General features: G+C 40.5%; 2 protein-coding genes and 1 long non-coding RNA gene across 4 annotated transcripts; 1 reads left to right on the top strand and 2 right to left on the bottom strand.

The window, feature by feature from the left end:
• Positions 1–8,728: 8,728 nt before the first annotated feature.
• Positions 8,729–11,980, bottom strand: LOC120293267 (F-box/LRR-repeat protein 2-like). 2 transcript variants are annotated; one of them, XM_039312311.1, is made up of 2 exons: positions 10,168–11,980; positions 8,729–9,309 (listed from the first exon to the last, which is right to left on the bottom strand). In XM_039312311.1, exon 1 carries the CDS (start codon positions 11,898–11,900, stop codon positions 10,200–10,202), a length of 1,701 nt encoding a protein of 566 aa, XP_039168245.1. In that variant the 5' UTR covers positions 11,901–11,980; the 3' UTR covers positions 8,729–9,309; positions 10,168–10,199. The 2 variants fall into 2 exon arrangements, with proteins under 2 accessions (XP_039168245.1, XP_039168246.1); XM_039312312.1 differs by having other exon boundaries at positions 8,729–9,302.
• Positions 11,981–20,131: 8,151 nt separating this feature from the next.
• On the bottom strand, positions 20,132–22,734 carry LOC120293385. The gene is made up of 2 exons (XR_005551145.1): positions 21,443–22,734; positions 20,132–20,481 (listed from the first exon to the last, which is right to left on the bottom strand). It is a non-coding gene; the product is annotated as an uncharacterized LOC120293385 (long non-coding RNA).
• Positions 22,735–23,876: 1,142 nt separating this feature from the next.
• LOC108959490 (disease resistance protein RPM1-like) lies at positions 23,877–28,355 on the top strand. The gene is made up of 2 exons (XM_039312607.1): positions 23,877–27,006; positions 27,937–28,355. Exon 1 carries the CDS (start codon positions 24,124–24,126, stop codon positions 26,986–26,988), a length of 2,865 nt encoding a protein of 954 aa, XP_039168541.1. The 5' UTR covers positions 23,877–24,123; the 3' UTR covers positions 26,989–27,006; positions 27,937–28,355.
• The last annotated feature ends 32,593 nt before the right edge of the window (positions 28,356–60,948 follow it).

Genomic DNA, 60,948 nt, shown 5'->3' with positions numbered 1-60,948 from the left:
AAAATATTATTTAGTAGTTCATGCACGAGAGTATCTTTGAGATCCAAGGTCTCCAAATGTGCAAGATCTTGAAATTTATTTATGTTGGTACCCCTTAGGTACCTAAGATTTCTCGACCGGAGAATCTTTTCAGGAAAAGAATTGAAAGAAACATGATTTTCTTCCTCCTTGGTCAAATGTCTTTGAATATGTAACACCATAAGCCTCTCAACCTTCTTCAATAGTTTTTTCAAGGATTTTGGGTACACCTCTTCGAAGAAATGTAGGGAGCGAAGTCGTTTGACCGATGTGTTCTTATCTATTTCACGTATAGGTTTGTGAAAGGACAAGTACCGTACATTCTCAGGCAATCTTTCTTCCGGACGGGTAACAATCATCGTGATCTCTGCATCTTTTAATGGATATAATGAGTTGATGCTAAAGGTTGTGAACGCGGTAGGTTTTGACCCTCCCATAACTTTTTTCCTTTCCCCAAATCACATGATGTTTTAATAGCTTTTATAGAGTTGTCCCTAGATTTTCCCAGACTGGATCATGCCTTGTAAACTCTTCTGCCATCCATAGTCGCATCATTGTGGAGCACCTTATGGGATGATCTAACGGGAAGATGCTCAAGTAAAAAATATAAGCACGGACATCGAGAAGGTGGTCCATGCACAGAGTAATCGTTTTTTTCCATTTGGGCCAACTTTGTGCCCTTTGGATAGTAGTTCTTCCTCAAGCCTATCAGTCAATTTTTTCCATCAAACAGCATCAAAGTCACCCACAACATCATCATCTTTATTATCTTCAAAATGCCTACACGTCACTAGAATTGTGAGTGGCAAATCCTTGGCATCTTCTTAACATACGCTCAAAATCAAGTTCACGAATATCCTAGCGGGAAATATTTCATTAAAATAGAGAACGAGAATCATTCTCAGAAAGGAAAACATGCTCGAAGTCGTGGATAAGATGGTTTGGACTCTGTAGCCCAGACATGGAGCGAGATAGGCTCTTGTCACGAGTTGTGACAAGCACACTCGGACAAGTTTCATTTAATTTATTCTGGAGGAAAATGAACACATCCTCTTTGCCTGCATTATCCATGACTTCGAACATGTTTTCCTTTTTGAGAATGATTCTCATTCTCTATTTCATCGAAATATTTCCCGCCAGGATATCCATGAACCTGATTTTGAGCGTATGTTGAGAAGATGCCAATGATTGCCACTCACAATTCTGGCGACGTGTAGGCATTTGGAAGATAATAAAGATGATGATGTTGCAGGTGACTCTGATGTTGTTCGATGGAAAAAATTGACTGACAGGCTTGAGGAAGAACTACTATCCATAAGGCACAAAGTTGGCCCAAATGGAAAAATGATTACTCTGCGCATGGACCACCTTCTCGATGTCCATGCTAATATTTTTTAGTTGAGCATCTTCCCGTTAGATCATCCCATAAGGTGCTCTACAATGATGCGACTATAGATGGCAGAAGAGTTTACTAAGCATGATCCAGTCTGGGAAAATCCAAGGACAACTCTGCAAAAGCTATTATTCATTGGAAAGCGTCTTCGAGTTTAATCGAGTCTTCTTGTTTGTTCACCCCCTCCATGGTCAAATTCCAAATCATTGCATTTGCTTTCATGAGTGCTTCACCTATGTTGTCAGCAAACTCACAGGATTCTAAATCATCAATCCATACATGGTATTCGAAGCGACGACTTACCCTTTGGTCACGAAGCACAGCGCCCACTAGACTAGTCTTGCCTACTCCTTGTGCCCCGTGGACGAAAATCACTTTCGACAAAAGGCTCTCTGTTAGCCATTTGACCAGTTGGTCCATCGGCTCTTTGATACCCATTAACACATCTGTCTTCTCACTTATCGGCTCTTTGATACCCACTAACATATCTATCTTCTCACTTAAGGCATTGACTGATGACCCAATGCCGGCCGAGCGGGAATGGGCTTGGTTGCCGAGTAATCTAAAATGAGCCTCTATGGGACCGGTTCTCCCAAGATTATCTTCGAATGTCTGCAACGTTTTTTTGATATATCTTGATTTCTCTGCAAAAGTTTCGTCTCCGTATCTGCGGTGAAAGTAGAAATTAAGACCTCTCCACCTCCCCTCAGAATTACATCGCTTCATGTCCTCGATAGCGTCTTGAGAGTCATAGAGAAATTTCCACATCCTCTTGATGCCCCTTTTGAGCTTTTCATTGATGATCTCCTTTGAGTAGGCTTTCGCGAGAAGATCCTCGATCTGTTTGATCAAGTCATTAAGGTCGTCAAGTTCATTTTTAGCAGATTCAGCGAGTTTCAATTCTTTTTGCCATTCTTCCCATACAGTAGGATTCGGCGGCCCCAGACCACCCAACACTGAGGTGGGATCCATTTTCCCCTCCTCTAGTTGGATTAGAGAGAGAGAGGGGGAGAGGATGAAGTCACCGATGGAAATGCCTAGCTAGGCCGTTTCTCCAAGCAAGTATTGATGCAGACGAATCTTTCACGGTGGTGGTTTTGGGAGAGACGAAATCCTAGATGGGGATTTTTGGGAGAGACTTTTTATTAATTGGAGGTGGCTTGATAGTGAAGGAGGAACCCTTCTTCCTTGGGCTCTTTTGGCCCCCCCTGCCTTCGTCTTTATTTATGCTCTCCTCTCGTCTCACTATCGCTCGCAATAGGAAGGGTACCGGCACTGCACAGCCAGCGAAGAGAGAGAGAGAGAGAGAGAGAGAGAGAGAGAGAGAGAGAGAGAGAGAAGGGCTTTCAAAGGGCAAAAGCAGAAGTTTGGGTCAAATATGCTTGTGTGAATTTTTTTTTTTACACCTCGGTGGATATGGCCATGTAATTTAATGTAAGATAAAGTGCTATGTGGAAACCATCCAAGATTAGAAGAGAAATTATTTATTTTTTAAATCCTATTCTAGACTTTGATTTTCTTGATTGTTCTTATTATCCCTCTCTTTTAAATACCACGTTGGAAGTCCCTTCCCGAGCAATAGTCATTATAGAGAAGCCATTTATTATATGTAGATCAATTGATTTTTTTTTTGTTACGTCGAATTAATTCCTTAAAAAGAATCGTCTGTGACATGCTTAAAATAGGATAGGTCACATCATTCAAATTGTTTGTTTTAGCTTTTGATATTACTATTTTCGTTTGTCGCAAGGTGCCAAATAACACGCTTACTTTCATACTGGTATTGAAATTTTTTTAAGATCATGGATGGTATTTGTTGATAATAGTTCAACCAAATAAGATACTTTAAGCTTAACCTGATATTTCGAACCCCCCCCAAAAAAAAAAAAAAGCTTAATCTGATAAGAATGATCTAGATATGGGAAATAAATGATTTTATCCCCTTCGAACATGGGTGAGAAATTTGCTGCGTTCGTCGGTATATATAAATTATAATTGTGTTCAAGCGGATTTATGGGCATTGTGGCCCGACCTCAAATAGGCACAAAAGCTAGGTTTTATTGGAGATTATTATTGATTTACTTGGACTCTAAAGCCATTTTGGATCTTCTTTTCAATAAAAATTTGGATGAATGTGATTCTTTGCTACTTCTTGGGATATATCTTGATTCATTCATGGAGATTGGAAGATCAAATTACATTATCAAATATATAGAACTAAAAACTTTTAGACTTAGTTGTATTTATAAATAAAGGTTTTGGACTAAAAATATTCGATTAATTGCATCAGTTGAAAGATTTAAGATTTCATTGCGTTCCTTATATAAGACTTAATAGATGTGTGCAATTTTTCTCCAAAACTTCTTAATCATGAAAACTAGCTAAGAGCCCCTGTTTTACTTTGGCTTGTCATTAAAAATAGAGTTGTTCATTTGTAAAACATGGTATTCTCATCAAAACATATGATTAATCAATCGTTAATGTAGTAATATTTTTAACAATAAGAAGTTGAAATAATTCTAGGAAGATGATGATGAACTTTTATCAAGTTGAATCAGTCTTTTTAAGTAATAGTGAGCGGTTAGCTATTAAAAGATTGTATTGTCCTGCAAAAGTAATTGTGTAATCTGGTTTGGAAATGTGAACCATCATGTCCAAAAATATTTTAAATAGCATCCACTAACATATGCATGCAAAATAAGTAAGTTTTAACATCAAATTTTGCATAGGTAAAACAATCTAAAATCTATAGAAGTTTAAAAAAAAAAAAAACTTGGTTTAAAAATAAATTGCTTCCATGCTTTAATTTTTAATAAAAAAATAACAATGTGTTTTTGTTTGTTGGTGGCAGGAGTCTCTACCAAACCAACCACCCGCAAAATTTCCATGTGTCAAGAGGGTTTGAGATGATGCTAAAAAATTCGTTTATATCTTCTTTAAATTGAAAAGTAAGGAGAATGACTAATTTTAAAAAAAAAATGGAAATTAACTTCTACACTCTCCCGTGGCGCACCAGCCTTTACTACACAGCGTATCTTCTTCGTAAACATCATTCACGCGTTGCCACCGCCGTGCCACTGCTAATGCTAGCCACCATATGTCGTTGAACCACCGCCGCCACCTCGTCATCACCATCTCCTTCGTCATCCATAGTCACCTTCAATCAAAAATGAAATAAAAAAATTCCAGCCACCATAAAATTTTCCTTTTTTTTCGCAGCCCCTCTCATTGCCATCATCATCTTCTAACGTCAACCATCCAAGACCCCGCCACTATCGACCATCGCTTGGAACCGCCATCAAGAATCCTTAGCCACCACCAACTACAATGCCACAGGTAATGATCCTTCACCTCGACCTGGAACTAATCCTTTGACTGCCTCAAACATTGCTAGAAACAACCAACGAAGCAATTCCATGGCCATCATCTTTGGGTTGTGATCAGATTTGAGGCGTCAGGCATCACTGTGCACATCATATAAGAACGAAGGAGAAAAAAGGAAGGACAAAATAGAGGAAATGGGAATTTGTAAGTTGGACGCCAAAAGTTGAGAAAATTTCCGGGCCCAGATATCAGCGTAAGTGAGAGGCTCAATTCACACCGCCTTTGTATCAAACATTCTGCTTTTGATCCAATTACTGACACCAACAAATTCATTAAATCTTAAACTTCTTATCTAGCATTTTTGAGAAAAATCAAATTCCTACATTTAGTTCAACGCAGTCAAGGAAAATAAGAATGTCAATTAGATTCCACGTGACATATAAATTTTCTCATAAAGTGTGCAATTAGATCGCCTAACAATAAGGAAAAGCACACTAGAGGTTCCAAATCTATTGTGCAGCAGTCAAGTCAGTACCACAATTTTTCAATTGCTTATTTAAGCTCCTAACTTTCAAATTTTGTTCATTGGAGTGACTCTAACTACTTGGATTGTTTGAATTGGGGACATGGCATTAATAATAAAATCATTGTTGCGTTTTTAAATAATGCCACTTCAGCTATTCTGTAAAGCAAATTCTAAATATATAACTGAACGAAATGAATTTCAAAAGTTAAGGAGCTCAAATGAGTGATCAAAAAATTGTGGCACTAAACTCAACTATATATGAAAGATTTTGAACCTTTAGTGTACTTTTCCCTTAACAATAGCTAGTTTTACTATTTCAATTCTACATTCCACCACTACACAGTATCTAAAGTCCAGATCCATCACTAGCATCACCCAACACCGTTGGGGGGTTGCCCGCATCGGTGGTGCGTTTGGTTTAGCATTTCCAATGGGCTTTTAGCCTCCAAAGCCATTTGGGAGAATGCTTTGAACTGTTTAAGCAATCATTTTGAAATAGCTTTTGAAAGTCGGCGTGGAAATGCTGAAAGTCAACGCTAATAGGGACTATCTTTGAACTTTCAGAATTTGACCAAATGCTGAAATTTATTTTTTCTTCCAAAACTATCCTCACTCATTATTCAAATTTCTGATTTTGCCCTCATCATTATTTTTTTAAATGCCAAAATAATGCTAAAAACTCAAATATATAAATGCTAAAAAAATTAAATATATTTTGGTCTTTTTAAAATATATACATTTGATTTTTTTAGCATTATTATCAAATTTTATATTTAATAAGTTGCATATATTATTTTTTTCAATTTTAAACAAATAAAAATTAAAAAATTCAACGAACGGTTTGGTCTTTTTTTTTTTTTTAAAAAAATCATATATATGTATTTGATTTCTTAGCATTATTTTCAAATTTATATTTAAAAATCCGCATATATTATTTTTTTCAAATTTAAAAAATAAAAATTAAAAAAAATTTCGAAATGAAGTATTTGGTCTTTTTTTAAAATATATATGTATTTGATTTGTTTTAGTATTATTATCAGAATTTATATTTAAAAAGTTGCATATATCCTTTTTTTCAATTTAAGCAAATTAAAAATAAAAAAATTCCGATGAAGGGTTTGCTCCTTTTAAAAAACATTATATTATGTATTTGATTTTTTCAGTATTATTGTTAAAATTTATATTTAAAATTTGCATACATTATTTTTTTTTTTTCAACTTTAAACAAATAAAATTAAAAAAAAAACACTAATATTAATCACCTGAAGAGCTTTTCGGATGCGTTTTCAGCAAACGGCATTTTTCTCAAAATTGCTTCTTAAAGAATAATTTACCAAACAACCTTTGTGTTTACCTAAAGTCTTTTAGGCTAAAATGCTTTGCATTTTCCCAATGAGCTTTCAAAGTTGCTTTGCATTTTCAATGGGACTTTCGCCTTCCAAAGCCTCTTAAATCTTTGACCGTTTCGACAACCATTTCAAGTAGGCTTTTAAGTGAAGATTGAGAAAGCCGAAAGCACAATGCTAGTAGGGGGTTAGCTTTGAGCTTTTAGTATTTTGCCAAATGTTGAAACTTATTTTTTCCCCAAAACTATCATCACTTATTCTTCAAATTTCTTATTTTGCCCTCGTTATTATTTTTGTGAATGCCAAAATAATACCAAAAAGTCAAAATTATATAAATGCTAAAAAAATTAAATATATTTTGACCACTTTTAAAAATTAAGGAAAAATCACCAAAAACCCCCAACTTTACCTCGAGTGACAAATTTATCTCGAACTTTATTTTGTGACGTGAAAACCCTGAAATTTGCTAACCGTGACACATTTACCCCAAACTTTTATTTGTGACACAAAAAACCCAGAATTTTCATTTGTGTGACACATTTACCTAAATCATAAGGGCATTTTGGTATTTTTACTTTTAAAAACTTTTTTTTTTTTTTTTTTTTCTTCTTCTTCTTCCTTCCCTTTGCCGGGGAAGCCGGAGTTGCCAGGACCTCCCTCCCGGATCCGGGCGAGGGCACCCGCCGACACGAGGGCGGCCCTCATCGGCGTCGGACGAGGGCCTCCCTCGCCGGATCTAGCGAGGGCACCCTCGTCGACATTGAACGAGGGCCTCCCTCCCCATATCTAGCGAGGGCACCCTTGTCGGCGTCGGGCGAGGGAGGCCCTCGTCCAACCTAGTCAAGGGCCTCCCTCGCCCAACGTCGGCGAGGGCGGCCTAGCTAGCTCGGCGAGGGCAACCCTTGCCCAACGCCGACGAGGGCAGCCTCGGCGGGCGCCGACTTCCCTCCGCCATGGCCAGTGGAGGGAAGAGAGAAGAAGAAAAAAATAAAAAGAAAAAGAAAAAAAAAAAAACATAAAGAATAAGACGAAAATAACCCTTAATGGGGTAAATGTGTCACAGTTAGCAAATTTCGAGGTTTTTCACGTCACAAAACAAAGTTTGGGGTAAATCTGTCACTCGAGGCAAAGTCTGAGTTTTTGGTGACTTTTTCCCAAAAATTATTTATACATTTGATTTTTTCGCATTATTATCAAAATTTATATTTAAAAAGTTGCATACATTATTTTTTTAATTTTAAACAAATAAAAATTAAAAAATTCGGACAAAGGGTTTGGTCTTTTCTTTTTCAAAAAAATATATATATATGTATTTGATTTTTAGCATTATTTTCAAATTTATATTTAAAAAGTTACATACATTGTTTTGTTTTCAATTTTTAGAAAATAAAAATTAAAAAATTTGACGAAAGATTTGGTCTTTTTAAATATATATATATATATATATATATATATATATATTTATTTTTTTTTAGCATTATTGTCAAAATTTATATTTAAAAAGTTGCATACATTATTTTTTCAACTTTAAGCAAATAAAAATTAAAAATTATAATGAAGGGTTTGGTCTTTTAAAAAATTTATATATGTATTTGATTTTTTAGTATTATTGTCAAAATTTATACTTAAAAAGTTGCATACATTTTTTTTTTTTCAGTTTTAAATAAATGAAATTAAAAAAAAACTAATATTAATCACTCAAATGGCTTTTCAAATGTGCTTTCTACCAAAAGGCATTTAAAAAAAAAAAATTGCTTCTCAAAGCATAGTTTACCAAACGACATTTGCTTTTGCCTAAAGTTCTTTAGGCTAAACTACTTTGTATTTTTTCAATGAATTTTCAAAATATTGAATCAAACGCATCATCTTTGTGGGGATAGAACCATTTATTGTACTATCAAAGTCAATTCTATCAAATCCCTTATATCATTAACCACGTTACTTTAATATGGGCAGACAATAGAATTAAACCTGCGTCTTCTCATTAAATTTGCCTTTCTAAATTGGGTGAAAGTGTCATTGTACTTTTACTTAATTCTTTCATTTGACGATGTAAATTGGATTATTACTTTATGAACTCCAATTAAATCAGTTTTAATGATAGGTCGGTAAGGCAACATTTGGATATGTGCATGGACTGGCACTCGCACTAAGATCCAGGACAGTCGCGGGGATTTGAATCCTTCCCTAAATGAATGACATGATGAACATGAAGTTTCTATGCCTAGCTCAAGGCAGGATCGCATGAAATTTCTATGCTTGAAGTGTGAGGCTGGGCACAAAGAAATGCCCTAACCGGCCATACCCAAGCCCACTCATTACCTACAAGATTCATCACTTTTACTATTCAACCAAAGCAATATAACAACATTATCACATTCAAATTTGCTATCTGCACAATGATACACAAAAGGTGCTCACATCTGAAGCATCGACCTTACATTCAAAATAATTCCAAAACCATGTTTATATATAAGACACAGCAAAGCATTCTGAACTTGCTGAAGATTGTGCCTACCGAATCAAGCAGACAATGAATTTCTTTCGTAGAGCTGCCGATTCATTCGTTTTGACTTTGAATGAGTATATGCTTCCGTGAGATTAACTATCTGAACACATATTGAGCTGGACCTATGGATGTCCAAACTTCATGCCTTGTAGAAATGCCCATCTAGTGGTGTCGTTGCTAGTGCCACTGTATACTAAAACAAAAATCATAATCCTTAGCTTCCAAATCGATCATAAGAGATTATGAAGATGTGCCATCCAAGTATGAAGTTGAAGCTCATGGATTCATTCTATCAAGACTAGCAACACTGAAGCACATATCAAGTACATATATAGAAGGAAGAAAGTGAAATGTAACTGAAGTGTGATACAGTTATGAGTAGTTTAAGAGAGATACAGGTATCCAACATTAACCTGACTAGTTCTGTATGAGTTATGCCTTCGAATTTGCTTCCACGAGTACTAGGCAAAAAGTGAGATGTAACTAAAACATGTCGTTGTTTGTATAAAATAGGTTGATATGAATTTGGGAATTATTCAGGCAAACAAACCTACACATTTAGCTTTAAACATTCAGGCACATTTCTTGTTCAGAACACAATCTGTTATTGACTCAAGGAAAATGACAGGTCTAGGAAGCTAGAGATATGAAGGAAGCAAGAACAACAACTACTAAAAGCTCAAGAAGTGGCAAAAGTCACCCCAAAGAAAACCTCTTTTTTCTTTTTCAGAACATGAAACGGGTGGAAAACAAAGCTACAGTCAAAATCACAAAAGAGGCCCAAAAATAGTTTAAAACGATAGAAAGGTAGAACACAAACTCGAAAAGATCAAGAACATTGGACCATACAGTGAATAAGAGTGAACCGTCAATAAAGTATCCAGTATTTTCACCCAAAAAAATAAAAAAAATAAAGTATCCAGTAACAACAACAATCAACAGAATAATGGCAAGTCCTATGAAAATGAGGTCCACATTGAAAAAAGCTACAACAACACACCATTCTACCAGAGAAAGATAAACAGGCATTGTCATCTTCGCAGACAATTACCTCATTGATTGTCCCTTTGAAGTCAATCACCATTAACAAGCCAACCCATGCTGCAAGAAGAAATCTTGGATTTCGGGTGGAACTAATCCGCAAGGTGGGACTATTCTCCTCAAAGATGGCCTCGTACACACCATCCAATTTAAAAATGGGAAATCGTCACCTACATTATTACAGTTCCATAGATTTATCTCCCTCAATGTATTGCAATTCTTCACCACCTCTTTTACCCCTTCATTCGACAGATGCACACAGTCCTTTAAGTTGAGATTCTTGAGATGGCAACATCTGCTTATAAATGCCACTAGTTGCTCGTCATTGAGTTTCAAGCCTTCCGCTTGCAAGACCTCCAACTGTGGGAGTTCAAAGTCGATGCATATATTCCTGATGTTTTTTAAACCAGAGATCTTCAAATAACAGATTTCGGGGCAGCTCTCTAGCACACCCGAAATACCATCCCCAGTTATCTTGAGACAATCGCTTACATCAAGATACTGCAAGTTGGGGCACATACGCCCGATCTTCTTGAGGCATTCGTCAGTCAGTTTACCATTATAAGGTATGCAAAGATGCCTCACTTGAGAATTCAGCACGATATCAGTTTCATTAGCATCATCCTCACTTAGGTTTGTCTTCCCCATTTTGATTGCCTTCAGGAAGGGACATTGTGTCATCAGGCTAAACAACGTTGTCATCGTGAGCTTCCAGCACTGACTGATGTTAATGTGGGTCAGACTGCGAAGTTGTTTGCATATCACGCTCATGTCATGATCTGTAAGGAAAAGCACTGCCTCCAAATCTAAGACCTTGATGTCCTGGCGATGTAGCATGATCATCTGAATCCCGTCGAAGGAAAACCCCAGAGCACACGAAAGTATGAGTCTCTTGAGCGGAATGTTTGCCTCCGCAACAGATATCAGCAACCTATCCCAGATAAACGAGCCCGCGAAATCCAGACTAACAAAACCCTTGGCGTGACCAAAGGAGTCCACCAACTTCGGACAAAAAATCGCCTCCTCTCTCATATAATTCAGGGCCAAGCGGACCAAGTGAGGCCTGTTCTCTATCAACGAAGCAATACCTTTCCCAGTAATTGAATTACTTTCCCCAAGCTTAATTTCCTTCAGAGACCGGCAATTCACCGAAAGAACCACAAGAGACTGATCAGAGACAGACGGATTACCCGAAAGGTTGATTCGCGACAGCCTCTGCAGCCTCAGCGACAGGGCCGAGATACCGTCGTCCGTAACCCGATCCAAATCGCTCTGCCCCGGATAGCTAATGTCGAGCTCTTCGAGCTTGGGAAAGCACTCCGCGATCGTAACCAAGTCGGGATCCTCCAGCAACCTAATATTGGACAGCACCAAGACCCTCAAAGCCCCGAACTTGGACCCCATCTCGCGCAACCCACCGAAGCGGAGGGACTCCCGGTTGGAGAGGTCGAGGCGTTCGAGGGGCAACGAGCACTTGGCGATCTGGCGGAGGACGGAGGACGGGTCGCCGTGGAACGAGCTGAGGTCGATGGACTTGAGGAACGTGAAGCGCTGCAGGAGGGAGCCAAGGCGGAGCGGGGTCAGTCCGTTGGTGATGGAAAGGCTGGTGCGGACGGTGTTGGAGATGCGTAGGAATTCCTTGCAGACGGAGGAGACGGACTCGACATCGGCGGAGACCAAGCGGCGGAAGACCTCATCCCAGCACTGATCGGGCAGCTCTTCCCACGGCGGTTGCTCCGGCATCGTCAGTAAAGCCTAGGATTGGATAACTTTCAATTCTTCCGTGCTTAAGCAGTAGCGTGTTGTTCCGTGGAGCTTAAGGTCCAAATTAGGGGAAGAAAGCGGTGTTTCCACGCCTCTGTCACTCGGTCAATCCTGTTTCCACGTAGTCCCTATTTCATGGCCACATATTTTTCCGGATAAGTAATGGAGGCGAAACAAAGGTGAACCTTCATCTTTAGAGTACAAATTTCCAGCTCATGAAATAACCCCTTAATCTAATTGTATACATCAAAAAAGACATACATTGAAGTTCGGATTTAATGCGAGATTCGTTAAACAATCGATGGTGTCCGTGAAACAATTAACAAGCCACCCAACTCATAATCACCTCTGCTCAATGTATGTTGGTTATTTAGTAACAATTTTTAATAATTCAAATTCAATCGAGTTCCTAGAAGTATTCTGATGATTTTTTTTATTTTAGCTTGTCAATACCAAATTAATGGGTAAAACAATAATCAGCCTTTTTAGTTGAACAGGAATCGGATGGCTCAAATACCTCAAATGCTTATAGCTGCCAATATTCTTTGGAAATTTACTAAGAAACATACCTTGTAGATCCAAAACATGGAGCATCTTGAAATTTGTCGGTAGAAGTTAATTGACGGAGGACTCTTGGGATTGCTGATGTGACTGCTCGAAAACGAATGGGAAGCGAAGTGGCTTGAATCGGCCTATATCTCGTACTATGTTCTGAATGGATAGGCGTCGAACAATATGAGGCCATGATTTGTCCTCTTCAAGAGCGACGAACACGAACCCCACATCCTTGGATTTAAAAACAGTGATCTCGTGAAGAATGGTGTGGACGTGGCAGGCTTTGATTCTTCCATGGGTGCTTGTGTCAGCCACTTCGATCACGTTTTTCAGCAGAAGCCTTTTCAAGAACTCATTGGCTTGCTCAAGTGCTCTATTCCCCGACTACTTGACGAATCCTTCCACTATCCATAACCGAATCAATTGGGAGCACTATATTGAATGATCGGATGGGTAGATGCTCAAGTAGAGAAAACATGATTTGAGATCATAGGGGAGCATATTAATGTTGACTGAGAAAATTTGAGATAAGTACACTAAAAACGTCAAAACTTGTGTACAATGCTTACTTTGATACCAAAAATTTCTTTTGGATCAGTTAAGTGTCACTTTTTTAAAAAAACGATCATTCAAGTGCTAACTATTATCATGGTTGTTAGAAATCCGATGTGATAATATTTTATTAGTTTCTCTATCCTTTGTGACTCGCTGGTGTGTTTAATCAACATATAACACATAAGCAACACAGTGTAGACATTTACCAAAAAAAAAAAAAAAACAACACAGTGTAGACATCTTGACAAATGATCATTTGAGTGCCAAAAATTGTAAATATAGATAATTTGAGTACCAATTATTGTTAAAAGTAATTACTTAAGAGTCAGTCGTTAGTAAAAAATGATCACTTTAGTGCTAATTATTATTAAAAAGTGATCAATTCAGTGTCAATCTCATTTAAAATGTAATCATTGTGCGACGTCATTTTGGATGTGCACGTGGACTAGATTTTTTTTTTAAAATGTGTCAAATCATATTAAAATTTTAATTGTAAATGCCACATAATCAATTTGACCGGAATATTTCGCCATAAGTACTTAAATGATATTTTTCTCCGATTTGGCACTTAAGTGAGCTAGTAAAAACTTTTGATACTAAAGCGAACACCGCACATAACTTTTGGCACTTCTAACGTACTTAATTTGAGAAAAATCTCTTCGTTGTTTCAATTTTGCCTTGGTTATCTGCCAGCGCTTTGCCAAGTCTGTTGCATTCCTCTCTCCGCTCGGTTAGATCAAGGGGCTTCGTGATGAATGGGCCACTAACTGCACTGATTGCGAGCGGCAATCTCCCGCACTTCTTCAAGATTTTCTTAGAAACTTGGGCGAAACCAGGCGGACATGAATCTTGCCTGAACGTTTTTCGGCAAAACAACTTCACTGAGTCCTCCCGAGAGAGGAGATCCATCTTGTAGACGTGACCTTCCAAGTTCTTAGCAAAGGTGTTTGCTTTGGCTTCATCTCGTCTGGTGATGATCAACCGCCCACTTGTTCCTACCAATAAGTTTCTGATCGAGTTGAGCAAATCCTCGCTCCACACGTCGTCTAAGACAAGCACATGTTGCCTCTTTTTCAGCAGCCTCTTGATCTCCGACCTCAGGGCAAGGTCGTCTATTCCTAGCAGGTTTATGTGATCTACTGGTTTACAGAAAAACTTCCAAGTCTCTCAGTTTTCAAGAGTTGATTGATGAACTGCTACGTTTGTTTTGCAATAAATGGTTTTAGAAATATTTTTTAAAGATGACCACTTGTATTACTTACAAAAATGAATTAACGAAAAAATATGTTCATTATAAATAAAAATATTTAGGCATAAATTATTGTTTATAATGAAAATATTTTTCATTGACTAATTTTTCTAAGCAACATAAATAATTATTTTTTGGAAAATACTTTTCAAATCATTGATTATCGTGAAGCAAACGAATTGTAAGGAAAACCACCTTAATGTAGGTACATCTCTTCATATGCAATGAAACTGTGTTGGACCAAAAACTAAACAAATAAATAAGATGCTTTTTATGCGATTGAACGGATATATTTTTAGCTCTAACTTGAGAAGTATTTAAGAGTTCCAACCTTTACTTGCTGGGAGTAGACGATCTGGAGCGAAACGCAAGTGATCCGTGCCCGTGTATCGAAACTGACAGCTTATCGGTGGTGGAAATGGTCACGGGCCAAACTCCAAGCCCATGGGCCCAGTGCCTGGATTTGCTGGCCTAGCTGAAGACAGTCAAGCAAGTCCATTGCCCTCGCGATACTAATCATTGTGCAAACTGGGTCGGTATTGCCCACCACAGGAATATCTTACCATCTTCTTGCTGGCTAACTTTACCCCCTCAGCGAAAAAAAAAAAAAAAAAAAAAAAAAAAAATCTTTACCCCCTCAGCCTCTTTGTGAATATTTTATGTTCAGAAACTCATATGTCATGTTCTAGCAGTGCTCGTTTATGAATGAAAAAGCTTTACTTTGACCCCAAAAAAGAAAAAGTCCCTTTATCGGTCCATGCACTAATGACTAAGCAATGGAGGCCGGAGATCATGAAGCTTAAAATCTAGCAAAGGATTCCAATTACTTCCATCTTAAAGAGGGATGCTAAGATCTTAAGTCACAAATGAATTTATTAATGTATCTAAGATTTCAAAAAAATTCATGAAAAATCCAGTGTCTCTCAATCGTCAGTGCCTTTTTTTATTATTATCTCGTATGCAAGGGGAGACTTGGTTTCTCAACGAAATGAGGAAACGAGCATGAGGAACACTTCCGAAAGCTCATGGGCTCCTCTTGTTTAGTATTTCATTTATGGATATGCTTTTGAGTCATCCTGTGTGAACCAATCTCATTGCATTGCGATCGAGGGTAGCAAAATTTATCGTGCCATGTCATTATGTTCACCTTAGCAATCGACGTGTACTAGTTTCTGATAACATGAGGCTTGAGTAAAAGCATGCCCAATAAGATGAAATATTGGTCCTTATTGGAACGTGTCAATATGTGTTTATGTCAAGCCAGATGCAAAGCTTCTCTCAGGTGATGAATTGATGTTATTTTATCTTTACTTGTGGCGAAGTTTGCCAAATACAAACTTTGCATCTTATCTTACTGTAGTTTGCTTCAAATCAAGGGAAAGGAACCCTGGTTGGCTATTTCACAAAGAAATGGGATTATCATATCACTTTGTTACTCTACTAAAAATTAGCCATTTCTTTCTCTTCTATCCTTGTAAGTGGTAGAATGTCACCAGACACATTATGATTAGAGATTTAGGGTCATTTGTCTCTAACTTTTTAGCATGAAAATTACTTTTTCAGCTTCCCAGCTAAAATTTAAAGTATCATTTGACTATTTGAATATTGTCAAAAAATATATGTGAATCTATTTCTCTAAATTTTTTATTTCAGAAGGTTTCAGATGCTTTGGATTATATAAAAGTTAAAATACGTAAGCCGTAGTCTGAAGAAAAAAAGTGAAAAGCAAAATTAGTTTCAAACAGACAACTAAAATACAGATACACTAGGATGATAGCCGAAGCAAACTTGGCGAGCTGATTTTAACGTAATTTTACTGAATTAAATTGCCAAATCTAGTGATGCTTATAATGTCAATTTGTTTTTCGAAAAATAAATATCTTTTGTTGCAAACGAATTAACGTAGGAGGACCAGCGCACAAGCATCTGTCATCAGTACTAAAACAAAGATTTTCCAGGGTCTGCAAAAGCTTTTATCTTAGCTCAGCAAGTGTTCTCTTGCGATCTTGCGATGGAAGTTCAAACTCAATTGCAGCAGACAACAGGATAGTGGCAACAACTCTTTAAGAAGTGCAGCTTTCAAGATCCAAGCAAGTCAAGCAGACCAGCCACTTGCAGGTCTGATGAAGCCAAAGAAACAGTAGAAAATGCCCCCAATTTGCTTTGGAAAGTAGCCATGGAAGGACAGACGACCTTCTGATTCGTCTTCCAGTTTGCGTAAAATGCGAACTTCCGTTATCACAAGTTCCATTTCTTTATCCTATCAAAGCTTTGCAACCTACCGAGTAGGTGTGGCCCGTCAATGAGAGCAAACTTAGGCGCATTTGGTTTCAACCAGACGAGACTGATGCTGACTGCTTTGAAGTCCTGACCCAATCCCGTTCTGTGTCTGAGGTGAACTCCCTATCTGTCTTCTGAGTTGAATCGGGAGATATGCAGCCTTTCCAGCCACAAAAAATAAAGCCATGCATACGAGCCTGCATATCAGACAAATTCGCGAAGCCACAATCGCAAGTTAAGGGCTCGAGTTGTGTAAGAATGGCGAGTTCATGTCTGAAAAACCAGTTGTCTTCAGAGCGTTGCTGTTAGATTCGCTAGCCATTGTGTCCATCTTGGATATAGTGATTTAGCCATTACCTCATCATATCAGTTTTCTAGATCTTTTGGAAATCAGCATAGTCCTTTGCGTATTTTTAAAAATTGGGACTTGGTTCTCATGTGTGTGCATATGATGTGTTGGATAGTCTATAGAAATGTTAAAGTAGAGAGAGCTATTATGGTGAAATGCAAACTCAATTTAGACGTGTTCATTTCCTAACGGAAGGCTAATGTAAAGTTTATAGGTTTAGATCTATCTAAAGTAAACCCTCCCATGTAAGATGTTAAGATTGTCCCACATTGGTTATAGAAGGAGCTGGAAGTCGATTTTTAAGTACGAGAGAAAACCTTATTTGAAAGTTAGTTTTTGGGTGAGAGATGCTCAACACCAATCAATGTCCGAATATTGAAAAGAGGGAACACAAGTCTACCCCCATCAATATTTTTCTGACATAGAATATTAATAATTGGATGAGCTTGGGTCCCGTGAAATTTCTCGTCAAATCCCTAGCGAAAGCCCGTCAATATATTCTAACATAGAATACTAATAATTGGGCGAGCCAGGGTCACGTAAAATTTCTAGTCAAATCCCTAGCGATCGAGGGTAGTAATTATTATTTTGCCACGTCATCGTGTTTGTCTCAGTAATCGACGTGTACTGGTTTATGATAATATGAGGCTTGACTAAAACACATGGCCCAACAAGATGTTGGTTCTTATTGGAATGTGTCAAAATGTGTTGTGTCAAGCCAGACACAAAGCTTATCTCAAGTGACGTGTTGATGTGATTCTATCTTAACTTATGGCTAAATTTGCCAAATACAAGCTTTGTATCTTATCTGACTGTAGTTTGCTTCAAATCATGGGAAATGAACCTTAGTTGGCTATGTCACAAAGAAATGAGATTATCATATCACTTTGTTACTTTGCTAAAAGTGAGCCGTTTCTTCCTTTTCTATCCTTATAAGTGTGGAATTTGACCAGACAGATTGATTAGAGACTTAGTCATTTGTCTCTCTTACTTTTTAGCAAGAAAATTACTTTCTCAACTTCCCTGCAAAAATTTGAAGCATCATTCGTAACTCGAATATTGTAAACATATATATGTGAATCTATGTATCTAAAATTTGTGATTTCGAAAGGTTTTAGGTGCTTTGGATTATATAAAAGTTAAAATGTATAAGCCATAATCTGAAAAAAAAAAAAAAAAAAAAAAAAGAACAGTGAAAAGCAAAATTAGTTTCAAACGGACAAATAAATACAAATACACTAGGATTATAGCCTAAGCAAACTTGGCGAGCTGATTTTAGCATAATTGTACTGAATTAAATTGCCAAATCTAGTGATGCTTATATTGTCAATTTGTTTTTCGAGAAGTAAATATCTTTCATTGCAAACGAATGAATGTAGAAGGACCAGCGCACAAGTATTTGTCATCATACAAGTTAAACAAAAATTTTCCAAGGTCTGCAAAAGCTTTTATTTAAGCTCAGCAAGTGTTCTCTTGCCAACTTGCAATGGAGATTCGAACGCAATTGCAGCGGAGAACGGGACAGTGGCAACAACTCTTTAAGAAGTCCAGCTTTCAAGATCCAAGCAAGTCAAGCAGACCAGCCACTTGCAGGTCTGATGAAGCCAAAAAACTGCAGAAGACGCCCCCACATTTGCATTGAAAGTAGCCTTGGAAGAAAAGACGACTTCTGATTCATCTTCCAGTTTGCGTAAAACGAGAACTTCCATCATCACAAGCTCCATTTCTTTATCCTGTCAAAGTTTTGCAACCTGCCGAGTAGGTCTGGGCCGTCAATGAGAGCAAACTTAGGCGCATTTGGTTTCAACCAAGCGAGACTGATACTGACTGCTTTGAAGTCCTGACCCAATCCCATTCTGTGTCTGAGGTGAACTCCCCATCTGTCTTCTGAGTTTGAATCGGGAGATATGTAGCCTTTCCAGCCTCAAAAAATGGAGCCATGTATACGAGCCTACATATCAGACAAATTCTTGAGGCCATAATCGCAAGTTGAGAGCTCAAGTTGTGTAAGAATGGCGAGTTCATGTCTGAAAAACCAGCTGTCTTTAGAGCGTCGCTGTTAGATTCGCTGGCCGTTGTGTCCATCTTGGATGTAGTGATTCTGTCATTACCTCATCATATCAGTTTTCTAGATATTTTGGAAATCAGCATGGTCCTTTGTGTATTCTTAAAAATTGGGATTTATTTCCCATGTGTGTGCATATGATGTGTTGGATAGTCTATAGAAATGTTAAAGTAGAGAAAGCTAGTATGGTGAAATGCAAACTCAATTTAGGCATAATGGAAGGCCAATGTAAAGTTTGTGGGTTTAGATCTATCCAAAGTGAACCCTCTCACGTAGGATGTTGAGATTATCCCACATTGGTTGTGGAAGAGGCTGAAAGTCGATTTTTAAGTGCAAAAAAAAATCTAAATGTTTGAGTTAGATTTTAGAGTGAGGAATGTTCAAGACTAATCAATATCCGATCATGTGTGAACTCATACAAAGTTGTAGCGATACTAATAATACTTGCGCCTGATTTGAATCCTTCACCTACCGTGTGAAAGGATGAACATGAAATTTCCATGGTTAGCTTTTGGTAGTGTGAAATTTCTATGCTCGAAGCATGGGTTAGGCTGGGCTCGGAGATATGCCCCGACTAGCCATGCCCAAGCCCACTTATAAACTACAAGAAATATAATTATATTAAAATCTTGGCCCGAGGCCAAAAGTTGCCCAACCATCGTATAGAAGATATAGCAAATAATAATGTTTCATCCGGGGCAGCTTCAATAATTGTTTTGGACAGGATGCAAATGAATTTTGTATGATCTGTCTATAGTAGTACAAAATTGTATTATTTATTAAATGAGGGAAATCTATTACTTTTATCATTGATGATTGATATATAAACCAAGAATTTAAAAGTCTATTATATTGGCAATACTTCTTTCAATAAAAATTGCTATTTAAAAAAAAATACAATTGAACGAAAATAATCACGTTGTTCTTTCAAACTAGCTAATTAAGATTTGTTAAAAACCTCAACTATTCCAAAACTAGTTGTTTTGTAATCACGCTTATACCTGGAGTTAGGAGTGTCAATGGATGGGTCGAGTTGGGTTTCCATGCAACCCGACCCGACCTGACCCTAAAGTGGTGTGTTTTCTCTTAGACCCGAACAGCATATGACCCAAACGAAAACACAAGTCGGATTGGGTGGTTACAATTGAAATGCTTCCTAAAAATAACACCGCGCAATTGAGCTACAAATAAAATCTGGTGGTTCATGCTATTACATTCTCTACAACATCCTCCATCATTACAATTTACAACTGCTGATTGAATCCAAAACCTCGGCATGGACAATAAGATTCCCAATCCTCTTTACTTAAGTCATTGGCACAATAACCTGCAAAGATTATTAGCTTTGACAGCAAAATCTGCAGATGATTCATATTGACAAGTCAACATGACTCTGCTTTCGAAAGAAATCAAGCAAGAGCATTTTCTCCCTGAGGTTGATTTTCCTTTCTGGCTTTGGCACATTTGATCCGTCTGTTGCACCTTTTGGATAACAAGATACCACCAACTGGAACCACTCAATAACCAAAAGAAAGAACTCATTCAATAGTACAATCAGCAACGCTCAAACCTCCAGGGTCCTTCAGCATACCCCAGAAAAAAAATGACCATAATTGCTCAATCACAGCATAACTCTAAATTCAGATTTTTTCCTCCCAGATGACAGCCATGCTCTTATTTGCAGCGGAATAAGAGCATCATGGAGTTGTGCCAGACTGCCTACCGAACAGTCCATTTAGATTGGGCGGTGAAATTTCAAACAAGCATGAGCACATCGCAAATGATAATAAAGAAAAATCCAAAGACCAAAGCTTCAGAATGACATAAATTAAGATAGACATAAAACAAAGCTCTATGAAAACAAAAGAGAAACAATACACCCCAACTTTCCACGCACAGCATCAAACTTACCTCAAAGAAATCTCTTGACATTCAGTCAATAATGTGTGGTTCCCATATCTCCTTTACAATACTAGATCACAAGACAAAAGACATCCAAAAGTGCAGAAACCAATTAAAATAGCTAGTGGTCGTCTCAGAACAACATGAAATTCTTTACTACAAAGATCTGCCATCACAAAAACACCAGTTCAAAAGCGTTTGCAGATAAATCTAAAAATATAAAAGCAAAAAGAAAACCAAACTAAACCACATGTAGGCAAGGACACAAGCACAGAATCCCCCAGAAAATCAAACACAAATTCCACATTCCTTCAATCCTAATTTATTTCGCCTTAGACATCAATTTAACAGGCAAAAAGCATGCACCACCGAAATGGATCTAATCATCCACCTTCAAATCGCTCAGATCTACCACAAAGAGCCGACACACAGAACCTCCTCCACAGACAATCGCATCATGGATCTTCATCAGAAACAAGAAAATCACAGGACTAAAACTGCTCAACGTAGGTGGACCAAAAGGATCAACGAAGACTCCTGGTGTGAGGAAGAGGAAAAGAGCAAACCTCGCTTGTGGCCAGTGCCTTTCTCGACGGTATGGCACAGAGCACACTTCGTCTTGAAGATCTTCTCCCGACCTTTGGATTGCCTGGTAGAGCTTCAGTGAAGGGTGTCACTGTCATCCTTAGGTATGGTACTAACCTAAGGAGTCTTGTTGACAAGGCCTACAGCCACCTAACCAAACGAGAATGGCATAATCCTGGCACTCTAAGATGCTAGAGATCATAGTCCAACTATTAATTGGTCAAAAGAAAACATCTATGACCAGATATCGAGAGCAACATATCATATCATTTCCAATACAATCCCTCTATGGCTACATGGATGGACTCTTCTCCAATTTGGCCAAGAAAAGGATCAAGTAGTTTAAGATATGAGATATCCTTAATAGGTCTTACAGATTCCTAAAGGCCCATTCAATCGAAAATTAATTTTCCCTACTCCGCCCAAGGCAAACCAATCCCAGGAACTCAGGTGGGCAAAAGACATCGTTTTACAGAAAGCATAGACATCAATTTGAAATATTTGGAAAGCAAAATTCTCTACCCTGAGCCAAAAAAAATCCAATAGTAAATAATCCCCACCATTTATTCATGCACATAATCTTGAATGCAAGGAGTAGTTATGAAATTCGAAGACAAAAGCTAAAAATAGAAGACTCAACACTCGTACAAAGACAAATGGAAGGAAAAGTCACCTAATTGGCTGGTATGAACGACCGGGGACACAGACCAAGTAACCTCCAGAACTCCCAAAAACCCTCATACCAAAATGCCACAAGAACGTCGCACCAGTGCCATAAACAATCAATTAAAACAGCAATAGCACCCCATAATCACGCCACAACGAAAACTCTACTTGAAAAAAACAAGATTTATCTTCCAATTCCACTAGCAACCAGTCCCACAAGCAATCCAACTGCAAATGACCGACAGATCAGACCAGAACAGCCATGACAGCCGCCAAACAACGAAGAAATGTAAACCCTAAGAGCGAGGGAGACCTCAAAGCAATCCAAGGATGCTCGAATGCGAAAGAGAGGACGCGCCCTGCCCTCAGAACACTGGTTGTGGGACAGGGAAATGGGAGAGAATCGACTATGAGCCCTTCGAAAGAGGGTCTCCTCCCACTTTCGTCACCCACCCTCTTCGATCTCGCATTCACGAAGTGCACGCCATTTCTCACGCTGCAAAGAGGGCGTGGAGACGGTTGGCGAGCGATTATCATGAGGTCGGCGATCGGGCGGTTCAGGCGAAGGAAAAAATGCCCCGAAGGAGTTGGTCGTCGTCTTGTGGAAGAGAAGACGGAAAGCGTCGGGAAGAAAAATTTCTATTTCTTAACATAATTGACAAAAAATAAATTTCTAAATCTGATTCCTAGATAAATTTTTAAGAAAGATAAACAAAATTTTTTCCTCTCGGCCGAAGAACAGCGGGTGGCAACAGGCGGTGGCAGACAACACTCAGCCGCGACAGGCAACGATGAAGGACAACGGTCAATGAGAGATAAGCAGTCGATGTTGAAGATGAGCGAAGAGAATGCTCATTTCTATTTCAGAAAGGGTTAATATCCTAAATATCTCTAAATTGGTACATTCATGACAAATTTATTCAAAATTATTTTTTTAATTACCAAAAATTCTCAAATTGATATACCTTTGACAAATTTATCCTAAACTATTACACTTGTGACAAATTTACCCTATGTTAGTTTTTATTAAATTTTATTATCAAATTATTAAGTTAAATGATACGTAATGTTAATTGATATACCAATTTGGGATTTTACACTATATTTGTCATGAGTTTATAATTTTTGTGATTTTTTTTTTTTGTGATATTAATCAAATTCAAATGGAGGTATATATGTTACAAATTTACCAGTTTGGATTTGTCGTATACCAATTTGAAGTTTTTCAATGTATTAACTCTTTCGGAAATAGAAAAGTAAAACCTTATTATTTCTCTTTTTTATTATCAATTTATTTATGGAATAAATTTTTTTCTAAAATTAAAAAATGAATCAAATGAATTTTTATTTCAAATTTATTTTTGAAACTAACAAATAGAGGCTTAAAATAAAATAATTATCATGTGCACTCGAGGATGTTTGCAAATTAAATTATTATTTGAACATGAAGTACACCCGGCCCTTAATTAACCCCCAAAACGTTGGGTCGGTCCAGGTTGGGCATTATTGACAGTCGGAGTGCCAAAGTTTGTAACCATATCGAAAAACAAACTAAAATGCAAATGCCTCCAGGGAAATGAGAAAATATTTTACAGACTTGGATGACGTCACCGAAAGGATATTTCGAGTGTGTGCTCGAAAGATTATTGAAATATGATTAATTGGGTTCAGTAGAACTCGTCTATAAAATACTTGCTCGAAGAAACGGTACAGCCAGGCCAGTTCGATGGCCGACTACATCCCCTTCCTCCCTCCCTCACTCCCTCCCTCCCTCTCTCTCTCTCTCTCTCTCTCTCTCCAGCCAGGCCTCGTTCCAGTTTCATCGCTGACTACGTCCCCTGCCTCCCTCAGCCAGGCCTCGTTCCAGTTTCATCGCTGACTACGTCCCCTGCCTCCCTCAGCCAGGCCTTGTTCCAGTTTCATCGCTGACTACATCCCCTCCCGCCCTCCCTTCCTTTCTCTCTCTCTCTCTCTGATCCAACCAGCAAAGGAGAAAATGGCGGAAGCCATAGTGCCTTCTCTGATAAAGCTGATTCCTGACGTATTGAAACTATTGAAAGAAGAATGGAGACTCGGTTCAGATGCTAAAACGGAATTAGAGTATCTCAAGGACTTGATCGGAGCCATCGGGCGCTTCCTCAAGAAAGCCACCTTGAAGGAGGTCATCGATGAGGATCTCAAAGTGTCCATGAAGCGAATGCGGAAGTTTCTTTATGACTCTGAAGATGCTATCAATGATTTCATGGAACGTGGAAAATGTAAGTGGGAAGGTCTTGGTGTCTACATTTACAAACACATCAATCGCCGAACTTTTGCTTCCGAAGCAAAAAGTATAAGACAGATTGTAGAGAATTACAAAACTACACTGGAGATTTCAAATAAATTATCCGCAGACCATGCCAAGTCCAGCTCGGCCTGCCATCAGTCGTTGTCCATTGCCTTTTCCAATGAGAGGGACAATGAGTTGGTGGGCATTGAAACGGCAAGGGGCCAGCTGGTTCGATGGCTAACAGCGGACAGTCCGACGCGGAAAGTGGTTTTCGTGCACGGCGCGCAAGGAGTAGGGAAGAGTACTCTAGTGGGCGCCGTGCTTCGTGATGAAACAGTAAGGAGTCACTTCAATTACTACGTGTGGATCAATTTAAGAACATGTGAGTTGGCCGACGACAAAGCGGCGGCACTCATGAAGGCAAATGCACGGATGTGGAATCCGACCCAGAAGGACAGCCTCGGATCCCAACGCGAACTCGGAGAGGTTTTCGAATCCTTTTTGTGCGGAAATATCACGTGGGCACTCGTCTTAGATGATGCAGGCAGCACGCATGTGTTCGAGTGTCTCCAGAGTCTTCTAGCTCGTGCTCGTCCCAGCGTGCTCGTCACGACTCGGGACAGCAGCCTACAATCTAACTCCAGAACTTACTTGAATCTTCAAATGGCACAATCTGATGGTGCTCCTCTCGAACCTACCAAACTATTGTATGATATCCGCCATTTCAAGCATCCTCCCCTTTCCTTGGAAGATTCTTCGACTCTACTTTGCCAGAAGACGTTCCAGATGGATTGCCGTCCAAATGTTTTAAAAGATGCTTTTGACAGCATTGTAGAACAATGCGGAGGATTGCCACTTGCGATTCTTGCGGCGTCCAACCTTTTGAGCGATATTCAGGGTGGTGTTAATGGCACTCCTCAAGGTGTTAAATGGAAAAAGTTGAGTAGCAGGCTCGGAGAAGCACTGCTATCCAAAGGGGACAAAAGTGGCCCAATTAGAAGGATTATAACTCTGCGCATGGACCACCTTCACGATGTCCGTGCTTGTCTCTTTTACTTGAGCATCTTTCCGTTAGATTGTCTCATAAATTGCTCCACATTGATGCGGCTATGGATGGCTGAAAGATTTATTGAGCAGAAGGGTACTGACCCTGTCCAAACAATCGCAGAGGAAACCCTGAAAAAGTTAGTAGATCATAATTTATTTCAGAAGGTGGAGAAAACTAGTTATGAGAGGGCCAAAACTTGCCGCATTTACAACATTCTGCATCAAATCATTATTTCCAAGTCGAAAGATGATGAGTTTGCGATGATTGTTGCCGACCTAGAAGAAGAATGGCCTGAGACTCTATTGCGCCTGTCCATTCACAGCAAAATGGACAGGATAAAAGATGGCACGAGGGTCAAACGACTTCGCTCCCTACTTATCTTCGCTGAGGTGTACCCAGATTGTATGGAAGCACTGTTGAAGCAGGTTAGCAGGCTTAAGGTGCTAAATATTCAAGATTCTTCATTGGAAGAGTTTCCCAGAGGTATTTCTCTTTTAAGATGTCTTACGTACCTCCGTTTAACGGGTATCAAAGTAATTGAAATTCCGGAAGGCATAGAAGCTCTTGAACATCTGGAAACCCTAGATCTCAAAGGTATTGACGTGCCTAAACTACCTAAGAATATTTTGAAGCTGAAAGCACTCCGTCATCTGTTAGTATACAGATCCAACCCAAGTCCGGCTCCAGGTAGTCACCCAAAGTACGGTGTCAAGGCTCCATCCGGATTAGAAGTCGGATGCTTGACATCATTGCAAAAACTATGCTTGATAGATCTAAACCAAGTCGAGGAAAGGAGCAAGCGGTCAAACATTAATCATGGGAAAATATTGCTAGGAGAACTCGGGAAACTGAAAAATTTACGAAGGCTAGGGATCTCGAATCTGAGACTCGGCCATGTAGAGAATCTTTGCTCTTCCATTGGGAATTTAGAAAAACTGGAAGCATTACATCTCATTGCCGCTAGAGATAATGATGGGATAGTAGATCTTTCAAAGGTGGATAGAAGTAAAGCATTTCCATTTCTTCAGCGGGTTCACTTGACAGGACATATGACAACTCTTCCTAACTGGATACTCACTCCTAGTTTGGCCAAATTGTTCATCAGGAAGAGTCGATTGACTGAAGATGCTTTCCAACATTTTAAGGGGTTACCGTGTCTGAAGCATCTAGATTTGCAAGATGCATTTTATGATGTAAGGGAGATGGAGTTTGAGGAAGGGGATTTTCAACAACTTCGCTTTTTAGGCCTGGACACATTTCCTAGCCTTGAATCCATGACAGTTAAAGAAAAGGCACTACCGGCTCTCAAAAAATTACTCCTGTCCCGATGCAGTAAATTTAAAAAAGTGCCCCAAGGTTTACTGTTGAAATGCCTCGATTTTCATGAGATGCCCTATGAATTCGAGAAAGCTGTCAGACGGAATAAAGCAGTTCACACGCACAAAAAACTCTGGCTTGAAGCAGCTGTGGTGGATGGCGACCCGATGGACCTCATAACGGACCGTCCAGAGAGCTTTCGGCGGCGTGTTGAAAGCAGGAAATAGTTCCCTCAAAGGCTCCAGGTAAACCGTATTCCAACTGAAATTGAAATAAAATTGCAGAGTGTAGGCCAAGTAGGCTCGCGAAATTAAGTCAATTACCCTATGAAAGGGTAACGCTCTTCCATTTGTCCAATCATGTCTTGTCTCACAAAATAGTTAAGATTTGATTGACGAGAGAATCCCCAGCGGACTCCGAGGTCAAGGAGTAATGTCATGGAGCAATGGAGTTGCCTCTTGAACTGAAACCCGCACTAACTGCATTGTGGTTTTTCACTTTTGTTGGGCGGATTGAGTGATTTTGATTGGTTTTCTTTCCGAGCCGTTTCCTATACTTTTTTTTTTTAATAAAAACGAAGTCATCTTTGGAGGGACGTGGGCTCCCTCATGAGCTTTTAGCAGTTGTTGTTCTTGTTTCTCAGTAACAATAGGTCCCCATGCTTGTCATTTTGCTTGGGTTATTTACAAATGGGGTTCAAGGCAATTAAGAAATGTGCCTTAATGTTTATAGCTAAAAGAGAAATGCGGAGGTTTGTTTGCCTGAATAATTTAGAGCTGCTCTAATACAAGCCTGTTTTTAACAAACAAAAAAAGATGTTTTAGTTACCTGTTCACTTTTGCTCCATGCTTGTCGAGACAAATTTAAAACCATAAGCTCTAATTTCTTGCTAGCCAGGTTAATGTCCTGACGAGTATGTCTCTCTCAAACTACTCATAACTGCATCACCCAGTGATGATTTCTATCACTTTTCACTTTCTTCCTTATGTACATGTCCCTGATATATGAATGCCTGCCTGCAGCAGACTAGGTTTTTGTATGAAGTGATCCGAACATGATTTTTATCCAATGTCGCCATTTATGCTTTGCTGTTAGTGGTTTTAACTGATTGTATCAAAGAGCCTTTGGCTTCAAACTTAGATGACGTATCATCATAAAATCTTTTATTGGATTAGGAAGCTGAGACATGTGATTTTTGTTGCGGCCGGCAATGGCACCAGCAACAGCTTACTAGATGGGCATGAAGATTGCATATTCTCAAGTCCAGCTTGATATGCGTCCAGATAGTTGATCTAATGGAGCATATAATCATTCAAAATGGATGGAATAGGCAGCTCTATGGGAGAAATTCATTGTCCGCGTGCTTTGCTAGATTGGGTCTTCAGCAAGTTTGGAATGCTTTACTATTTATTTCTTGTGTTTTTTGCAATTGTTTAGAATAAACATGTCCCCGTGACATATGTGTGAGGTGTGTGGCAGTGTGTACCCATAACGGTATTCTTCAAGTGTGGTTACACGTCATTTCATTCCTATTTTGAATGTAAAATAAGCTTGATGCCTCGGATGCGTGCAACCATTTGTGCGTCACTGTGCAGAGAGCAAAATTTGAATGTGACGTTGTTGTGAAGTGTTGGATTGAATGAGTAAATTCGTTTGAGTACATTGCTGGCGATGAAGGATCAATAGCTTGGTAATGATAAGTGACATCCAGTTATGGACGCAAGGGTTGGCTGATGACTCGGTGAAATTGCCCCCTTCTCCAATTGTCTCTTCATGGTTAGTACTATTTGTCTCGGTCATTTTACCGAGCATTGTCTTGTCTTTTCCCTTCTTCAAGCTCAAAATATGTTATGATTTTCACTTTAAGAATTCTCGAAATGAATTTCCCAAAGTGGACTTATTTTTTCAAAAGAGCTTTAAGACTTTAGAGTGGTACTTGCCTATGCCGGAAACGATCCCAGATTGATTAGATTAGATTTGATTGATTAGGTTTGATTGATGGGATTGGTTACTTGGGGAAGGCTTCACAGGAATCCGCCCCAGGGGGTTACCCAAGTTTGGTTACAAGCCCCCGGCGGTTTGTCATTACCCCATTTTACTGTTGGGGTTGACTCCGATAACAGAATCAGTTTAAGGACATGCTCAGGTCCATATAATCCCAACCCTAGGTAGGTCTTTTTTTTTTTTTTTTTTAAATTTAGATAGGTCAAGGTTGGAACTCTTCATATTTCGCTTTCGAAGAAACAGAATGTTGTGGAGCTGCCACTTGTAACGAAATCCCCATCAACTCTTCATATTTTGCTCCTTGTTTCCTTAATACCCATAGCTTCCCATATCTATAATTTCCCTTGGGTTATTTATGTGACATCCTGAATTTTCAATCATGTTTTCAATTGAATAAATCGAGCCTTTCATTGACGCGCTTATAGTGTTATTCTCTGAGCCGATCACTAATGAAATAACTAGACTATCTAGGGAAGTCATTAATGGATTTTAACGCAATAGACTTGAGAATTCGACCAGAAATCAACTGCTTGACTGTGCCAATTTGCAAGAGTCATTACGGCACAATTAAAAATTGATCAGAGACTGGAGATATGTCGATTCGACTGAAGTGTGTGATTAAGTGTGGGTGATTCCACTTGATTGCAAAATTATCATCGATCGGCACTAGACCGATTTTTTGTCGTTTTGGGTACCTTGTGTCCGTAACTGAAATCTCGAGATTTTTACGATAATCGAGAGTTGCCAATGTGTTGAAGATGTACGTTGTGGCTCGAAAATAATCAATCACGGGTCAATTGTACTAAAAAATTCATAAAAGCTACCTAGTAGGTTAGGTCACGCTAAAATCGCGTTAGATTGAAAATAATCGTGAATTTGAACTCAATTACATACCATGAATGGACCTAGACTTAGAACCAGGGAAGGAGAGTAAATTTCCTACAGGTATGCATCCCACAGTGGGCGAACAACCCCGTTTAAGCCCTTCAGGGACAGCCTTTTAGCAGGAAACCACTCAGCCCTTTAGTTTAAAGCCTAGAGACACTTAGAGATGCCAGGATGGAAACGTTTCTAACCTACCCAAGCTGCATTTCTTGAAGGATCCTACCAGGCTGGAGAAGAAGAGGGAATTTAGAAGGCCATGGAGAGATTTACACCAAGCACACACTTTACTTCAGGGGACTCTGCCCAAAACATTACACCCTCCTTGCCTTATATAGGCAATAAGAGGTCACAAGGACACACACAGGGACCTAGCTCACGGGTCCGGATACAAACAGGGGCACCGAAAGGGAATTATTCGCACACTATGAATAAAAGAATCGACTGCGTGAACAGGTACATTCTCTAGCCTAGTGCTACAGTAAAAGTGAACAGTGACTTGCTACAGTGATTTGTACGGACTCAACGGTCTCGTCCGTCATGAGCGTTGTAGCTACAAACTGAGTCATCCGAGCTGTCTTCTAGGAGATGTGCTTCGTATTTCTGTTCAAGGGCTTCAAGGTCCTCTGGTGAGAGGATTTGATTCAACCTTCGTGATGAGGATGCTTGTTCATGAGCCCAATGTGATGCTTCTTCTTCACCCGGTTGTATTTTCATCTTCTCGGGTGTCGGGAATTCTTGGGCCGAGGCCGCTTGGATGGCTCGCATAGAAGGATGCGTCCATGCTTTGGAATTGTTCGTAGGGATCCCGGGACGAGGTCCTCCAAAGCGTGCATAGGGGTCCCAGGTGGATTGGACAATATCATCTTCGCTTGTCATTTCAGGCTCTTGGGACGATGAGGCTTGTCTCGTATTGTCCGAGTGCTTCCTTAGCTTCGGTGCTAGGTCATAATGATCCCACGTAGTGGGTGCATTTTTCCAAACATCTTCGGGAATGGTCTTGTTTTCCGGCATAGGATTCTCTCGGAGTTCTCGATATTCATGTTCACAAAGTCGAACGTATCTAGGATAAGATTTGTAAATTTGGGCTTCTCGGCTGCTCAAGTTAGGTTTATAGGATGTGGTTCCTATTTCTAGTGGTGCATCGAGAATACTTCCATTATTTATGCAAAAATTCCAAGGATGTCGGAAAAACAGGATGGTATGAACCTCAGGATTTGGCGTCATAGATCTCAGTTCTTTTTCCAGGTCTTGTTTCCAGCATGTAGGATGATAGAACCAATTTAGAAATTCTAAAAGATTTCTATCACATTCTTTTTCAATGTTTCTTCCGAGCAGAATATCCTTGTGAGGTTAGCAATGAATCTTCGTTGGGATTTCAAAAGCTATCGATACTTATTGGTTAAGTACCATAATAACGTTTTGAGCTGTTCGGGAAATCATCTTCCTTCCGTGATAAGAGGATGAATGAATGGATAATTCATATTTAACCCAAAAGGATAAAGAATCGAACCTCCATTGAATCTGAATAGGTCTGTGTGGCTTTGGCACATGAGGTTCTCCAAGTTCTCAGCAAGGCTGTCGTTCTGGATTTGCTGGATAATCTCTTGGAGATATTTCCAGCTTTGTAAATCTTTGATGTTTTCGATTTTGTATTTTACTCCATGGTTGAGCATATGGAAAGCAGGCCTTTTGATATACATGTTGATCTCGGCTGGTGCTTTTGGCCTTGATAAGAAGTCAGCAAGTACATTCTTCTTTCCAGGAATATGCTTAGTTTCAAATGAGTATTTTGAAAACCATTCTGCCCATCGAAGCGTTGCGAATTTGGAATCATTTACGTTTAAACTTGGTCATCCGAGGGAAAGATGCCATGTCTAATTCTACCGTAAAGTGGTGGCCAATAAGATGAAACTCAAACTTTTTGATTCCATTTTTGACTCGCTAAGATTTCTTTGAAAGTGGAATGGTAATGCATTTCAGCTTGGGAAAACTTTCCACTTTTATGAGCACAGAGGAGTCTCTTACCATCAATTTCTTCAAAAAGAACAAACTACCCAAGATTCATCACTGGCGTCAGTTTGGAGAATCCTTTTGCCTGTTGATGGTATTTGTAATGGTGGGAGATTCTGCATAATCTCTTTGAGTTCAGCGACTGCTTTGGTATGGGCTTTTCCCCAAGGTGGGGAATTCTTCTTCAACATGGATTGCAAAGGAATCGAAGCTTTGCAATGTTTGGGAAAAAAACCCTGAGATAGTTAATTATCCCAAGAAATTGATGAACTTGCTTTGTTGTGAAGTTGTCCTGAGGAAACTTCAATAATTCTTGAGCGATATGTGGCCCTGGGTAATATGTACCTTTGTTAAGGTGCATACCAAGAAATTCAATTTCTGTCTGGGCAATATTCATATTCCTTTGTGAAAGCATAATACCATGCTTCTTTACGATTTCTGCAAACTGCTCAAGAAGTTGACAGTGTGATTGCTCATCAGGACTGTAGAGCAGAATATCGTCAATGTATACAGCTGCACTTGATAGAATCGGTTGGAAGATGCGGCACATGGCCTTTTGGAAAAGGGATGGTGCTACCTTTAAGCCAAAAGGAAGAACTTTCCATTGGAAGTGCTGGTTTGGAATACAGAATCCTGTTTTGGATCTATCTTCAGGATGGATGCCCAATTGCCAAAATCCGGCTTTGAGGTCGAATTTGGAATAGATGTGGGCTTTGGTTAAACCACTAAAGAGAGAATCTCTAGATGGTAAAGGAAATTTATCATCTTGGAGGAAAAGATTGAGGGGTTGATAGTTGATTACCAATCTCATTTTTCCTCTATTTTGCTCGGCACACTTATTGACATAAAAGGCTTCACAAGCCCATTGTGAATTGGAAACTTCAATAAGGCCTTGTTGCAAAAGTTCCGAGCATTCCCTTTGAGCTATAACCAAATGTTCTCGGCTTCATTCCCATGTGGCTCGCCCGGTTGGGTTTATGTCTTCATTTTTCTTGAAAGGAAGTCGAACAAAGAACTCTGGGTTTTCCCATAAAGGATGAGAGCACTTTTGAGCGAATTCTGCATGGGATTCTGAACAAGATTCTAATAGCTTCTGCATAATTGGATCTAGTAGACTCATTTCAATGGAAAATAGTCTATGGATATTAACAAATTCAGAAAATTGATCTTTATATCTAAGACCTTTTCCAAGAATGATGCGAAGCTGAGAGATTTGAGTCATAATGTCCCACCCAATTATCAAATCTTTATTGGGAAGGTTAGATCCAAAAATCTTTGCGGTTATGGAACACTCAAGGGAAGAACCGACGGTTACAGGAGTGGTTCGACATTTGTGGAGAAAGTATCTCCCCGACGCAGACTGAAGTATCGGATGTAAGGGGTCCAGAATTCTTCAGAAGAATTTTGGTATCTAGGATAGAACAACTTGCTCTTGTGTCAATGAGAGCAATAACAGTGATAGGTTTGGCAAACTTTGATGTGAGGATTTTTACGGGGAAGTGTGGACGGTGAGTTTGACTTGAAAATATGTCAAGGTTTGGTTACGGAGATGATGGTGATATATGGAAAATTTCTTCGGACTCGAGTCCGACTCGCCACCGGAAGTTTGGTAAGAGGGAATGGCACACGAGTTTGTTCGGAAGGTTCTTCATTAGCGAGAGAATAAGGATTCAATATCATCATTTTCGAGAGAAATACCTATTTCGTTCTCAATATGATGGATAAGATGATTATGACCTTTTCTCGCTTGAGGACAATTTTTAGCAAAATGTCCTTTCTGATTGCAAATGTAGCAACGATTTGATTTCTTGTGGCTTGTGCGATCCTTTCTTTTGCGTAGGTATCGCCATTTCTTCTTTTTCCGGAAGTGCTTGGAACCATGTTTGGATTTCTTTATCCAAAACTTCTTGTAATGTTTCTTCTTCCGAGAATACTTGCCACATGTACCATCACAGTCTTTCTTTGAGCATTTAATTTTCAGCTCCTGACGGGAACAGGCTGATTCGAGGCGTTTGTCATATGTGATGTATGTTTGCACCATCTTGCGTTTTAAGCATAATTCTTCTAGGCATAGATGGATTTCTTGCTGTATTTCTCCCAAGGGAATATCTTGTACCCACCTTTGTTTTCCAAAGAATGATCTTTCAACCATCTGGGATAGTTCTTTCGGGATGGAAGTAAGGAAAACATGCTTCAAATTTGGGTCCATTCGACTTGATAAAGGTTTGAAGCATTAATTTAAAATGCTTATCAAGATGTTTCTTCGGAGGGAGCAAGCATCGTCTTTCAAAAAACTCTCTTCTTTTTATCTCTATGAGATCACCGGGTTTTCCCACAAAGACATGATATAAGAGAGTGAGGGCATGGCTGAAATTAGGTGACATCGAAAATGAATCTGGTCCCGTTTCCGAAAGTGACGCCACCGAGCTTCAAGCTTCCCCGTAAATCTTGTAACGAAATTGTACAAGACATCATTCATATCATGATTGGTGATAGACTAGGTCTTCAGCCATGTATGAAATTCTTCAAGCCTTTTCGGCCATTTCTGATAAGGAATATCATCAATGGTGAAGAATTGTTTTGATGCGATGGACACATGCTGAGTAGGATTGCGAGTAGGATCGCTTGTCTGACCCATTTCTGTGTCAGAATAATCTGATTCCATATCTTCGTCTGGGGAATCAACCATGAATACTGATGAAGTGACTGGTGCAAAGGGGAGGGTATCAACTGTAGGAATTGAGAAGGATGAAGAGGAGGAAAGGGATACTGAAGATTCTGTTTCAGTATCATGAGAAGTTTGCTCCACTGGGAGCAAAGTCTTGGGAGGATCAAAGTTGTTCAGCCGTTGGATAACGAGGTCGTTCTGGTGCCTAAATCCTTTAGAAAAGATTCTAATGGATTTGATAGCATCATCTGTTCTGGCCTTTCTCTTATGACAATGGAACTTGATTTTGTGGGTGATGCTTTTTCGGGTGATGCCTTTTCTTTCCCCTTTTCCTTCTGCAGAATTTTGATATGATTTCGTAAGTCTGCCATATCCGGTTCTCTTCTATAAGGATCTGTTGGAATAGTGGCAAAAATGGATGTTTGAGGTGGTGGGGGTAAATACCCGGTTTTAACAGAGGTGCTAATGGGTCAAATGGTCAACCTTCCTTCTTCAAGAAGCTGGATTTGGGTTTTGAGCTTTTCTATTTCCGGGCCGTGGATTTTCGAGATAATGGTACCCAAGATGTTGTCCGATTCCAAGGCATGAAGCCTTTTCTGGAATTCAGAAAGTATCTTCTTGGTACTTTCATCATATCTTCGGAGATCTTGTTGCACACTTCCAATTTTGGAATCAATTGCCTTGAAGGCATTGTTTTGAGCTAACATAGTCTCTGATTGCCAATTTAGAACAGCTTCAGCGGCAGAGGTTTTTTTTTTCTGTTTCCCATGTTCATCCACATCAGTGGGAGTAGGAATTTTAGGAACATGGCGATATTGGCCATGAGGATCAATAAACTCTTCTGCAGCAGGGAATGAGAGTTTAGAACTTTCCTTGACAAGTGGAGGAAAGTCAGTATCCTGAAACATGGCTATAGAAGAAGTAGGTGGTGCTTCTTCTGGAACTTCGAGGGGGTAAGAATGTTTCTTAGCCCACTTAAGGATTGGCTTATAGAATGGAGAGAGAACTTGCTTTTTCTGGGGAGGAGATGGTGGTGGTGTTTTTGGTGGATCTGGTGAGGTTTGAGATGTAGTACTAGACTCTGGTGGTGGAGGTGGTGCATAAGAAACCATGAACTGGTATTTGTCACATTCACCAAGAGTATCAACGGAGGAATCTCCGTCTAAGTACCTTTGGAACATCTTATCCTTTGGTCTTTTCCGTCGAGGTGGAGATTTTGCAAAAGGATCTACCTCGTCGGGAGAATTTGTACAGTGGGAACATTGACAAAAAGGGTCCAAAAAACAATGACCATAATTGTCTTTATAGTAATGAACAGGATGTCCATCACCATCAAAGTGTCTAACATGCTTCTTTGGATCAGGCTCGGAAATAGATTGAGGGACACATGGTTCAATCATGAAGAGGGTTTGGAAGATAGAAGGACTTTCTTCCTTTTCCTTGCCAAATTTGATGGAAACAGTTCCATCTTTTTCCTTATGAACTCGAGTCCGTAGACCGGAAAGGCTTGTTGTGCTGATGTAGCTTTTCGTAGTTGGTAATCCAGGTTTCTGGAAGAAGTTTGGCCAACGTATCCTTTGGGATCTGTCTAGGAACATGGATACAGGATGCTTGGTCATTCTGCATGGAGATGAACAAGGCATCTTCATTACCATTGTTGAAGTTGAGGTCAAGTGCATGATTCTGCACTCGATAAACCATCTGGTAATGTAATGTTGCAGCTACAAAATCAGCAGTTTGAGGTGCTCCAGTAAGTTGAACTTGGACTTTCATAAAAGAGAGTAACTGAGGATCTGAAAGGGCAATGTTGAAGTTGGGGTATAGAGTGACAAAGACTGTTCCTGCATTCAAAGTAGTTTGAACAGTACCAATGCAAGCATGCTGGTATTGTAAAAACCTGGTGTCTAGCAATGCTATTCTTGCCACAACTGGCAAACCTTTTCGACCATGGAAAGTCAGAGCAAGTCGAACAGCTCCATAATGGACACGAGTGTATCCTGTTGAGCCCATTGTCCGGGAAATTCGGAGGGATCCGGAGAGTAACAAAGTATTCCTTTTCGAGCGGAATAGGATCTTTGGTTGAATTTGGAGGACTGGACGTACTCCTTTACTTGCTTTGGTGTTTGGTGAATAAGCTGGCGGATGGAGCGGATGGGCGAAAATGATGAGGTTGGTTTTGCGAAAGCAGAATAAGGGTTCATGAGGGGGAGTTGGGTTTCAGAGATCTTGGTTTTGTCACTAAGAGAGACTTCATAAAGATAGTCTATCTTAGAAGCATTAGAGACACGAAATTCTGGAGGTGTTGAGGACGAAGATGAAGGTGTAAGAGAAACTGGTGCTTCGAGGATTTCTGGTTCTGTAGACATGATGATAAGAGATCTTCTCAGCACTGGATTCACCTATCAAGCGCATGGAATGGATAAAGTTAAAAACGAAACCATGGCTCTGATACCATGAATGGACCTAGACTTAGAACCAGGGAAGGAGAGTAAATTTCCTACAGGTATGCATCCCACAGTTATTCATAAAGATACTCTCCTTCCCTGGTTCTAAGTCTAGAACCATGAAAGCTCTGTCATGTCACGATTTATTTTAGAACGTCTACTCATCATTCGAAGAATTTTCGGAGATTCCGCGATTTTTACGGAAATTCGATTCGGACGTTTCGGAAAACGAACGAAAATTTGGGTTGGCCGAATTGAAGAGATTTTTGACTTGCAAACCAAGCTACTTGGCAAAAGGGAATCGTAGAAATTTTATGGGTTTTTTCTACATCAAAATTGGACATCAATTGGGGGAATTTGTTAAAGAAATTGAAGTCCAAGAATGAGTGAAATTCGGAGCTTTGTAGAGGGGGCTGGATTTTGGCATCAAAATGGATTATTTTGTGGAATTTATTTACAAGAAAGTAATGGGAGACTTGTAGGATAAGATTGAGGACTTTAGAGGAACAAAACATTCAATTAGATAGATATTTGTTGACTATTTCTCTCTCCTCTCTCTCTATCTTCCTCGACGCCGCCCCTTCCCCCTTCGCATCTTCAGTCCTTCCTCTCTCTCACGCCAAACAACCGAACCAATCTCTCTCTCTCTCTCTCTCTCTCTCTCTCTCTCTCTCTCTCTCTACTTCTGGTTTGTTTTCTTTCATTTCCCTTTATTGTTCTTCGAAGCGCTCCATCTTTGACCACCGAAGAAGCCAGCTTACCCTCCCATTATTTGCCGCGTTCAGCGCTCAACTGAAGCTAACTTCGGTTTGTTGGCCTTGCAGCTGCCTCCTCCTTCCAGCTTCAATGCCGCAGCTCCATCTCCTCGAAGATAGCCCACCGAACCCATCTTTCTCTCTCTCACTGCTGCCTGCAGCTGCCATTTACGTGTCTTCAACAGTCAACAAACCAGCTGCAACTCCACCGAAGTTGACTGCCACGTCCGCACGTCCCCGAAGCCCCTCCTTGGACCGAAGCTCAGCCCACCTTGCACAGCAACGGTTTTCAGCCCGGGTAGGATTTTGTGGGCCATTTTTCGGGTCCGATCCATGCCCAGTGGTGTCGCCGTTTTGGAACTTGTCGATCCTCGCCGCGTCCCCGTCGTTTGATCCGAGCATATCATTAATCAAGTGAGTTTAACTCACTAATCCTTGCTTAGTAAGTTAATGACATTTTAGAGTTGATTAGTTTAGATTAAGTATGGATTTAGTGGATAGTTAAATTAGATTAGCAATTTAATTAATTGTTATTGTATGTTAGGTGGTTAGAATAGTGTAATTAGAACCTATACAAGTTCTAGTATTTAACTAGAGTGGTTCGATAATTTTTCGGGTTCGTCTTGGCTTCCAATTAGGTTTTATGGGCCTAAGTTGCATTTTGGCATTTATTAATTATTTTTCGTAATTAATTAATGAATTAATTAATTTCCGAAAATTAGATCAGAATAGCCGGTGATCGGAATTTTATGCTGATTGCAATGGTGTGGTCTGTTTATTTAATTGAGTTCTAATTTATGTTGATTGAGTGTGATTGTGATTTTAGGAAATTATTCCTAAATTTATTTAATTTCATTAATTAATTAGAAAATAACCAAGCATTGGTTTACAGTGCCAAAAATGTTTTTTAAGCACTATAATAAATAGTGGGATTCCCAGGGAGGAAAATATTATATTTTGGCTGAGGTCGACTGTGTACCCACACACGATTATTTTATTGGGTATTTTTAATACAAAATTTTTTGGCAAAGGTATTATGTTAATTGAGGAATTTGAGTGAGGAATATTGCGTTCTTGGCTATGGGTGAATAATCGTGTGATAGTCTATAGTCATAGGAAGATGACTGTCGAGAGCTGAGATGATGCATGTGGGCGTGATGTTATGAGTTAAATCAAGTTGACTACCAAAGTATGGTTGTGCCCTTTGGGCCGTAATCAACCACCTCATAGAGGTTGTGCCCATTGGATCGTAATTAACCACCTCATAGAGGTTGTGCCTATTGGGCCATAATCAACCGCCAAATTATGGCTGTGTCTATTGGGCTGTAATCTACCGCCAAACTTGGAACCGGCTATGCCCGTTGGGCTGTAATTCACCGCTGAGCATTTAGTAGGCCGTGCCTGAGTGTGGCCATAATTAATAGTTGGATTGAGTGATTGATGTGACTGGGGAATGGTCCTGATGATATGGAATCGACTGAGTCGATTGATCGATGATTCGATTCGATGTGATGATGTGACTCGATGAATTATAAATTGTATTGATTTGCAGGGAGGAAATCGAGGCTAAGGTAAGCCCTCTGACTTGTGATTGTGCCTAGGCGACTCTCAGGGCGTATTTTCTTCCTAGTCGGGTCTTAGGGGGTTGAACTTGTTGAGACGTAGTCTCATCCCATTGTGGGATAACATTTTCAGGTCCCTAGTTGACAGCAGTCGTGGAGGACTGGAAGCCCTGGAGTTTAGGAGGTGGAGGTTGAAGAATCGGCGAGCGGGTCTGACTAGTCGGTGTTAGGACAGTCCATTTTTTGTTAAGCCGACATTTTTGTAAATAGCCTGGTCTTGTATTTTAACCCATTTGTCTATTAAAGACTTGTCTTGGTTTGAAAATTTTAGTCCTGCTTCTCTATCCCAATTGTTATTGTTTGGGGATTTTATATATGCTTTCGCATGTGTATTTAAAATGAAAGGGTCGGCGATGCATCTTGGGACGTTGCTATTAATCAACCAAGGAGAGATGGGCACGCGCTCAGAGGATCGGGGCGTGACATACCAGTTTAGTGGTATCAAAGCGTGGTTTGTGTTTGGAGTGATAAGGTGTGATGGATTCTTGGGATAATTAGTAGGAATGGCCTTCATTTTATGCTGATGCATGTGATTGATAGCCGTTTGGTAAATTGGTTGTGTGATCACTTAGTTTCTAATTTTGTACGGAATTGGGAATAGGTTTTGTAGAAAGTCTATAGCATGAGTGATCAGAAGCCGAGGACTCCTAGACAGAGGAATTTATCTTTCGTGGCTCGGGGTAGGACGCCGACCAAAGTCGATACGCGAGGAGGCTGAGGTGGAGCGCAAGTTGAGGCTAGCGCGAGTGGAGTAGCATCACCTCCCGTTAGTGCTAGGGTAGTAGCCCTAGGTGATCTAGGAACTATTAGGATTACGCAAGCCTTAGATGCCATGTGAGAGATGATGGGTAGCAGGTCCAGAACCAAGCAGCCGCCTTTACCGCCACCGTTGCAGCCGCCGCTATTGCCGTTGCCAATGCTATTGCTGCTGCCGTACTTGCCGCCGCACCTGCTGAGGTTCCGCCAGGGAACGTGGTCACCAGAAGACCGATTCATAAACTGGTGGAACCGTTTTTGAAGTTAAATCCACCAAAGTTTACTAGGGTAGGAGATCCCGAAGCTGCTGCTCTATGGATCCAAGGATTGGAGAAGACCTTTGCACTATTGATGTGCACTGAGATTGAGAAGGTGGTTCTTACAACCTACCAAGTGGAGGGAGTTGCAAATACTTGATGGAGAACCACCTAAGGAGTGATATTTCCTGAAGGTGTAGCCGTAGAGTGGAATGCCTTTGTTGAAGCCTTCAATAATAAATACTTTTCTAAGACTGCTAGAGAATTGAAGATGGCAGAGTTTCAGCGCCTTCGCCAAGGTTCGATGACCGTAGATCAATATGAGGTGAAGTTCGCTGAACTATCGCAATATGCTCATGAACTAGTAGAGAATCTAGCGAACCGAGTGAGAAGATTCAAAGACGGACTCAGGCCGGAGTTGATGAGTCTGCTGATATTGCTTAATCTGAGAAATTACAATGACCTGTACGAGCGGGTCCAAATGATCGAGAGAGACCAAAATGAAAGAGCCACCGTATCTGCATTGTGGTTTGGATCAAGTAGAGAAGGGATCTGACATGTGAAGAGGCCTATGGCTAGAGGAAGATTTCACATTCTGCCCAACATGAAGGATGGAATTGGAAAGGCAGGACCTAGCCAGAATGGCGTGTGCCGCTTATGTGGAAGGTGACACGGATTAGCCCCATGCCAATCTAGGCCGGGTACTTGTTTTGGATGTGGCCAGTCGGGTCACATTGCCAGGAATTGTCCCAGAAGACAGGGGAGACTGCAACAGTTGCCGTTGCCGCCACCATTGGGTCAGATTAGAGGGTACGCACCTCAGAATGCACCGTAAGGGGGACAGCTCAGACCCCCAGTTCAAGGAACGGTGTATGCCATCACTCAAGGTCAAGCAGAGGCTGCGCCTGACGTGATTACAAGTATGGTTTCGTTGAACGACCATGTTGCTTAAGCTTTATTCCACCAAGGAGCAACTCATTCTTTTATTGCTGTGCAATATGTTAAGTTGATAGAATTAAGTCCTATATTATTGGAGTCAGTGGTTAACATATCTATACCGTTGAAGGATAATGTGTTAGCTACTTTGGGTTGTTCTGGTTGCAAATTAGTGATTGGTGAGTGAGAGGGGAAAATAGACTTGTTAGTCCTAGCCATGTATGACTTTGATTTGATAATTGGCATGGACTGGCTCACCAAACAACAAGCTAAAATAGACTGCTATCACAAGGTGATTCAGTTTGACCCGTTAGAGGGTGAGAGCTTCGAGTTTGTCGGGAATCGAGGAGGACCCTCAATTACTTTGATCTCATCGCCTGAGGCAACTCGTTTGTTAGACGAGGGTTGTTAGAGTTACTTGCCGCCTATCGTGGATACGACAGATGAGGAGCTGAAAGTTGGGGATATTTTAGTGGTGCAAGAATTTCCAGATGTATTCTCGAAGGAATTGCTAAGGTTACCACTAGAGAGAGAGATCGAGTTCGTGATTGAGCTAGCCCCCGAGACAGAGCCAATCTTTAAGGCTCCTTATCGGATGGCGTTGTCGGAGTTGAAAGAACTTAAAGTACAGATGCAAGAATTGTTGGATAAGGGATTCATACGTCCCAGTGCATCACCTTAGGGAGCACTAGTTCTGTTTGCAAAAAAGAAGGATGGTTCGTTGCGCTTGTGCATTGACCATTGTTAACTCAATTAGGTGACGATCAAGAACAAGTATCCCCTCCCGAGGATTGACGACTTGTTCGATCAGTTGCAAGGAGCGTCGATATTTTCAAAGATCGACTTGAGGACGGGATATCATCAGCTGAGGATCATGAAGGAGGATATACTGAAGTCAGCATTTCATACTTGGTATGGTCATTATGAGTCTACTGTAATGTTGTTCGGGTTGACAAATGCTCCAGCTGCGTTCATGGACTTGATGAATCGAGTGTTCAAGGAATATCTGGATCAGTTCGTGATAGTGTTTCATCGATGATATTCCGGTGTATTCGAGGAGTGAGGAAGAGCATGAGAGTCATCTGAGAATGGTACTACAGACTCTGAGAGTTCATCAGTTGTACGCCAAGTTCAGCAAGTGCGAGTTTTGGTTGACTCGTGTTGCTTTCTTAGGTCACGTGATTTCAGGCGAAGAAATCTCCGTAGACCCATCCAAGATTGAAGCGGTGCTCAATTGGCCGAGACCAACTATCGTGACAGAGATCAAAAGTTTTCTAGGTTTGGCAAGTTATTACAGATGGTTTGTGGAAGGGTTTTCAGCTTTAGCGTCGCCGTTGACTCGACTCTTGAAGAAAGAAGAGAACTTCATGTGGACAGACAGGTGTGAGCGTAGTTTCCAAGAGCTGAAGCAGAAGCTGACTATCGCACCTGTGTTAACCATTCCATCTGATCGTGGAGGATACGAGATCTATAGTGATGCGTCATTCAGAGGATACGGTTGTGTGCTAATGCAACATGGCAGTGTTGTTGCATACACCTCCCGCCAATTGAGATCTCTTGAGCAGAACTACCCGACGCATGACTTATAACTCGTAGTGATTATTTTCGCTTTGAAGATTTGGAGGCATTACTTGTGTGGAGAAAGGTTTCAGATCTTCACTAACCATCAAAGTTTGAAATATCTATTCTCTCAGAAGGAGTTGAACATGAGACAGCGCTGTTAGATGGAATTGCTGAAGGATTACGACTGTGATATCCAATATCACCCAGGAAAGGCAAATAAGGTTGCCGATGCTTTGAGCCGGAAGTCTTCAGTCGCTCATCTGCTGGTTAAGGAGTGGAGTTTAATAGAAAGAGCTCGAGATTCAGTATTCATGTTTGAGGTAGGCCACCTTTCAAATCTTATGGCTACCCTCAGAATTGAGCTGGACGTATAGATTATGATCAAGTTACGTTAGCAGATAGACTCGGATGTTCAGAAGATTCTACAAGAGGATATAGATAAAAGAAAGGCTAACTTTCAGATTTCTAATGTCGAAACACTAAGGTTTCGAGGACGTTTAGTTGTACCTGACGATGTGGAGCTTAGAGAGAATATCTTATCCAAAGCTCATTGTAGCAGTTACAGCATTCATCCTGGTAGTACTAAGATGGGCCCGTTTGGTTTGGCTTTGGGGGAATGTCTTTGGCTAAATGCAAATATCTTTGGGGTAAAAGAGTTTTCGAGAATGCTTGGACGTTTGGCAAATTGGGCATTGGAAAGTGACTTTGGTGTAAATACCGTTTGGTAAACCCAACATTTGTAAAGGGCTTTTATTATTTAAAAAAAAAATCGACAAAACTCTGATCAACGGCGGGCCAACCACTGGTGACTAGATCTGACCGCCGGCGAGGCTGGCCGAGGTCTAGGGAACCTAGATCTAGCCGTCTGCTAGGTTGCCTGAGGTCGCGCGCCCTCAGGCGACGTCGCCTGGGCCTTGCCGGCGACCAGATCCGGGTTCGCGCGACCTCAGGCGACGTTGCTTGGGTTCGCGCGACCCAAGTGATGCCTGCCTAGGTCATGCGGCGAACCCAGGTGACGCCTGCCTGGGTTGCACGCCGCGCGACCTCAGGCGACGTTGCCTGGGTTTGCACGACCTCAGGCGACGTTGCACTGGGTTTGCACGACCCGAGGCGACGTCGCCCGGGTTTGCGTGACCCAGGCGACGCCGCTTGGGTCGCGTAAACCCAGATCTGGCCGCTGGCGAGGCCCAGGCGGCGTTGCCTTAGGTTGCGTGACCTCAGGTAGCCTGCCCGGCGGCCAGATCTAGGTTCCCTAGACCTCGGCCAGCCTCGCCGGCGGTTGGGGGTATAGGGAAGATGACCGGAAAAAAAGAAGAAAAGAAGAAGTCAATGCATGAATAGTAGAGGTGGACTCGCATTCCAAAGGGGAGCATTTGGCCAAGGGGAGTTGCAAATGCCGAACCAAACACCAAATTTTTTTCCTAAGGGGCTTTGGGGGCCCAAAGCCCCTTGAGAAAGCTGAATCAAATGGGGCCGATGTATCAGAATCTACGTCAACACTATTGGTGGTCGGGTATGTAGGCGGACATTGCCAAGCATGTTGCTAAGTGTTTGAAGTGTCAATAGGTCAAAGCTTAGCATTGCAAGCTAGGAGGACTTCTGCAACCTCTCGAGATCCTAGAGTGGAAGTGGGAGCATATCACGATGGATTTCGTGACTAGATTATCAAAGAGTCAGAGAGGTAATGATTCTTTTTGGGTAGTAGTTGATAAGTTGACAAAGTCGGCTCACTTTATTGCAGTGCGAAAGGAGCTTAGTTTGGATAAGCACGCAGAGCGGTATGTGCACCAAATAGTTTGACTGCATGGAGTGCCGGTTACGATAACTTCCGATAGAGACCCGAGATTCATAGCTGCTTTTTGGAAGAGCTTGTAGAGTGCCTTAGGTACCAAGTTGCAATACAGTACGGCTTATCATCCCCAAACGGATGGCTAGTTTGAGAGGACGATACAAACCCTCGAAGACATGCTGCGAGCTTGTATACTGGATTTCAAGGGAAGTCGAGAGGAACGGCTTCATCTCATGGAGTTCGCCTACAACAACAGTTATCAGCAAAGCATTCAGATGGCTCATTTTGAAGTGTTGTATAACAGAGCGTGTAAAATACCCGTGTGTTGGGATGAAGTCGGGAAGAGAAAGATCATAGGCCTAGACTTGGTTCAGCAGTCAGTGGATGCAGTCGCGATGATTAGGAACATATTAAAGACCACTCAAAGTTGCCAGAAAAACTACATAGATAAACGCTGAAGGCTTTTGGAATTTCAAGTTGGTGATCACATTTTTCTGAATGTGTCACTAATGAGGGGAACTTTGCGCTTTGGCAAGAAAGGAAAACTGAGTCCGAGGTACGTAGGTCCGTTTGAGATTCTTGAGAGAATCGGGACCCTAGCATATCGTCTGCGTTGCCGCCGAGATTGGTGCAAGTGCACGACGTCTTTCACGTGTCGATATTGAGGAAGTACGAACCTGACCTGACCCACGTATTTAATTTTGAGGAATTGAACGTGGACGACCGAGTGTCGTACGTTGAAAGCCTGGTTCAGATCGTGGATCGGAAAGAGCAAATTCTGCACACTAAGACCATCCCATTGGTCAAAGTGGTTTGGTAACACCATGGCATTGAAGGAGCAACCTAGGAAAGTGAAGATTCAATGAGACGACTGTATCCTTGCCTTTTTGTTTGAAGTTTGTATGGCTTAAATTTTGAAGACGAAATTTTTATAAGAGGGGAAGAGTTGTGACATCTTGAATTTTCAATCTTGCTTTCAATTGAATAAATCGGGCCTTTCATCGATGCGCCTATAGTGTTATTCTCTGAGCCGATCACACATGAGATAACTAGACTATTTAGGGAAGTCATTCAGGGATTTTTACACAATAGACTTGAGAATTCGACCATGAATCGATTGCTTGACCTTGCAAGGGCCATTATGGCACAATTAAAAATCGATCAGAGATCGGAGATAGGTTGATTTGACTGAGGTGTGTGATTAAGTGTGGGTGATTCTACCTGATTGCAAAATTGTCATCCATCGACACTAGACTGATTTTCTGTCGTTTTGTGTAACCTGTGTCCGTAACTGAAACCTCGAGATTTTCACGACAACTGAGAGTCGCTAATGTGTCGAAGATGTACGTTGTGGCTCGAAAATGATCGACCATGGGTCAACTGCACTAAAAATTCATAAAAGCTACCCGGTAGGTTAGGTGACGTTAAAATTGCATCAGATTGAAAATAACCACGAATTTGAACCCGATTACAGAAATTGAAAGCTCTGTCATATCATGATTTATTTTAGGAACGTCTACTCATCATTCGAAGAATTTTCGGAGATTCCGCGTTTTTTTATGGAAATTCGATTCAAACGCTTCGGAAAACGAACGAAAATTCGGATTAGCCGAATTGAAGGGATTTTTGACTTGCAAACCGACCTACTTGAAGAAAGGGAATCGTAGAAATTTTATGGGCTTTTTTACATCAAAATTGGACATCAATTGGGGAAATTTGTTAAAGAAATTGAAGTCCAAGAATGAGTGAAATTCGGAGCTTTGTAGAGGGGGCTGGATTTTGGCTTCAAAATGGATTATTTTGTGGAATTTATCTACAAGAAAGTAATGGGAGACTTGTAGGATAAGATTGAGGACTTTAGAGGAACAAAGCATTCAATTAGATGGATATTTGTCGACTATTTCTCGCTCCTCTCTCTCTCTATCTTCCTCGGCACGCCGTCCCTTCCCCCTTCGCATCTTCGGTCCTTCCTCTCTCTCATGCCAAACAACCTCTCTCTCTCTCTCTCTCTCTCTCTCTCTCTCTTTTGCTTCTGGTTTGTTTTCTTTCATTTCCCTTTTATTGTTCTTCGAAGCAGCCCCATCTTTGACCACTGAAGAAGCCAGCTTACCCTCCTATTCGCTGCCACATTCAGCGCTCAACAGAAGCTGACTTCGGTTTGTTGGCCCTACAGTCGCTTCCTCCTTCCAGTTTCAACGCTGCAGCTCCATCTCCTTGAAGACAACCCACCGAACCCATCTCTCTCTCTCTCTCACTACTGCTTGCAGCTGCCATTTATGTGTCTTCATCGGTCAACAAACCAACCGTAACTCCACCGAAGTTGACCACCATATTCACATGTCCCTATAGCGTCCACTGAGTGAAGCCCCTCCTTGGACCGAAGCTTTGCCCACCTTGTGCAGCAACGGTTTTCAACCCAGTCAAGATTTTGCGGGCCATTTTTCGGGCCCGATTTGTGCCCCGTTGGCGTCACCATTTTGGAACTTGTTGATCCTCGCTGCGTCCTCGTCGTTTTGATCCGAGCAGATCATTAATCAGGTGAGTTTAACTCACTAATCCTTGCTTAGTAAATTAATGACATTTAATGGTTGATTAGTTTAGACTAAGTATGGATTAGGTGGATAGTTAGATTAGATTAGCAATTTAATTAATTGTTATTGCATGTTAGGTGGTTAGAATAATGTAATTAGAGCCTAGACAAACGCTAGTATTTAACTAGAGTGGTTCAGTAATTTTCCGGGCCCATATCGGTTTCCAATTAGGCTTTACGGGCATAAGTTGCATTTTGGCATTTATTAATTATTTTTCATAATTAATTAATTTTCGAAAATTAGAGTGGAATAGCCGGTGTCCAGAATTTTATGCTAATTGCAATGGTGTGGTCTGTTTATTTAATTGAGCTCTAATTTATGTTGATTGAGTGTAATTGTGATTTTAGGAAATTATTCCTAAATTTATTTAATTTCAGTAATTAATTAGAAAATAACCGAGCGTTGGTTTACAGCGCTAAAAATGTTTTTTAAGTACTATAATAAATAGTGGGATTCCCAAGGAGGAAAATATTATATTTTGGCTGAGGCCGACCGTGTACCCACACGATTATTTTATTGGGTATTTTTAATACAAGAAAATTTGGCCAAGGTAGTATGTTAATTAAGGAATTTGAGTGAGGAATACTGCATTCTTGGTCGTGAGTGAATAATTGTGTGATGGTCTATAGTCATAGGGGTTGTGCACCTTTGGGCCATAATCAACCACCTCATAGAGGTTGTGCCCATTGGGTCGTAATTAACCACCTCATAGAGGTTGTGTCTATTGGGCCGTAATCAACCGCCAAATTATGGCTGCGCCTATTGGGCCGTAATCTATTTCCGAACTTGGAACCGGCTGTGCTCGTTGGACCATAATTCACCGCTGAGCATTTAGTAGGCCGTGCCCGAGTGTGGCCGTAATTAATAGTTGAATTGAGTGATTGATGTGACCGGGGAATGGTCCTGATGACATGGAATCGACTGAGTCCATTGATCGATGATTCGATCCGATGTGATGATGTGATTCGATGAATTATAAATTGTATTGACTTGCAGGGAGGAAATCAAGGCTAAGGTAAGTTCTCTGACTAGTGATTGTGCCTAGGTAGCCCTCAGGGCATATTTTCTTCCTAGTTGGGTCTTAGGGGGTTGAACTTACTACCCCGTTTTGGGATAACATTTTCAAGTCCCTAGTTGACAGCGGTCATGGAGGACCGGAAACCCTAGAGTTTGGGAGGTGGAGGCTGAAGAATCGGCGAGCGGGTCTGACTAGAGGTGTTAGATAGTCCCCTCTTTGTTAAGCTGGCATTTTTGTAAATAGCCTGGTCTTGTATTTTAATCCGTTTGTCTATAAAAGACTTGTCTTAGTTTGAAAATTTTAGTCCTGCTTCTCTATCCCAATTGTTGTTGTCTAGGGATTTTATATCTACTTCTGCATGTGTATTTAAAATGAAAGGGTTGGCGACGCGTCTTGGGACGTTGCTATTAATCGACCAAGGAGGGATGGGCAGGCGCTCGAAGGATAGAGGCGTGACAATTTATAAGTGGTGTTCAACGCAATTGAAAAAATGTGCCAAAATGGTTGAAGCTGAAATGAAAAAAATGTGAGCCTAATATCCTAGAAAATCTCAAATTATAGATTTAGTTCTACCATAAATATTTTTATTCCGCAAAAAAAAAAAAAAAAAAAGAAAACCACAATATTAGATCCAATCCTAATTATAATCTAAAATTTTCTTGTCCTGTCCCAAGAAAAACCCCTAACTTTAGGTCTTGTCTCAATTCCATTGTCAAGTCTCAATTTTACTCTAAATTTTTTGGGTTTCATAAAAAGTCATCAATTTTTACTTGAGTTACAAATTTTCCCACGTTTATCCTTTGTCCAAAATTTCTCGTTGACAACCGACAAATGGAAAACTCTCAAGTACAAGTTGTTCGAGCATCTCGAGCCGATCGTCATGAGTGCGAGCTCTCGACCTTGAGGATGGAATACTCCTAAGCACGAGGATTGAAGACCAAGTATAAAATTGAAGATCAACAAGTGAAATGGAAAGAAGGCTATCTTAAAAGTAAGAACAATTGAAGAAAGCCAATCCCGATTGTTCTCATTTCTACTTGAACTTTAGATCCAATAAGACATTGTTTGGATTGACATGGAAATTCATCTCCAAAAGACATCATCTTGGATTTGAAAATTTGGGAAAAACTGAAGTAATGACATGGAAATATCACATAAGATCACTAAGGGCGATTTTTGATAGAGGGTTAGTTGGGGTAGTTTACGATTTAAGTAAAAATTGATGATTTTTTTAAGACAAAAAAACTAGGGTAAAATTGAAACTGAACCTAAAGTTTGATGATTTTCATGAGGCAAAAAAAGTTGAAGGTAGAATTGAAACTAGACCTAAAGCTGAGGGTTTTCTGTTAGACAAAAAAAGTTTAGAGTAGAATTGAGACGGAAACTAAAGCTGAGGGATTTTGGGTATTAAGCTAAAAAATGTATAGGCTTGTTTGCCCAAATAATTGCAAAATTAATCTCGATACAAGCGTCTTTTTGACAAACAACAATGATGTTCTAGTTACTTTTCGCTTTTGCCCAATGCTCGTGGAAGCAAATTTAAAAGCGTAAACTCTAAATTGTCGCATAGAACTTGTCAGGTTAATGTTCTGACTAGTATATCTCTCTCAAACTACTCGTAACCGCATCACGCTATGATGTTTTCAGTTACTCTTCGCTTTATTCCTTTTGTACATGTAATTGATACATGAATGGCAGCTCGCAACAGAAGAGATTTATGTATAAATTGGCCCGAATGTGATTTTTGTTCAATGCCACCATTTATGCTTTGCTTTTCATGGTTTTCATAGATTGATCGAGGAGTCAACTTCAAACTCGCGTGCCACATCATCATAAGCTCTTACGAGGATTTTGGAAGTTGCAGATTGTGATTTTTGTTCCGGTGGACAACGACACCAGCAACGACAACTCTGGATGCGCATCTCTGCAAGGCATGAAGTTTGGATATCCATGCGTCCCGCTCGATGTGCGTTCAAATATTTGATTTCATGGAGCACATAATCAGTCAAAGGGATGGAATCGGAGGCTCTACGGAAGAAATTCATTGCCTGCAAGACTTTCTCTTTCCCAACCGAGGACTGTTTGTGAGATTAGCATTTTACTTTGTGTTTTGCTAGATGTGATCTTCAACACCTTTGGAATGCTTTGCTATTTCTAGTGCGAGTGTTCTGTAATTGTTTAGAATAAATATGTCCAGGTGCAAGACATAAGTGTGAGATGTGTGGGAGAGAGTACCTTATGACGGTATTTTTTGAGGGCAGAAGTATATCTCCCAAGTACCAAAACTTAGCACGAAGTGACACTTAAGTGCCAAAAGTTGCCAAAATTTTGGAAAGGTACACTTAAGTGCCAAAATCGGAGCAAAATGGATCACTTAAGTGCCAAAATCAGAGCAAAATGGATCACTTAAGTGCCACTCCGGTTAAAATCCAGCCAAATTACTGACGTGGCAATTTTCCGGCGAGGTAAGTGCAAAACGGCATCGTTTTGGACGCTGACGTGGCTAAAAAATGCAAAAATGACGTCGTTTGTCTCTACGTAGTAAATAATTAATATAAAAATTAATTAAATTAAATTTAAAACTAAATTTATTTAAAATATTTAAAAAATTTAAAAAACTTAAAAAATTGGAGGGGGAGGGGGTGAAGGGAGGTGATTGAGGGCTGAGCCCTTACCGCCGTTGCCTCCCCATCGCCGCTAGGAAGGGTCGGCAATGCGGGGGAGGGTCGGCGGGGGTCACCAACCCACGGCTGGCGATCGGCGGCGAGGGCCATGACCCTCGCCCGCATCGCCGCCGATCGACTGCGGTGAGGGCTCACGAGCCCTCATTGCCGGTCCGTCGCGTCACCGGCCCTTGGCTAGGGCCCGACAACCCCGATTAACACTCTCCCCACCATCGCCGGCCCTTCCCGGTGACGGCGGGGAGGCGGCGAGGGCTGCGAGCCCTCGCCCAAATCCGATGAGGGCTCGCAGCCCTCGCCACCGGTCAACCAAGGGCCGGCGACCCCGACCAACCCTCCCCCTCGTCGTTGGCCCTTTTGACGGCGGCGGGGAGGCGGCAGCGGCGAGGGCTCAGCCCTCGGCCGCCTCCCTTCGAGCCCCCGTTTTTTTTTTTTTTAAATATTTAAAATAAATTTAGTTTTAATTTTAATTTAATTAATTTTTATATTAATTATTTATCACATCAGAGACAAAAGGACGTTGTTTTTGCATTTTCTAACCATGTCAGCGTGCAAAACGATGCCGTTTTGCACTCACCTCGCCAAAAAATTGCCACGTCAGCAATTTGGCCGGAGTGGCACTTAAGTGATCCATTTTTCTCCGATTTTGGGACTTAAGTGTATCTTTCCAAACTTTTGGCACTTAAGTGTCTCTCCGTGTCAAGTTTTGGCACTCCAGGTGTCCGTACCTCATTCTTTGAGTGTAGTTAAACATTGTTTTGTGTTTGTTTTCTTTTGATATTTATGTATTATGAATGTTGAAATATTGTCTAATATTACTTGACAACATGTATTATATACTCTTTTATGCATGTGATCTCCCTCTATTTATTGACTTGATATTTTGAGCTGAATATTCTAACATAATATCAAATTCAGTACTATCACATACGCGTGTGTATTCATTCCATCAGTCAAATCAATAATGAGCTTGATACTTCGTATGCGTGACCATTTGTGCCTCATTGTGCTTTAAGCGGGTTTGAATGTGATATGGTTTTGATGTCTTTGACTGAATGAGCAAATTCATTGTTGGTGATGGAGATCAGTCCCTTGGTGATATGGTAAGTGGCATCCAGTGGCGGACGCAAGGGGTGGCTGATAATCTGCATTTTTTTTTTGTATTTTCCTCCACCAGTTGCTGGGCCTTGGGAATGGACATCAAGGAAGTTAGTTCTTCAAGTGGAACAGTTTATGACATCTCAAATCTTTTTTACGACATCTCAAATTTTACATCTTATAGGAGCGGTCCTATTTAGTTTGTTCATCTCAAACGACCTTGTCGCGACCAATTTTTTTGGGTGTGAACCACCTAAGGTTTGGCTAATGGATTGTTAAGCCTAGACTTAACTCGGGCTCTCCCAAGCCCATACCAATTTACGACTTAGGTTTAAATTATTAACATGCAAATAGATTTTATCTAGGAGTCGCCACTAATCTATTTTTGGTGGGTCGATTAGAAACCCAAGTAAAGTAACGGTAGATTTACTTTACTCCTACGAACCAGAGATTTGGGTACGGGGACTTGGTTACGCTAGATTTCTCTAAAGCCCTTTCGGTACCATTTCTTTTTATTTTGAAAAAGAAATTTTGCAGGCAGCTTGAATTGATTTTAAATTTATTTCCTAATATGTGAGGTGATTATGCAAGTGCGCAAACCATCAATTTAACATCCAAGAAAGCAATGAATAAATTGCAGGACTTACCTCAAAGCAACGAAAGCATCTACATTATTAAATTAGAATTCATATAAGCAATCTTAGATATGATTTCTAATTAACACACAATTTCTTTTTTGCATTTTCACTTATTTAATGAGAATCATGCAATGCTTTTAATCTAATATGAAATGATATGGCATGGCAATATGACCTAAACTATATGACATAAATAAGCATGCAGTCTATTATAAAGAAATGCAATAATTAAATATGCAATTTAAATTAACCAAATGACCTAATTCTAATGACATGCAATGCAATGCAATGACATACAAAATTATTTCAACTAAAATGACATGCATCATGCAATTTCACATGTGAGCTATATGTCACGCAGCATTTATTAAATGACCTAGTCTAACGACGAGGAAGTTCTAATTAAATAAACCTAATAAAAACTAAATGACGTGCATTTGATATTTTTTTTTTCTTAAAAATGCAATCTATTCCAGAGAATTAACTAATTTATTCTAACAACTTTTGTATTTTCCATGAAATTCGAAATTAAGAAAAATGCAAAAATTATCTATCTAGATTAAGATTCTATCCAGCTTATATTAAGGATCATGTCAGACTAAATCCTAATTTAAACTAAGATATTATCTTAACCTAGCAATCCCTAACCTAAGATGCAATCTATTTAGAAAATTAATCTAAACTTAAAATGAAACATTCAATTTTATCTAATATGCCATGACATATAAAGAATGCCCCAATTCTACATGACATATGCATGATGACTTTTTTTGTGTTTTTTTATAAAATTCGAAATTAAAATTGCCAAATAATTAAACATGCAATTCAATTTTAAAACTAGCATCCTAAATTAATGCATTTTCTTATTTTTTTATTTAAAAATTTGAAATAAGATTGCAATCCTAAATATGCAAGATAACCCTAAAACAGGAAATATTCTAAAGCAAATCTAATCCTAACTCGAATATTTTTGGATTTTTCTTTTTACGAAAATAAGATTGACTCAACCAACTTGACGACAGCAAATCAAACAAGATAAGATTGATTGACGAACCATATCTCACGCATGAGATCGGGTTGGCCAATTTTAAATTAAATCGCTAATCGAATCTCGGGCTTGAGATTGGATTATCGATTTTTGTACGGATTGCGAGTCGAATTTTGGGCGCGAAAATCGGACAGTCAATCGCAAATTTCACAGGCAATTTCATGTCGAGAACTCTCAATCATACCTTATGGAATAATTCCACTAAAGGACAAAATAAGTAAAATAATAATGAACAATAAAATAAATAAATAAATAAAACTACCTAATTGGATTTTGATTTTTTTTCTTTTTTTCAAAATAGGGCTCGACAAACACTGTGGGTACTCAACCAAGAGCAAACTGGTCGGAGGTTCGGCGGGCGGTGGTTGCCGCGTTCGAGCCATGGCGAGAGTGGACCGGCAGCTGCAGCAAGTCGTAGATGAGGCGGAGCTTCGGGCTTGGATCTGGATCTGGATCTGGTGGAGGCGGGACTATGGGCTGTAGCTTTGGTGGTGCGACGCCGGTGGACGTCCGGATCTCGGCGCGGCACGGGTCGTCGGAGCAGAGGGCTTGTCGGGGCTCCGGTGTTGAACTCGAGCGTGGCCGCGGAACGTCGGTGGAGCGAGAGAGGCTCGTGGGTCTGGGAGGTAGCGTTGCGATTCAACAGCAAGTCGGGGGCGAGATTGGCGCTTCGGTGCGGTAGATCGGGCTCCGAGCGGGAGTCGCGGATTGAGCAAGACCAGCGTTGGGCGGATCGGCGTCGGCGAAGCTCCGGGCGGTAGGGCACGGGGATTCGGTGGTAGCGTCGAATCGCGTGAGCGCGTCAAGGGGTCGGTGGTCCTCGGCTCTTGGGCGATGGGCGTGCTCGGTGGGGCGGAGCGGTGGGTCGCGATGAGGTTCAGTGGGCCGGAGGTTGCGGTCGAGGTTGGTAGCGGGGCTGTGCGTCGCCGTGGGACCGGCTGGTGTGGCAAGGGTGTTCGCGGACGGAAGTGCGGTGGGGTAGGACGGCAGATCTTGGCAGTGGGTCGCGTAAGGGAGACGGACCGGCAAATGAGCAGCTATAGGCGTCGGCGAGGCCAGATGTCGTAGCGAAACTGGCGGAACAGCGGTGGAGGAGCACCGGGCGGTCGTGGATGGAGCAAAGCAATAGGCGTCGGGGATGGAGCACGGCGTGGGCAGCAAGCTTGGGGAGATGATGAACGGTAGGGGTCAAATCCCTCCCTTTCGTCTCTGTATTCTCTCTCCGCCTTTTCTTTTTACTTTTCCCCTTCTTTTTCCCCCTTTCGACGAAGAGAACCCCCATTTTTATTGATCTCCGTACGCATCCTTTTATAGGCGAAACAAAACATGATCTTTTTTGTTAATATTTTCATCTCACGAATATTGCTTATAACCTCTTGATCACAAAAATCCTTATCTCAAAAATATTCTCCCCGATTTCATCATCTATTGATAAAGATAAGATTACAATGCGATTTTTTTAATTTCCAAAAATCATCATAATATCGCATCAAATCTTAATTTTCACAAGATAATTAATTAAACATAACGACGGGCTTGGGTTAATTTTCTCCTTTCGTGGGCCTAGCCTAGGCTGCTAATTTAAAACCCAAAATCACTAATTCGACCCACCCGCCACCGGTCTAGTAAATAAATGTAAAAAATTGCAAATTAAAAACAAATGCACCTAAATCTATATGCTATGCATTTAATATTTTTTCAGGGATAAAATTAATCCATAATTTTTTAAGGCGATAAATGACTAAATGGGTCGCCAAAATTTAGGTGTCAACAGACCTGTCTCATCTCATACGAGTTGGAAGGGTCACAAGGTCCCGACATAAACATCGATGTCATCGCGGGTGTTGGTCTATATAGCTCGGGGATACTTTCCTTATTTGATGTGTCACCCCATCCATTCGTGCACCATCCATCATTTTAGAATCCAAGCCACAGTTTCTATCATCACTGAAAAGTGTGGTTGACAAAAACAACCTGCTTGCAATAGTGACCTGTCTATTTTGAAGTGGCAAACGATGTAGCAACCCGAAATTTTCGTAAATCTAAATAGTTATTCTCTGGCACCCTACAATCCTCTCAATATTTCCAAAAACAAGTGGTCTATGAAATGTCAATAGTTTTTTTTCTTAAAAATATAGTCACCATTACTCGATTATATATTTTATACCTACCCATTACACAGGACAAATTATCCAAAAAGTCTTAAACCTATTGCATTTTTACCAATTCGGTCATAAATTTTTCAATTTTGGCAATTTAATCATAAACATTTTTACTTATTGTTAATTGAGTCATTTTGGCTAATTTTGGCAAGGAATCATTGACGTGGATGCTAGTGGTGTCACATAGAACGGCTGATGTTGATGTAGACAGTTTTTATTAATATTTTAATATTTATTGAAATTTTTTATACTTTTATTTATTTATTTTTATTTTTTTCTATTTCTTTTTTCTTTCTTTTCTTTTGCCGGTGGCCAGCCTCCAACCACGAGGTGATGCTTGCCCCCAGCCATTGTTGGGTCGGCTAACCTTGCCTACCTCAAGCAACGCGTGGCCAAGTGAGGGTGAGCCCTGGTGAGGCTTGCCCTCGCTTAGTTGAGACTCGGTGAAGGTATTAGTTTTTATAAGGCTAGCCCTTGCCCAAGCCGAGGTGGCCTCGTTGAGTGTCGGTGGGGTGAAGGCGATACTAGGTGAGTTTGCCTTGGCTTAAGTGAGGGTCGGCCTCACTAAATTTGGTGAGGGAAGCCCTTGCTAGGTGCAATGACTTTAACTCTATCTCTAGGGTTTTTAGTGGCAAGGGTTATTTTCCGATGTCTCAAGCTCATTACCATCCAGATTCTTTTTATCTTATTATTATACACATGTAGAAATGTGAACAAATAATTTCCCAGACAAACAACAATTGGAAGACTACGACATACATTACACAGAACATACTTGTTTATATTATAAAAGGGAAGAAGTACACTATCGGTGCCAAAACTTGTGTATGACGCTTACTTTGGTGCCAAAATTTTTCGTCGGATCACTTAAGTGCCAACAAATTTGAAAAACGATCATTTCAGTGCTAACGCCGATGAAATTGGCTGGAAATCCGACGTGACACTTTTTTATTAATTTTTGAAGCCGACGTGGCTCGTTGGAGAGTATAGTCAGCCATCCAAACAACAAAACGACGTCGTTTCGCGTCTTCCCCCAACTTAGAAACCCTAAATCCCTGAATTGAGAGAGAGAGAGAGAGAGAGAGAGAGAGAGACCTCCTCCTCTCGCCCTCGCTTCCTATTCTTCCTGCCACTTCTTGCTTGAGCAACAATCTCAATCTTTTCTTGCTCACCCGGTCGAGCAACTACAATGGTGGCGAAGCGACGGTGGCCGAGCGATGGCGGGTGAACGACGGTGGCCGAGCGGTGAGCGGCAGAAACCCTAATTTCAATCCCCATGAGCTACACGGCATCGTTTTTGTGAGGATGTCCATGTATAATGGCAAAACGACGTTGTTTCTTGAGGAGGATGGAAAACGACGTCGTTTTAAAGCCATTGCGAATTTTTTAAAATATAAAAATCACGTAATTAATCTGGCTAGAATCTCTCGCTGGTGGCACCAAAGTGATCGTTTTTTCTCCAATTTGGCACTTAAGTGATCCGACGGAAACTTTTGGCACCAAAGTGAGCGCCATGCACAACTTATGGCACTGATAGTGTACTTCTTGCATTATAAAAGTATCTTTACAAGCCCTTTTTTCTACGGACTCTCTTTTCTTATTACATCATGCTATAAATTTTCACATGGGCTAGGGAAACACATGGGCCAGGGGAATTCCTATATCCCTTAGCGTGACTGTAGCTCCTAAAACTGACGTGAGACTTCCATGCCTACAAAAATGAAATATGAGGGAGTGAGTCTTAGGAACTTAGTAAGTAAAATTCCTTGTTCTTTATTAGGGAAACATCTCATCATCAAAGCCTAGTAAGTACAATACTCGCAAACAGTGTTGATGACAGATCAATATCAATTACTTGCCATGCCTTGACTAAAAACATGATGTCAATATAAAATACCTTCGACTTAACAATGAACACATCATCATATCATGCTTATGCATAATTGGCACTCATGCAAATTCATTTACCATTGTTTTGGCTTGACCAGGTCCTCCTGGCTCAACCGAGACTTCTAGCTTTTTGCTATGCTTCCTAGCTCGACCGGGGCATCTCGGCTTGATCAAGACTTCTCGAGACTTGCTTCCCGAGGCTTTCAGGTCCAAGACCCAAGCATCCTAGCTCAACCAAGGCATCTCATTCAATGAACGAGGCATTACCGCCATGCAATGTGACGATGGGTGTTTTTTCCTCTTTAAGTGCATACATATAAGTATATCATACAAGCTGGTTCTTATTTTCTTCTTAGCTAACACATGTATGGCCCAAACACGCGCTCATACATACGTGTGTGCCATGAATTCTTAAACTGTCAAGAACAACTCTTGGTTCGTGACTTCGATTGATCATCATACAAGCTGGTTCTTATTTTCTTCTTGGCCAACACATGCATGGCTTGAATGCATGCTCATACATATGTGTGTACCATGAATTCTTGTACTACACTAATAAACATGCTGGGAACGACCTTTGGTCCGTGACTTGGACCAATCACTTAGTGTTGATTTCCGTATCGAACAAGGCTCGAAAATGGCACACCTCAATGCTGATCTAAAACCTTAAGGCTTAGGTACACTTCACTTTCGTGAAGATCCTAAGCTCAATGGACCTTGACTTCGATCCGGTGTAAACATAATTCATGCCATGGATGACTCTTGGTTTGTGGCTTGATTCAAATGCCATAAGCAAAGTCCCTACACCAATCAAGATATAAAACCGGCATGCTTTAGTGCCTTATCAAGACCTTGTGGACTTAGGTGATCCCCGTACTAATCAAGACTTAGAATCAGCACGCTTTTATGCTGATGTAAGACCTCACAGCCTTAGGCAATCCCCGCACCAAACGAGACTTGGAGTCGGCATGCTTTAATGCCGATCAAAAGCCTTATGACCTTGGGCAACCTTGCCTCGCATTGAACTCAACCCAAGTGAACCTTAGCCTCATTCCAAATGTGAACAACTCAAGCATACATTCAAACACAAACATGAGCAAGCGATATAAAGGATCCAACATTCTACCCATGGCTTGAATATGTGAGCACCTAACTAGATTCAATGATAGAGTCTACTGTCCTAAAGGAGAATTAAGGTTCTTACTTACCTGGGTAAATTGAGAGAACTCATTGACTGACTCGATGAGGGCGATGGTATGAGGCTGAGAGAAAGGAAAGAAAGGGGAGAACAGTGTGTGAATGGCAAAAGAGCTCCAATGATATAAATGAATGGGGGATCCTCTTATTTATAGGCACCAACCTCATCGTCACTCATCCAAATGACCCAATCATGTTTCTTGGAGTGGCATGGCTATGACATTGAGGTGGCACGCCTAAGTTACAAGATATCATGCCTATTTTAAAAGGTGGCACACCTAATGACCTAATGTATTCTCCAAAAAGAATCTTATGGTAATGATAACCATATCCTTTATGGACACATGAGTTTATGAGTCACTAACTTCTTCTCCAAGGAAAATCTTAAGCCATCATTACCAAATCTCCGAGTATACACCTAGGCTTATGAGGTTGAGATTTAATAGCCTAGTGTAATCATTTGAAGGGTTGTTTGTCTTCTTTTATTAGATCACATAAGTACTTGATTCATTATTAAATAACAAGTCATCATAAATAGGTGGCACCCTAAGAAGATAAGGTGGCATCTAGGCCATAGCTTAGCCATAGTTTTCCCAAGATGTCTCATTTTTATTGTGACATTTGGCATGAATCCCTTACTTAATTCCCAAGGCAAATATTTAATAATTATTATCAAATCTAGAAGGATCTATCCAAAATGATAAGTCATTATCCTTCATGAAGAAGTTAGGGTATTCTAGAAACTTCTATTTTGCCCATTTCCAAGTAATATGGCAATCATGATAGATAAGCCATTAGAATTGCAACAGAAATCAGGTAAGGACTTTTTGTGTACATCTCCTAACGACCATTCCAACACACCCGAGGTTCATGGCAAAGCCACCCTTAGTGTGGTTGTCATAGGCAAAGTTTGCCTTCTTGGCTAGATCGGTGGCCCACGGCATGGGCTTAATGACCGGCCCTTGGACTGGCTCTGGCCGAGTGAACAGACTCTTGGATCTGCCCTAAGCCTGGTCCAAGCTGACTCTCAATTGTCATGTGGCAGTTTAAGCTCGGTCAATTTGTAACTGACATATGATCATATCGAGTTGAATCATGGTCATCCCTGATTAGTACGTCACCGAGCGGAATCACTTGCAATCGGAACACAACTGTTTGGGATCAATCCATGGTCATCCATCGATCCGTGATGGAATGTTACCATTTCTCGATCAACCCTTATGATCGGGTAGTCGTCTATCGATTGAACGACTCGGGTCTACTTGCGTGGTCATTAGATTGGTTCATGGCAGATCTCTTGATCAATCCATGACCGATCTTTACCACTAGCACACCAGACTCATAGTCATCTCTCATAAGTCGAAAATTGGGATGTTACAACTATACCCCTAAAAGAAATTTCTTCTTTGAAAGTCTAATACGCACCTAATATTCAGAATAGGTACGGGTACTTACATTTCATAGTCTCCTTATTTTCCCATGTTGCTTCCTCTGTTCCACGATGTTGTCATAGGATCTTTACTAAGGGAATGAATTAATTCTTATCACTTGCTCTTTTCAATACACAATCCACATTGACTCCTCAATGTACACTTCGAACTCATCGAAGTTCAGCATGTGTGCCAAATCGGGCTCATACTTTTTCAACATAGATACATGAAACATATCATGTATTTGAGCAAGTTTCAGTGGCAACATCAACCGATAAGCCAAATTCCCAATCTTTTTTAGGATTTTAAACGTTCCTATGTATTTAGGGCTTAGCTTTCCCTTTTCTCCAAAGAGGGATAGACCTTTTAGGGGTGATACTTGAGGAAAACATGATGACCTACCTAAAATTCTTGGGGTTTTCATCGTCTATCTATATAACTTTTCTGTCTACTTTGGGCAGTCCTTATGCCAATTTCCACTTAATCACAAGGCATTCATCGTAAGTAGGGCTAGCTCTAAACTAGTGACCTTCCTTTCCTCAACTCCATTCCAATAGACTGGAGTTTTGTAAGCTCGACCATACAGTGCCTCAAATGGAGCCATGCGAATGCTCTACTAGTAATTGTTGTGATAGACGAATTCGATAAGATATAGGTGCTCATCCCGACTTCCTTTGGAAGTCAATCACACAAGCTCTTAAAATGTCTTCCAACATCTGGATGGTCCCTACTATTTGACCATTTG

This window comes from Eucalyptus grandis, chromosome 5 (assembly GCF_016545825.1).
Source record: "Eucalyptus grandis isolate ANBG69807.140 chromosome 5, ASM1654582v1, whole genome shotgun sequence".
NCBI classification, from domain to species: Eukaryota; Viridiplantae; Streptophyta; class Magnoliopsida; order Myrtales; family Myrtaceae; genus Eucalyptus; species Eucalyptus grandis.
The sequence above is the reverse complement of the archived record's forward strand: the minus strand, read 5'-3'. Positions and strand labels throughout refer to the sequence as shown.

Excerpts from the sequence above, each read along its gene's own strand:
- LOC120293267 (XM_039312311.1), bottom strand. The coding sequence starts at position 11,900 with ATGCCGGAGCAACCGCCGTGGGAAGAGCTGCCCGATCAGTGCTGGGAT.
- LOC108959490 (XM_039312607.1), top strand. The coding sequence starts at position 24,124 with ATGGCGGAAGCCATAGTGCCTTCTCTGATAAAGCTGATTCCTGACGTA.